The 72,089-nt window shown below is 35.7% G+C and overlaps 3 protein-coding genes and 2 pseudogenes across 10 annotated transcripts; 1 reads left to right on the forward strand and 4 right to left on the reverse strand.

Moving 5' to 3' along the window:
* Positions 1–1,810: 1,810 nt before the first annotated feature.
* On the reverse strand, positions 1,811–15,982 carry LOC132167514 (GPI-anchored adhesin-like protein, putative (DUF936)). Of its 4 annotated transcripts, none has more exons than XM_059578514.2 (6): positions 15,836–15,982; positions 10,449–10,554; positions 8,548–9,530; positions 7,869–8,213; positions 6,701–6,792; positions 1,811–3,051 (listed from the first exon to the last, which is right to left on the reverse strand). In XM_059578514.2, the coding sequence occupies exons 3-6, from the start codon at positions 9,502–9,504 to the stop codon at positions 2,181–2,183; spliced, it is 2,265 nt and encodes a 754-aa protein (XP_059434497.2). In that variant the 5' UTR covers positions 9,505–9,530; positions 10,449–10,554; positions 15,836–15,982; the 3' UTR covers positions 1,811–2,180. The 4 variants fall into 4 exon arrangements, with proteins under 4 accessions (XP_059434497.2, XP_059434495.2, XP_059434498.2 ...); XM_059578512.2 differs by having other exon boundaries at positions 10,440–10,554; XM_059578515.2 differs by lacking the exon at positions 10,449–10,554.
* Positions 15,983–23,269: 7,287 nt separating this feature from the next.
* Positions 23,270–29,262, reverse strand: LOC132182259 (protein TRIGALACTOSYLDIACYLGLYCEROL 2, chloroplastic). 4 transcript variants are annotated; one of them, XM_059595448.2, is made up of 6 exons: positions 28,982–29,259; positions 27,367–28,073; positions 26,856–27,185; positions 24,341–24,456; positions 23,651–23,741; positions 23,270–23,551 (listed from the first exon to the last, which is right to left on the reverse strand). In XM_059595448.2, the coding sequence occupies exons 2-6, from the start codon at positions 27,886–27,888 to the stop codon at positions 23,459–23,461; spliced, it is 1,152 nt and encodes a 383-aa protein (XP_059451431.1). In that variant the 5' UTR covers positions 27,889–28,073; positions 28,982–29,259; the 3' UTR covers positions 23,270–23,458. The 4 variants fall into 4 exon arrangements, with proteins under 4 accessions (XP_059451431.1, XP_059451447.1, XP_059451438.1 ...); XM_059595464.2 differs by lacking the exon at positions 23,270–23,551 and having other exon boundaries at positions 23,657–23,780; positions 28,982–29,262; XM_059595455.2 differs by lacking the exon at positions 23,270–23,551 and having other exon boundaries at positions 23,657–23,904; positions 28,982–29,262.
* Positions 29,263–34,842: 5,580 nt separating this feature from the next.
* On the reverse strand, positions 34,843–36,078 carry LOC132165867 (protein SHORT-ROOT pseudogene; annotated as a pseudogene).
* Positions 36,079–54,802: 18,724 nt separating this feature from the next.
* On the forward strand, positions 54,803–58,814 carry LOC132166137 (eukaryotic translation initiation factor 3 subunit D-like; annotated as a pseudogene). Its single transcript, XR_015911523.1, has 3 exons — positions 54,803–54,913; positions 56,463–57,764; positions 58,583–58,814. The product of XR_015911523.1 is annotated as a eukaryotic translation initiation factor 3 subunit D-like (transcript).
* An 8,602-nt stretch (positions 58,815–67,416) lies between these two features.
* LOC132191341 (protein SHORT-ROOT) lies at positions 67,417–69,121 on the reverse strand. The gene has a single exon (XM_059606304.2). It carries the CDS (start codon positions 68,952–68,954, stop codon positions 67,620–67,622), a length of 1,335 nt encoding a protein of 444 aa, XP_059462287.2. The 5' UTR covers positions 68,955–69,121; the 3' UTR covers positions 67,417–67,619.
* Positions 69,122–72,089: the final 2,968 nt, after the last annotated feature.

A 72,089-nucleotide genomic window follows, 5' to 3' on the forward strand; every position in this document is an offset into this window, starting at 1 on the left:
GGCAGTGGTTTTCAAATTGTTTTACTACATTAATTGACCTAGGTTTCATCCAATTCAAGGTAGATTACTCCTTATTCACATGGCTCAAAGGTTCTTCATACGTTGTCTTACTAGTATATGTTGATGATGTAGCTATAGCTAGTAATGATTCATAGGCAGTGTCTTCCTTCATTAATCTTTTGAATGCTAAGTTTTGTTTGAAAGATTTAGGACCTTTAAAATACTTTTTTGGTCTTGAGATTGCTAGGTCAATGAAGTTCTTGAAGATTCAGGTTTATTGGCTTCTAATCCTGTAAAATTTCCTATGGAACAAAATCTGAAACTATCTAAGGATGAAGGTGTTCTCCTTTTAGATTATACAAGTTATAGAAGATTGGTTGGAAGACTTATTTACTTGACAATTACTAGACCTGATTTAGCCTTTTTAGTTCAAATTCTAAGCCAGTTCATGGATAAACCACGACAACCTCATTTGGATGCTGCTCATAGAGTTTTGAGATACATCAAGAACTCTCTTGCACAAGGTCTTATGTTCTCTGTAAAGTTAGATTTTCACCTCAAAGCTTTTTTAGATTCTGATTAGGCAGGATGTTTAGACACTAGCAGATCTATCACTGGTTCTTGTGTGTTCATTGGTGATTCACTTGTGTCTTGGAAATCAAAGAAACAACAAACAGTTTCAAGTTCATCTGCTGAAGCAGAATATAGGACAATGGCTTTCACATGTTGTGAGTTGATGTGGCTGTTTTCTTTACTCAAAGATTTTCATATACTTCATCCATAGGCTGCTTTATTATTCTGTGATAGTCAATCTGCACTTCATATTGCAGCCAATCGGCCGTTTATAATGAAAGAATTAAACACATTGAGATAGATTGTCATCTCATTAGGGAGAAAATACAACTCGGGCCTATCAGAACACTCCACGTTTCCTACCAAAATCAGTTAGTAGACATTTTTACTAAAGGGCTTGGTTTCAAAGATTTTCATCATTTGTTGTCCAAGATATCTGTTAAAGACATTTATCATCCATCTTAAAGGGTAGTAGCAGCAACTCAAAGACATGAAGAGTTGCAACACACACGTGTATATTTTCAGTTGTAAATATAGTTCAAACTGTTAATACGGCTTTACTGAATTAGTTTAAACAGTTAGTTAGTTAACATTTGTTATTTAGAAGTTCAATGTAATCAATATATAAAGTACTTTTCATTCCTATTGTAACTCGAGGTTGATTAATCAGAGAAAATAATTCAGTGATTCTTTCTTGGTTTATTGTTAATCTCTCCCTCTCTATCTCTCTTCCTTTCTCTTCTTCTTCTTCCTCTTGCATTGCTCTGTTCTTCATCCGCATGACAGAACTTACCCTGCTTCTCCTCATCTTAGGAGAACTTGACAACGCTACACTAAAAATGTAAAAACCATATGACTAAACATTTCTTTCGTAACGTCTTTTTGTAAACACAGCATTCGTAATCATTTTTCATAAGGATTAGTAAACATAGATTTTGTAAACATCATAATCAATTATTATTATTGTATTGTATACATTAATTTTATATATATATATATATATATATATATATATATATATATATATTTTCTTTTACATATCCGCACAAGAAGAGAAAAAATAGGAAGGGAGATTTGAACTACATGCCAACCATGACACATTTTGAACAGCTCTTCTAATATATTCAACAAAAACCCAAGCAGTGAAGAATTTTAATGGTATAATTTAATTTTAAATTTTAAAAAATAAATAAAATAAAGAAGAAGAAGAAAGGAGCATAGGCATCTGACAAAGAAATGACAGTAAGAACTCTGCTTGAATAAATTCTATGATTTCTCACCATACAAGACAATGGACTGGAATGTTCATGTTAAGACAGCAATACGAGAAAGGTTAAAAAGGAAAAGAGACCGTTTCTCTTCTTTCCAATTTGCTTCAATTTGTATAGTTCCTAACAAAGTTTTTTTTTTTTAAAAAAAAAAAAAAAGAAAGAAAAGAAAAGGATGTTCCTTTCATCAACTGCTTTCCCTGTTAAATAGTAATGACTCCATCTGTACCCCCCAAACCCACGGACAATATATGTACAGAAATAAATATACTCAACTTGTGTGACCACATTAATGAATTGCAGACACCATATACTTTTGTGGCCAAGCTAAAAACGACGTCACCTTCTAACTTTTGTTTCTGTTGTTGATGGTTGTGAAGCACCACCACCACCACCACCTAGTGCAGCAGCAGCTGATTCAACATGTGTAAGCAGATACTCATATATCTTCTTCCTTAACCTCTCAATTGTCTCTGCTGAAGTATTTGATGATTCTCCTTCATCCTTGCTTGATCCAATCTCGTCCAGCCAGTCATTCACACTCTTCAGCTGACTCAACATCCCTGCTATTTGACCGTTATCTGACAAGGCTGAGCTGTCCACGTCGGCATCCAAGAACCTCTCTACGAATCCCAAAAACCAAGCCTTGGACTGCAGTTGCAACATCTCACTCAAATCAACTGCCTCCTCTAGGCCATTTCCTCTAACCCATTCTGGTAGAGGTTGGGGCTGAGGCTTCTGGCTGGCGGCCAACACTTCCCCTAACCGACGAGGAGTTCCTTGTGCAAGCTTAGAACCGACCATCTGCCGGGTTTTGCCTTGGGTCTTTGTCGACATATTCTTGCTAGAATTTTCTAGGACTAATACTGGTTGATTTACTGGGATGGTCTTTTGACTTTGAGTGGCTTGAGTTGGACCTGGAACTCGAGTTGAAGCCGGTTCTTTGCTAAAAACACCAAAAGATGATAGATTGGTTGCCAATGCAGCTTGGACCCAAGAAGCTGCGCGTTTTTGCCTATCCGACATGACCTTTAGTGCTTCTTCTGATAGGCTTTCTTCATCATCTGGGGACATACTGCCCGGAATAGATTTTGATAGAGTATTAGCAACCGTGCGAGCATTATTCAAACTCGCATGAAGAGTCAAGAACTGCTCAACTGCAGGCTGTGGGTTCTCTTCCTTAGCAGAGGTACTTAGCTCAGAATATATACTGCAGAAACAAAAGTTGACTCAACCATCAACAAAAAAATATATATGCACGTAAATTACAAACATTATACAGTAATATAAAATGTAAACAAAAGACTGAAAAGAGTAAACATTAGCTATAACAGCTGACAGATGGGTAGAGTTGAACTTCAATTACAAGTGAAAGAATGATCAATTCATTTTGCGTAAATTATCAAAGTCCCAACGTTGTCATCAAGCATAGAAAACCCATATTTATCTAAAGCTCATGGTTACCTGAATATTAAGCAGTATACCAACATTCACTAAGCTTCTAAATCACCACAAGAAGTTCTAAATAGAATAACATGCCCCAAGCTAATGCAATTATTCTTTGGTTTTATCCTCACCCTCGCTGATAAAGTTTTGACAGAAATTTCAAAACTACTTTCCAAATTCCAAAATTCTTCACCTGGGCCAGGGGGGTATCTTTTTCATGCAGGGCTCTGCTATTGCAGCCCATGATGATGATGATCATAATCATGTTCTTATGATGTTTCATATCTGCATAGGTGTTCTGAAAAATCCAACAGCCCACTGTCTAGCAGTTAATGCCCAATAAAACAAGCCAATCCTCTGCATTTAGCAGGTTGACAATAGCAACAACATATTGATAAACTATTGATTTTGATCCCAAAATACAGCTTAGAATATAAAAAGCTCCTCTATCTTTCCTCCACACTCGGAGGTAAGGATCAATCACTTCAAGGGAGCTAGTCAATCCCTCTACTTATACAGGATCCTGAAGGCTCTCCCTTTTTTTTTAATAAACCTTTTTTACAGGGCAAGTCAAACTGAAAAAATGGTTATCAAATTCCTAAGCATCAATAGAGTTCCAGAGTACAGCTTCACCTTAGCTCCAGATATGGAAGAGGAAATGCCATGGTAGGTGAAGTTTGGATATGCCTCAACCCATATAATTAATTTTTTCAAATCAAACAACAGTACCAAGGTTTTTCTGCTTTCCAGCCCTGCAATGGCAGGCTTGCTTGTGCATTCAGCCCCAGCAAAGCATCCAGAAACACGGTTGTCAATTAACTATTTTGCCTTTACTAAGCACAATACATCATTAATTTTCTCCAGTAGATGATAATCCAAGAAAATTCTTCCAGCTCTGACCCATACGTGCACATACCACATCAATCCCTCTCTCTGTGTCTCTCTGAAAATCCTCTAGTTGATTCTCTAAGGCCTCCACCGTTACTTTATTGTCCTCCGCTAGTTGTTGGGTGGATCCAATCAGTGAAATGTGAGAGAAGTTGTATTCAATCATAGTGAGACGAGGATGTGAAGCTAAACTGGGGTGGGTTTCCTCCAAAAGAGGCCTTTTCAAGGTCAATAAGTCCTTGGTTTGTACTGAAGGTGAGTATGTGCCAGATGCAGGCTTCTTTGAGGGCGGTTTTTTCTTTTGCGTGGTCGGCGGCTCTGAGCAAGATCCTAACCTTGGATAATCTCAAAAAGCGACCTGTTATTGTGATGAACAGATGTTGCATGTGTAAGAGGAATGAGCAAACGGTGGACCATCTTCTTCTTCATTGTGAGGTAGCTTCTGCTCTATGAGATCTTTAGTCGTTTTAAGATGTCTTGAGTTATGCCGAGACGGATTTTCGATTTGTTTGCCTGATGGTGGTCTTATAGAGGACGGAGGAGTGCTATAGTCTGGAAGATGGTGCCTACTTGCCTCTTTTGGTGTTTATGGAAGGAAATGAACAATAGGTGCTTTGAGGACTTGAAGAGGTCCTTGGAGGACATTTTATCCTCTTGTTTTCATACACTCTATCTTTGGACTGCAGTGTTTGTATCCCTATTGTTGATTAGTTATGATGATTTTTTTGTTCGCTTTTTCCTTTCTAATTAGGTGATTCCTATTGTATACTTCATGGGCACTTTGGAGCGCCTTGCGCTTTTAATAAAACTGGTTATTACTTATAAAAAAAAAAAAAAGTTATTTTAAAACCCAGTCTACTCAACTCCATATATGAAAGCACTATAACCCAATTCCTCAAATATGTTTGCACCAACTCCATCCTTTCATGTAGATGCTACCCTTAATTATGTCATAGGCCATCATGCCTTTTCCTCCCCGCCTTGACCTACATTCTTTACCTCTTTTAGCACTATTCATTTGGTATAAATGATTCTGTATTGGTAAGCCCATCAAGCCATCTTTAGAATATTTTGCCCAATTTTCTTCAATCAAAGCTACATTTAGCTTTGCATGAACTCAATCATTTCTCCCTCTATCTTGTATAGTCACTCGTATACCTAAACAGTGTCCTTTTGACAACACTCCTTTATATGAACATACTGCTCATATTTGGAACCAAGATCAGAAAGATTGAGAAAAATTAGTCATTCACAACCATTATATCCCAAAGAACTTCAGAAAAACACCTCTCCTAATTCTAGCTCGTCCATGCCCTAGACTACTTAATGCATGAATCATTTGGTTAACTTGTCAAGTAAGCACATTGATGGATGATGCACTAATGCAGTGCCTAAAACAAATTGTGTTAAAGTGACTATACAACAAATTTTAAACAAAGGCCCCTTCGGTTAAAAAATATATCTATCTGTGAAGACCAAACATTTGTATTCAGCTGTCAAAAGCATAAATCACAACATAGAAGGAAAAATTCAAAACATCATGGGCTCTTGAAGTATTAAAAATGGCATACGATCAGTTTAGAAATGAGAAAACCTCATCCTCTGACAACTCAAGCACAAGGCCTCCAAAAACACAATTTGTGTTCAATGCCGCTGCAAGAGAAAGGCACACAGGTATGTGTCAGAATCTAGACACCATTGCTAGAGATCAACAGACCCCAAATGCTTACGCAATTCCTTGCCCTACTGTACCAGCTTTATATTATTAGTCTTAAATATGGTCTTCATAAGCTTCTTAAAAAGATTATGCAACAGTAGCCACACAATGTCAATATCATCATCAACAGTCTGCAAACCCAATTAAGCCAAGTCTCAATTTGCTCAGTTCTGGGTTGCCAGAAACTCAATTTTGAGATTGGCTTCTTTAGGTTGGAGGATGGCCTTTTTTCCTCTACCAAAAAGTAATAATTGTTCTGCCATTGGACATACTCAAACAGAATGTTAACGTACAACTAGATACGCCATCCCACCACAATTACCAATCTTTCTGACATCACCTTCACTTTTAAGCCTAACCATGTTTTTAAATGCCAGAACACTAAAGCACTTGAATCCAGTAGAGCCAACACCATCTTTCACAATGTCCGTAATACTGTTCAGCATCTTTGACCATCACCAGCACCAGCACCACCACAACCAACTTCATAGCAATAATTGCACAACGACTATCATTAACCTAGTAGAACCTGGCACAATCTATAACATGATGGACTCCCTCACAGACTAGTTAGAATGTCCTATAAGTCAAAATATAAAAGATCGTGTACATGATTACACCTCTAGGGTAATATCAGTACCATTTATTCTAGCATATGATAAAAAAAGTTCTGACTGCGGGATAAATGGAGAGTTATTATCAGAAATCCTAAGCCAATGATTAATTCCAACTTTCCTGCATAATAAGGATACTTTAATTTTCACTACCAGTACTTCTTTTATCAGTTTTTCAATTTGGGTATGCATACCTTAGACATCGAATTAAGCTCTCTGCAGCAGAAGCCTCTTGAATAGCCTCTACAGCTGCAATCTGTGCAGCATCTCTGTGCTTCATAACTTCCTGCATAACGAATGTGGAAGCATAGATTAAGAAAAATAAATTATATAGCTGTGGAACTTATCTTCCAAAGGCGGTATCATTTAAGTAGGTATCCCTAAATATAAAATAAGAGCGAATTACAAATTTGGTCCGTGTACCAGCAATGCAAACACCAGTTGCATACACTTAAATTTTTTCCTTGCAAATAGATTTAGAAAATTATTGGGGTTAATAACTTTTTTGGTACCTGGATTTTGAGGTTTTTTAATTTTCCCCCCTAGGTTTTAAAACGTGACAAAATTAGTACCTAAGATTTTGGAAAAGACCAAATCACCACCTCTAGTTTGAAAAATTCTATGGGGGCGGCCGAACCACCCCCAGGGGGTGGCCGGCCACCCCAGATTGACCTTAGGGGTGTCTGAGCCACCCCCAAGGCCAATCTAGGGGTGGCTCGGGCCATGGGGGTGGTTTCGGCCACCCCCTTTTTGGCCCTTGGGGATGGCTTAGCCACCCCTAAGGTCAAACTGGGGGTGGCTTTTTTTCAAAATCTGAGGTACTAATTTTGTCATGTTTTAAAACCTAAGGAGAAAAATTAAAAAACCTCAAAACCCAGGTACCAAAAAAGTTATTAACCCAAATTATTGACCATCCAAACCAATGCAACTGGTGCAGTAACATATTGCTGCTATGCCAGAAGGATCATTTCAATGAAAATAATTTGAGATATCTATATAATAGATAACTATGCAATAGAAGATGGGCCCCGGGAAATAAGTACAAGGCTCAAATCAACAAATCATAGCCTAAGCAACATATGGCTCATGACCAGAGGCTTAAGCCACGAACCAGATCTCTGAGACTTGCATTTTGCAATTCTATCTTTCTTTATTTCAGCAATACTTTTAATGCATTGGGAGTCTTAAACACTTCCTTGGGATCAAAAGATTGTTAAAAACTGCTTCGAATGGAAATTGATGTGGGCAGTAGCAAACACAAGATACCACTTACTTAAGCAGCATAATCTTTCAACACCCATGCTCAAAGAAGCTTATATTAAATGCAGGTCCTCAAGCAACAATATTTTACAGATTTTATACCTTTCCAAGCTTTGCAAGAGAAGATGGGAGAGAAGCCCATGAAACACTTCCTTCTGTCAATCTTCTACTATTTAGGGAAACCTTGACCAAGTTTCCTGGGAGTCCATTACTGGAATGTTCGCCTGATGATTTCTTTCCAGCAGAAGTTGTTTGCTTACTTGGTTTTTCTTGATCACCCGAAGTCCCATTTGCAGAGACTTTCTTTGCAGATATTTGAGCTTTAATGTCCCCTTTGGATGACCTAGCAGACGTCTGGGCCATATTCTCCTCGTTGGATAGCAACCTTTCACTTGATGTACTCATTCTTGATGTACTTATCCTTGAAGTCGTACTTAATCTAGGTGTCTGGCAAATACATCTCGATTAGTTGATAGAAAAACAGTTAGAGAAATGCAGCAAAAGTTTATTTCCCAGACTGCTGGAAATAGCGATTCAATTCAATGCTTGTGATTTTTCAGATCCGAAATAAACATGGGATGAAATTTAATTATACTGTACACACGAAATTTTGAAAATACCCTCAACGAAGACGAACTGAAAGAGTAAACTGCAGTAAACCGTAGGAATCCAAGGCAGACAAAGCAATGAAGGAATTCAGAGCAGTTTAGTAATTTTCTTTAGAAGTATTTGAACAGATGAATCAATAGTCAAACTAAGTAACAAGAACGATAAAACTTACAGAACTTCGTACTTCGGGCTTCGAATCATGTTTGGAGGCCCTTAAATTTGAATTCTCTCTGCTCTTCACCTCCATATTTCCTTCCCAGCTCTTCCTCAGAGCCTTGGCCCCCAGCTCAATCCCTTGAACGAAACTTTTAATCGGGTTTCCCATCGCTACCTTCTTCCCAGAGGGAAGGGGACTAAACGTGCGAACAACATTTGCCTTTTCCACCACCCCCAATTTAACTGTTGCCTTCCCTCCCTTTATCTCTGCCTGCTGCCTCATCCCATTCGAAAACTTCTCAAAAGAAGCTGGCAACGAATAACAACTCGTCGGAGACGAAGGAATAGAGCGTGAATTGAATGACTTCAATCTCCCCAACGATTCCTTCTTCACTTCCAAATTCAATGCCGATTTCAATGATTGTGACTTTGATCTACTAAAAGCCCCCATTTTCTTATCCAATTGCTCCTCTTTAACACTACCATTCAATCTCACCTTCTCCTTTTCCCCAACATGATTATTCCCAAAGACTTTCTTATTAGGTGATTTCACTTTCTCCTCAGGTTTCAAACCCGAAGACGAAATATGGTTCAGAAATCCCAACGAGTGAGTAGCAACAATATCTTCAGGGCTTCCCACACAAGGGTGGCGACCCGGAACTGGCCTAACCCCGCGAAGAATTGGGACTGGTGAGGCCGCTTCGAGCCGCTCAACATGAATAAACTGACCCAATTGAATCTTATCACTAAGAATGAGATCATCATGTTCATCGGGGAGAGATACATAGGTGGCATGAGAGGAATCTGAAACCTTGATGTAAAAACCTTGGTTTGAGAATAACTCACCACCTGCAAGCGCTGGAACAATGCTCACAACTTGCAATAGAGATGACCTGTGCTCACCAGCAACCTTTATGTCTGTGTTCATGTGCTGCAGAAGCTTGAGAAGGACACCAGGAACAAGATTGGCCATGTTTTGGACCTTCAATTTGCATTACACTGAAAACCCAGATGGAGAAATATTCAAGATTTCAAATGTGAACACAAAAATCTTGCAGAAAGAGTCACAAAGTATAGACTTTTTTTTTTCCTCAATACCCAGATGGAAAAAAAAAAGAGAAGGGTTTTTCCTCAATCCCCAGGTTGAGAAAAGGAATCAAATCTGTGGACTTTGATGGCTTGCAGAGAAGGAAAACTGGGAATATACTTGGAGGAGATGAAATTCCTTCCCAAAAGGGAGATTTATCATAGGAAAGACTGAAATTTATTTCACATCGTTTACGGATTCAGATTAGAAGGTCTGAGCTTTCCGTTTACGGATTTATTATCAGCAGAACAGGTTAATCATAGAACCCAGCCCAGAAATAAAAATTTAGTTTCAAACACTTGGTAGTAATAATTGAGTACAGCTTGGAGAAAGAAAAGAAAAGAACAAATGTTCACACTCACCAACCCTGAAGAGAAAGGACTGAGACTGATACAAAAACTTTGGCATTTTTACAAAATGTAGAGATTGGTAGTAAAAACCATTTCTTTTGAAAACCCAAAATGAGAAAGCAACAAACTTATTGAAATCTTGGGTGGGTTGGGTGGGTTTATAGCTCAAAGATCCGAAAGAGAAAACCCGGTAGGGAAAGTCACTTTTTGAGAAGAAAATAAGGGACAGAGCTCCCGAGAAGTGTCTGTACTGAACATGGGATGGTGCTGAGAATTTGCAGGAAACTGAAAAAGGTTGAAAGGGGAATAATTGATGTCAGGCTTATTACATGATTGATAAAAATAAAAAAAATAAAAAAATAAAACCAAAAAACAAAAACAAAAACAAATGTCAGATCTCTGAGCTGAGAGTGACACACAGAGACATATGCACACATGCACTTAAAATGATGGGAGAATGCATAAATTTACCTGACCCACTTTCGTTTTGAATGTGGTTCTTTCAGAACTCAGTGGCTGCTGTAGAGTTATCAGCCATTGAAGCCAAAGGGTGTTGGGAATTCTTGCAGGAACCAGATGGGAAATCCTGGTAGAGAATTTAAAAAAAACATTTATTTTATGCTAACGTAAGGACTAAGGAGGAGGTTTCTTTTAAATTCTTATTGTTTTTCAATTAGTGTTTTATTATAATATTATGATGTTAAATATTATATTTACGCATACGCAAATGGGTGCATGTGCAGTATAATGGGGTGTCAGGAACAATGTAATGGCGTGTCGGCTACCTGAAAAGGTGTCACATCCCCAAGATAATAGAAGCATTTGCACTCTTTATCTTATTCTTTTTAATTTTTAATTTTTAATTTTTTAACCATGAGGCCTTGGATTCTCAACCACTATATATATTTCGAGCATGTGGTAGATAAAGGAGGTGGACCCAATCAACCAACTTACCTCAAAAAGAACTGAAAAATCAGGCATTAATTGTTAATAATTTACCCTACCCAAGTTTCCCTATGATTTAATTGATCTTTGAAATTGAAGCTAACTTTAATAAGAAAAAAAAAAAAAAAAACTGCAAAACTAAATACAGAAGCACCACCATCACTATGGTATTGTGTTAAAGGTATTTATAACGTTAAATTATTTGTTTTAGATTTTTTTTTTTTTTTTAATGGGGCTAATTCCACGTACAAGAAGCCACTTGTATATATACGAGTAGCTATTAGTTTAGAAATTTGACATTCAGTAACGTTACATACTCATCTTTGATCTTATTTTCATATTAATATACTGAAGTAGCAATGTACGTCAGTTTTTGGATTAATCTTTAAACAAAAATTTGAAAGCTAGTAAAATTGTCACATCAACCCAGTGAATGATATAAGAGTAAAATGAAAAATAAATATTTAAAATTCCTCTTTAATATTTTAAAAAACTTGAATCGATATTGTCTATATGAATGTCATGCCATACTACAATGCTTGGGTATCAAGGAATTGACAACAAATTCATGATGTATTTTATTTTCAATGTTATGTGATGCTATGCTATAATTAATTGCTAAATGCATGCTTAGGTACTTATGTGGTTAATTTAATTGAAAACTATTGACTGTAATAATGTAATTCAAAAGGTTGAAATGCGGACCCAAACACTGTGTTTGGCTAAAACAGTGAATCAAACAGTCAACCATGTTCAACTTCTTGGAAAACATATTAAAAGAAAAACACGTCCCAAATTAAGAGGAAAAATGAGGTCCACAAAGTAAACAGAATTTACAGAAAATGAGAAAAGTGAGGTAAAATCCATCATTGGGTGCTTCCACATGATGGACAAGCTGACATGACCGAGTCATTCAATCAGATATGGCAAGTAAAGCAATTGGTTAATTATGAGAATATGGTTTAATATTAATTGTTCCCTTTATTTTCATAAAAAGACATGAAATCAGTACGCAGGAGACAACGTTCCCTGTGCTTGCGCTATTGAAACCATGCCCATTGAAAGGCACTAATTATAGGTAATTGTAAATACTCATATTTTCTCATTTTTTGTATTATTGGGTTTGTGTTTAGCTCATGTCAAACATAAATATAAGACTATATAAATTAATTTTAATTTAGTTTATTTAATTAAACAGGTTAAACTTATAATTTTTTGATTTCATATTAGATTTGTGTCGGATTCGCGAGTCATGTCAAAAATTAACAGTCATAGTATTGTGTGTCGGGTTCGAATCGTATCAAAACATAAGTATAAGACTATATAGGTCAACCATAACCTCAACCCTAACCTTTTAATTTTGTGTTGTGTTTACGGGTCGTGTAAAAATTTGTAAGCCCTATTCACAAAGGTTGGGGCCATCAATTCTTTTTTTAAAAAAAAAATAAAGGCTCGTTGAAGTTTCAAAGGTTGATGAATACTATTAGATTAACCTAATAAAATAAAAATATAATAAGAGATGAGTATGTAATGTTACTCAGTAATTATACACCTCACATATTCGTAATTCCCATCATTATTCTCATGCTTATCATTTTTATTTTATTTTTATTCTAATTTCAATTTTATCATTCAAATACAAAGGAAAAAGCTTTCCTTTAGATCGGACAGCTATATCCACATACTATAGTCCGTCAAATAAAATGGCTATCCATTAACATCAACATGAACTACTTGAGGAGGCAGAGGACCCTACGGGTTTTGACCAACTCTTTTTTTTGTTTTTCTTGGGGATTTAGGGTTGTTGTATCTAACGTGTAAATAATATTACATTATTTAATTTTTTTAAATAGTATGCCAACATATTTATCACGTGTCATCATCTATCTTATTAAATACAATTTTAAATTTTGACCATAAAATAACTCATCTGCATTTCACTTGAAATGAAAAGAATTTCTTTAGGACCTATTTGGGTGTGTGTTTGAGAGGCCTAAAAATGCGTTTAACACTTAAAAAGTCTATTTGAAGAAAAAAAAAATACCCGATTGGTAAAAAAAATTAAAAGCATTTTTAAAAGTTCAAAAGGCCTAAAAATGGCCAAAATGCACTTTTGGTAAATGAAGGTTTTGCCAAAAAGCGCTTTTTGACTTAAAAACTCTATTTTTCAAACACAATCTCAAACATGCTTTTGGTCTAATTTAATTATGAATGACGATCACTCTTCTAGAGGCTACATTTGTTAGAAATTTTAATTTGTCTAAACAACCCAAAAAGCAGAAAACATTATTAAAAACACAAAAACCTAATCTTCACAACATAACACTTTTTCAAAAAAAAAAAAAAATACCCCCAAAAAATAACGACCAAAATATAAGCACTAAATCATTTCCCCTTTCTAATAATCACACCCCAAAGGGCTTGCCGACAGGATGAGTTAGTGACTTATTACCTAATGATATTCTTGCTGGGGAAATTGTTCCACTTAATCAAAACAGAGGATGCTTTTGATTAAAGTAGTTGTAATTATTTGCTTTTTACAAAGTTAGTTAAAGATAAAGCAAGAGGCTTGGCTTCCTAAGCACACTTATTAGGAAGCACTCTCAAAGCAAAAAGGTTAGTGTTAGTTATGATAATCAACTGCAACTAAATCTCCAAGTTTCTCAAATCCAAAATAAAGATTCCCGTTTCTTCACTCTTGCTCTAATTATATACTCATCTATTTTCAACCATTAATTATTTATATTTAAATTATACTTAATAGAATGTAATGTCAAAATTTTACTCAATAATGTAGCAGGTCAAGCTCAACACAGTGCATAACAATGATGAGAGAAATAGACAACTCAGCAAAGATTAGGGTGAAGCTTAATAATTAATCTTAGTTCAAAATTTCTCATATATAGACCATGACAATCATGTTTATTTTGTTATTAAGATATATAATTATCACAGTAAATATATGCTTAATATCAAAGCTCTATAATAGATTTAGTGAGTTTTGCCTCAATCCAATGGTAGATTTATGGGGTTAGAAGTTAGATTAAAAGAAGTTAAACATACTTTTAATTAATTATCATTATCACTAGCAAGCAATCTCAAAGCAAAGAGGTAATTCTCAATTAGGATAATCAATTATTATACATATCTTGCTCCTAAAGTTTTGCCCTAGCTATATTATCAATAATGTTTTCTTGGAAAATTATTTCAACACATTACGTTTGGCACTTAAGAATGGACACAAAAATGGCTATTCCCCTAAAAAAAAGGAATTAAAAAATAAATAAAAAGAAGAGATGAATAGCTTTACAATTACATTTTTCAAAATAACCTCATTATTATTATTATTTTCTTTCTAAGAATCCAAAAATAATAAAATAAAATAAAAAATTCACTCCCTATGGAGGATGATCAGCCACCCTAATAGACAATCGGGGGTGGCCATGACCACCTTCAATTGTTTTGTTAAGGTGGCCGACCACCCGCGGTTGTTTTGTTAGGGTGGCTAGGGAATGAACTTTTTTTTATTTTTAGGTTCCCAAAAAATAAAAGAACAAGGATTTTTGGGGAAATCATTTTTAAAGCTAGGATATTTTCAAAATTTGATTCAATTCTAGCGAGGAAATTTAGTCATTCCTGTGTTGTCACAAAACAAAATAAGCTTCTTGTATTTCCAATAATACTCATTCTTATTCCTAAAGAATCATCATTCCGGTATACCAAATGTGTTCTTAGGGTTATTGATAATATAATTAGGGCAAAAATTTTAGGAAAATCTCTACAACGTTGTTTGGTTTGCGACATGCTCTTCTTTAGAATCTTGAGGCTTCTACAGTGGTGACATCGACAGTGAGAAGAAGACGATATTTAATCAGAGGTAAAAGAGGATGAAAAGGAAGAGGTGGCGCCAGAGAGAGGTTTGGCAAACAATGCAATAATTAGAAGGCCCTTTGGGGTGCCGGGGGGTGAGGGAGAGATAGGTGAAAAAAGAGAAGCATAAACCATTTTATGCCTTCTTATACTGCTTTTTCTCTAGTCAACCGAAAATATTTTCTATTTTACCAACATTTTCAACCTCCCCAAACACTCGAAAACGAGGAAAACCTTTCTTAAAAAAGATTTTACATCAAAACAAACGGGCCTACATAACAATTAACTCATATTAGCATATCCCACGTTTGTTCATATTTAAGAATAGAAAATAACTTCAATCATGTCATGGTATAAATCGGGTGTTTTGCACCCTCCAATAAGAAGTGGACATGTCAACTTGAAACACCAAAAAATAATATAATCATTCACACCAAATAATTTCTTTCTCTTGACAAAATACCTCATAAACAAAATACTCATTGATAAAATTACCGGATCCATAGTCTTGGTTGGTTTTGGAGACTCCGTTGTTGAGAGCTCGAAGGTGGGTAGGAGTTCAGCGGTGGGAGTTGGGTAGAATTAATAAAAAAGTTCATGGGATTGATTTGAATTAGATAATTTAAATATATATTATTTTGATCTATATTGTATTTGGTATTTAAAACTATAAAAAAAAATTTTTACACCACGTCCGGATAAGAAAGGCTCTCTTAGGAATATATGTTTGTCTATGGCTATGTATGTTCGCATGTATCCTGGCATCCAACAAAGACACTCCAAAGTGAAATTAGATTATTATAGATTTTTAGTCCTTTTTCGTTTGTTCACGCATATTATCATATGATACCTAGCTAAATATTTCTTCACATTCACCTCTGGTTATAGAATTTCACTATCAAGATGATGCAATAAAGTTATTTCTAATATAATTTAATGTGAGAATATTTACTAAAAACCTTAAACCGATAAAAATAATTCATTTAATCATTTGATTTTAGAAATAATTAAAAAAAAAAAAAAAAAGTTTTACATATGGAATTACGGATTACCTGAACCTTGCCGTCCGACTTCACTTCACCGGTCGACGGAATCGGTGTATTCCGGCAAATCCACGGCGATTTCCTTCCACATGCGAGGCGGCGTTGACTCGCAAACGACTCGACAGAGTCTCCGGGCGGCGCAGTAGTGTGGGAATGCAGAAACCGCGAAATGTAGAAAACGAAAAGGGAGGGAAATGATAAGGGATTCTGGTCAAAAAAATGGCGAAGGGGTGTTGGTCAACGGATCCGTTGCGATTGCGACACGTGGGTAAAAGTGAGCGATTGGGGTAGAGGGCGTGCGTTAATGCACTTTCACCTGATTGCCATTATGGAGGGTACTTGTACGGTCTCAGGTGGTCGTTGTTCACTTTTATGACGCTTGCCCACCTGGACCTGCGCTTTAGGGTTAGGATTAATTTGGACTACACACACTACAACCGGAGGAGATTTTTTTTTTTTTTTTTTCTTTTCATTTATCTAATTTATAAAAATTTTAAATTTATAACCTTTAGCCTTTTTTTCTTATATTTTTTCAGATAAATAATAAAAATTATATGAAAAAAAATACTATTATATTATTCTCACAAATTAAAAAATAATTTTTAAAAAGAGACTTAGGTGGTTTGCGGAATTGCGGCCAAGGCACTCCTTTGTTGAGGTTTTTTTTTTTTTTTTTTTTTTGACATGTCCATGGAGAGTGGAGATTCGAACTAGTGACCTCTGTTTCATGAGGCGTAGTTTCCAGTCGATTGAACTACCCCTTAAGACGATCCTTTTGTTGAGGTTGTAGCGACAGAGGACTGGCTCGCCACTATCTTGTTTGATTTTTTTTTTTTTGGTTATTTATTGAGAAGGATATAATAGTATTTTCAAATTATTATTTGTTATTTAATTGAATGAGAAATTGTTAGAGGTCTAGACTCTTAGTTTTAAAATTTCCATGTGCTTCCAATACTTAAATATTTATATTTTAAAACATTTATGGGTTTATAGTTAAAATTCGAAAAACAATTGATGCATGCATGTGCTTCTTTTAGTGTGCATTATTATTATTTTTATTTAATCTTGTAATTTATTTGCAATTGATATAGATTAGATATACTGGAGGTTGAAAGTGGCACCTTTTCTTTTCTTCTTTTGGGTGAAGTGAAGCCTTTTATTTATTTATTTATTAACGTTTTCATTGAAAACTTGAGGTGCTTCAATATTGTAAGAAATTAATTAATTTGTACGTTTAAAATATTAATAAATTCGACATCTCTACTTTGAACGCAACTTTATCTCAACCAATAACTAGATAGTGGTAAATAATGCGTTTGTCTTTGTGGCCCTACTTTTTGTAATTTTTTTAATTTTTTTTTATGAGTACATGGAACAGAAAAAGGACTAAACTAGTCTAAAAGGGGAACAAAGGAGAGTCATTCCCGCTGCCAAAGGAGAAAGGAGTAGGAAGAGGGGAGATGAGAATGCGGCCTGACGATGAAGATTTGGCTGCGGTTCAATATGCCACGTAATGGGTAAATGAACGAGATGAAAGAATTTTGGAGTTATTTGAATAACGTTGTTATCAATTATCATATTGAAAGCTTTAATCAATAGGGGAAATTTTGATCATATCCTAAAATGACATGTAGACAAGTGGAATATAAATTATTTTTTTTTCCTTTCTTATAAATGTTATTTTCAGTATTAAACAAAAAAAAAAAAAAAAAAAAAAAAGTCATTTTTATTAGTGAAAACTTTATTTTATAGGATTAATGCTAGAAGTCACTTTTGTGTCCATCTTATGTCACTACAAAAATGATGTGGCTCCTAAAATCATCATTAACCTTATGATTGATTATTATTAAATTTTGATTTTGCTCCCTCCTCCTTTCCCCTCCCCGGCTCCCCCCTTACTCCCCTCTTCTTTCCTCCCCCTTACCTTCATGTTTTTTCCTTTCATTTTTTTTTTTTTTTGGCTTTTCGGACCACTTCAGTTGCTCCACCTATCCCTTTGCTTATGTTGTGTTGCCTCCGTCCGTCCTCCACTGTGCTGCGCCGTCTCCCCAGCTCCTCAGTTGCCCATCGGCGCAAAACAGCTCTTGTACACCACGCGCCGGCCAGTGTACTTCGACTCCCTCACTTCAACTGTTATAGTTGTTTGTTGGTTTTTTATTATGTTTTTGTTGTTGTTGTTGTTGTTTTTTTTTTTTTTTTTTTTAATAAGAGTTTGACTTCTCTTTAGATTTGCTTTCATGAGCGATCTTTGGGGTGAAGGTTTTTATCCTGGCCTTTGAGTCGAGAATGATTAGTTTCGGTGTGAAGGTTTTTCTTATAGCCGTGAAAATAAAAGTTGGGAATATGGACAACCTATGTATTAGATTGAGTCTGCTTGGAGCAAATCTGTTCTATAATTGAAGTTTGGACATGGGTTAGCAAATGTTGAAGTTATAGATATGACTTGATTATAAGATTTTTATGTTTATCTCTATGACGATGTAACCTCATAGTTTTGGCCATGATTTATCAGAGGTTTATGCTCTTGATCTTTTTTCAATGAATGAAAATGAAAGATTCCCCTAAAAAAACATCATTCTTAGAGTGACACAAGAGTAACTTATAGATTTACTCATTTTACAGTATTCAATAGAAACTTGATACATCAGGCAAAAACATTAAGAGCCCGTTTGGGAGTGCGATTTCAGAGAAATAATCTGCGTTTTTAAACCAAATGCAATTTTGGAGTGTTTGAAATTGTGATTTTAAAAACGCAAATTTTAAAATCGTGGAAAAATTTGCGATTTCGATAAGCTGACTAGAGGGTACTTATTTGAAAAAGTGAGTATTTAAACAAAAATTACGATTTCGCTTAAACAAAAATTTGGCGCAATATTTACCTATTTTTGAGCGGGAATGAAAAAAATTATAAGAATACCCACCTAAAATATATTAAAACCCTTCGTTTCTCTTCTTTTTCTTCGTCCTTTCTCCACCCCTTCATCATCTTTCCGCCCCTTTGCTATTTCTCGTGTAATTGTTGTTCTTCCTCTCTCTACCCCTCCATCAAGTAAGCATCTCATCTTATAGAACTCTTTTGCTTTTGTAAACCTCTCCATCATTTGGTGTTTATGCGGATGTTGTTTTTTGTGGTTTTGTGTTTTCATTGTCTGTTGTATATTTTTTGTGGTTTTGTGTTTTCTTTGTCTGTTGTATATGCACTTTTGTAGTTTGAATCGTTTGATGTGGTTTTATGAATAAAACATGTCTTTTTTTCTTTCTTTTTTTTCAAAGTTGATTTTCGATTATTGTGCACTATGCATGAACAATGATGGATCCTTATTGGTAATTTGGCAATGAAACCGCAATTATATGCTAATGTTATCCAAATACTCAATTGATAAAAAAAAAAAAAAAAAAAAAAAACTTTTTAGCATGTTTTACCAAATGTCTGTGCAATTTTAAAAAGTAATGATTTTAAAAACACAATTTTTAAAATCGCACTCCCAAACGGGCCCTAAATACACTGGAGATGAAAATACTGTATTTTTAATTCAAATCAATCTTATGGACTTTTTCATTCGTTCCAACGAAACGTCCACTACCCACCATCAAACTTTCCACCCACCTTTTAAGCCCTCAACACCTGAGTCTCCAAAACCAATGAAAATGATGGCTCTGATGATTTTATCAATGAACATTTTGTCTATGAGGTATTTTGTCAAGAGAAGGAAAATTATTCAATGTGAATGGTTATATTCTTTTTTGTTTCAAATTGAGGTGTTTGCTTCCTAGTGCAAAACAGTTTACACTACGACCTGATTGAAATTGTTCTCTTAAAAAAAAAAAGAGTAATGATATAAGGAGGACTAGAGTCTTCCTAAAGTCCTCTCAAATGTGATGTATATTTAAAATCATCAATAGATCAAAATTTAATAATTATCATCTCAAATTTAATGGTGATTTTAAAAGCTAAAATCACAACGTCACATTTGTGAGGATTCTAGTCCTGGGAGAGTCCACATACCTCCTTAAACTACCATCCAATTGACAATGTCTTTCTAAAACTTTCAATTGCAACAATGTCCTCCCTAAACTACAAAAAAATTGACAATGTCCCCCACGGCCAGCAAAAAGACAAAAGTGACCCTAGTTATTATTATTATTTTTTTCAATATGACAAAAATACTCTAATAAATTAAAAAAAAAAACAAAAACAAAATAAAAAAACAACAAAAAAAATTAATGAATTTTTTTCTTTAAGAAAAAAAACTTTTTTTTTTTTATAAAAAAAATCACACCCTGCATTTTTTTTAAATGGTTTTATTTTATTTTTTTATTTTATTAAGGACATTTTCATCATTAGATGAGACATTGCTAATTTGTGGTAGAATGGTTTTATTTTTTATTTTATTTTATTAAGTGTATTTTCATCATTAGATGAGACATTGTTAATTTTTGGTGGTTTGGGGAATATTATCACAATTGAGAGTCTAATGAGATATTATCAATTAGGTAGTAGTTGAGGGGATTAAGGTTTTAATATCTTGATATATTGACTTAATCTTACCATGAAATATTTTTAAACTGATTTTTGGTAGGTGAATTTCGATTAATTAAGCTATGAATTTGGCGAAAATACTGTATATATATATTATAAATTTTTTAACCGTCTAGATTTATCTTTACTGCTCTCTTCTTCTCATCAAAATATATAAATGTATATATATCTATATATATATATATATATATAGAGCATGAAATTGAAATCCCGATGGAAGGTCCAGCTCAGTTATTGACACATGATCTTTCTTCGTACAGGAAAGAGGAAAGAGGTAATGTATCGGTTTCCAGTGGTCCACATCAACTGAGTTGTACCCTACTCCACTCAGTCACATACATTTCTATTTATTTAATGCCATTTCTGTTGCCAACCACAAAACCAAAAAGATCCGCATTTATATTCTTGGACAAAAACAAATCTGTATTTATACTTATGAATTTGGATTTATTCACTCGTCCCATGTACAGATCCGACATCGTTTGGACACCTATTCAATTTTTTTTTGAAAAATGCTATTTATTAAACAATTATATGATTGTTGTCACTGCCATATCATTTCAACAGTCGTATAACAGTCTACTAATAGTTTAATAATCACGTGTCACTTTCTTTACTTTTTATTTTTAATAAGAATTCTTCTTATTCTTCATCCATTTCATAAAAAATATATCATGTTGCTATAACAAAACAATATCATAGATACAATAAAGAATTCTTTCCATTCAAACCTGATATATACTTTGTTTAAAAACTTTTTTTTGTTAGATCCCACATCATGGGTCATATAAGCAAAGGGAAAAATGATGGAATTAGACCCAGTCATATCTAACTACAAGTTTATATTTACCTATCTGAATATTACCGTCCAATCAGTTTCTAGTTCTGCAGCATATACCATCAAATCACGTCCCTGTCCACTGCTCGATCCATTAGAACTTTCCCAATTAGATAATGATTTCATCTCTTTTCCATCTTCGCTACAAAGCACATTACCAATCGCAATCCCCTTCACTTCATCAACCATCAATAACAAATTCTTCTACATGTCTAATAATTCATTCGCCATCGGTTAGTTATTTGATCCCCATAAAAGAATAAGAGAGAAAAATGAAAGACGAATCGAAGATCTAAAATCACTACTCTGAGGGTTTTGTGTAAATAAAACCTTAAAAATCAATTAAAGGTTATCAAAACCCAAGATAGCAAAACAAACTTCACCTCATAAATCGTTGCATAAAGAAAAAATTTAGAAAGAAGACAAACAGTAGCCGCTATAATAACATGAGCACTACTAGACTCACTACTGTGTTTTTCAGAAGAAGGAAAGAGTTGGGGAGAAGGAGAGAGGGAAGAAAATTTCTTTGACCGACTTGATAAATCTTAACTATTTGAGGGTAATCTTAAATTTTTTTTTTTTTTTTTTTTTTTTTTTTTTTAAAAAAACCACCTTAACATTTTTAGTTTCATAAAACAAAAATTATGAAATAAGAACTATAGTAATTTGCATTGGATGAGTTCAAATTTGAATGTCATGGATAAGTTTTTGGAGGTTTGTATAATAGATCAATTGTTGTCGGTTGAGGGATGTTATATAATATGCTAAATGCTTTAAATGAGTTGATACGCAGAATTTGTGTGGGTCTCAAATACAAAATACCTTCAAAATTGGAAGTTCATGGGATATGCGACGTGTTTGGCCCGTTGTATGGGGTCATATATGATACCAGAATCTAATTATATATATAATGGCAAATTTTCGAAAAGCCATTTTACAGAAGACAACAATTGATCCATGTGCGGATGGGAATCCTACCCATAAAGATACGTTATACCATGGAAATTTCCATTTTTCAACGCTGCAAATGCTCTAATTTTCTTCTATCTTTGTGAATCTTAAAGAGTGAGCTGAACTTCTCTAAAATAATTTGAGTATATATAGTCTAGTCCCAACAAAATTTGAAAAACCTTCTCACCATTTTCTAAAAATATGAAAATATCCCATTTACTCTTTAAAAGAAAACTTCAGAAAATTGCCATTTCATTTTTTAAAATATAAAATTTTCCTTTAATCTCTTCAATTTTTGAAATTTGAGAAGAAATGTTATAGCATTCTTCTAGCATTTTCAGCTGTCCTGACATACTCGATCTCCTACTGAGATCAATTTTAATTAAAACAACAAACAAAATTCCAGGTGAATTAATCATGCGACATTTTCGGCGGAGAATACTAAATATCATATCTCTTTTGAAAACGAACCCCTTGACCTTCCACAGCCCTCTAAAAAATTCCAAAAAACCACATGTCCCATTTGACTCTAAAAAATATAAGAAAAACCCAAATCGCCACTCGTCTTCAAAAAAAACTCATCCTAGCACAGGCCACCACCAGAATCCAGAATTGCAGCCAACTCAAGTACATGCCCTAAGAGGATGCTGTGAAAGTTGAATACCAAGCAGTGAAGATCTGGGCTAGTAATGTGAGGAGGGGCTACAAAACATGGTGGGGAAGAGATGTAGTTAAACTATCAATCAGATTTAACATGTCCAACAATACAGCTCACTGGAAAACAAAGTCTTGGCTGTCACTATCTGAAACTATAGTTGACAGGCATATTATTAGCATAAGAAACATACAGAAGCTCTCTCCTCAAAGAAAATTGACAATTCCATACTGACAGAATTTTTATCAGGGGAACATTTCTGATGTTGATCTTTCATGGGCATTTTAGCCTAAACAATGGAACACATAGAAACAAATGCAGAAGCCTCCAAACTACACTCGAATGCAAACTTTCATCTAAAAAATCAAGGGCTTTCTGTAGCAACAAACAAAACCTCCACTGATAAATCATTCACATTTTCACTTCTTGTTTGGGAAAGGAAAAGCAGTCAACGACATTTCCGCTTGAGGCAAAAGAATGCTATATGAAGAATAGCATTGAATGCTTTCCTGCTACCAAAAAATGCAGATCCAAAGGGGGCAATGACACTACTACGATTTCTCCCCGCTACAATAAATAAAGGATAGCATTTCGAACATCTAATTTTCTGCTGTAAGCTACCATCCTATTTCCATCTTTTATTTGTCTTCACAATAGCCGGCTTAGGGACTTGATAAGTAGTTTTAGATTCCGTCTTGTAGCCTCATCACCCGTGAATCCCAAAATATCAGAGCTTATATTCTGCAATGATGAAAAAAGAAATAGAAAGCCAACTTTACACAAGAAATTACTCGACTCTGACAATTAGCAAAGGTAAGCAGCTGAGAAATAGGATCTCACCTCAATGTTCTTCAAGGTAAAAATCAGGGTGTAAATGGACTTCTGAATCAGCTCAGTATTCTCAGGGGTCATAATTGATGAATGCACTCTTCTGCAGAAAAATTTACTCTACACCATTGTAAGCCTGTAACTGAGACAAGATTCAATATGTTCTTTTCATACTGGTCCTGTAAATAGTCCTCTCTCTCTCTCTGTGTCTCTGTCTCTCGCTCTCTCTTTAATATAGGTAAATACAAGTATACAACCCCATGCACCTGTATGAGATTGAACCAGTGACCTCAACCCTCAGCAATAATTTAGGAAGACTTTCCTGTCCCAAACCCAATCCATTTTTTACAACTACATGAAATGAAGCTCATAATCCATTAAGTAGCTCAAATATGACAAGAAAAGCTGAATAAGTTCTGTAGCTCATGGAGAGGTGTGGAGCTCATTGATCTTCTCATGTGTCTGAGGATGATCATGTCTTAAAAAACTCTTGGATTGCTTTTGGTCATCATTTTCATAGTATTTTTTACTGCCAAACAATACCAGAGGCTAGAGCAAAAAGAAGACCCAAAAAGCCTCTCTTTATTGAGACTCAAGCTTGGCTTAATTAGTAAAAGCATTTTGTGTCATTTTCTCAACCTGACCTTGAATTAATAAATTCACACATAAAACTTATCAACGTAAGAGGTTGCTATAACTCACCTCAGGTCCTCAGAGGCTTCCGTAAGGCTTCTGGTTAGATTCTCAACTTCCTTTAGCAGACCGCTATCACGAACCTCAGCCAGCAAAGGTTGAACATCATCAGCCATGGCTTTGATCTGAGACATCAATACAACAAATCAAATAATTCTGCATGAGAATAAATAAAATATTGAGCAAATGTGAATATAAACCATTTAAGTATACATAAACATGCACAGATTTCTTTTGAATAAGTATACATAAACAACGCAGTGCTATAACTACCCACTTGTCGCTGTACCTTCTCTCCTTTTATATATATTCTTTTATGACGAGGAAACCCTTCAAGATAGGGTCACTTCGTGTACCCATTCCTGTTAGGTAAAAACCTCGGACCCATATAAAGCACCCTCTCCACCCGGTAGACCCTCTCCACACGGCGGGCTGGCCCAAAGAAATTGTTTGCACCCAAGGGGATTCGAAACTTGGACCTCATGGTACTTAAAAACAAATGGCCATCCACCAACATTGTTTGACACTCCATACTAAAGAAGAAACTCTCCCAAACTGATTTCCTTATTTTTTTTTTTAAGAAACAACTAGTACATTAAATTGTTAATCTGACATAATTCCTTTCATAAAGGCATCCCCCATTTCCCTGATGATTTGAACTTTAATTTTGAACACGTTCTAAAGGTTGGACCTGGCAAAAATATGAAGTAGTCGATTCCAAAGATTGTATTAAGTTCAATAACAGGAAAGATATCCAGAAATTAATCTTTTCCTAAAAGAAAGATCATAGTTAATGCACACAGTAAATGTAATTGGCTTACATCCATAATTATATGCTTCAACATCTCCTTACTTATCAATTCAAATTGACACCCTTATCCACTTGATATATATATATATATATATATATATATATATATATAATTGAAATTTTATTTAAAAAATGAAGAGGCATGCCCAACCCTAGTACACAGAAAATATACAAAAGAGACACCTAGCTAGAAGGGGGAAAATCAAGAAAAACATGGAAATCAAGCACATTAGGGAAGTTTAAAGCAACAGTCTAGAGAAAAAGAGTATTAAAGAAGAAAAACTTTAGTTACACCACCGTCCTCTCGTGATCTTCAAAATTTCTATCATTCATTTCGCTCTAAAGGAATCACAAAAGGCAAGACAACATCATCTTCCACATTGCTGCACTCTAAAGACTGCCATATAAACCTTTCAACAAGCAAAGAAGTCTACCACTTTGCTTAGGCATAACCCAAGACAACCCAAAATGACTGAAAATAATACTCAATACGGCACTAGCAACCTCATAGTGGAGAAGAAGATCCACAGACTCCCTACTTCTCTTACAAATACAACACAATCGACTGCCAAAACGTGAAGCTTTTTAAGATTATCCAAAGAATCTTTTCTAGGGCAGCCAACCAAGCAAAGAAAGCGGCTCTTAAGGGAACTTTACTTTACCAAATACACTTGATACATATTCATAAATTCAATACTACTACGAGATGGTGATGTCTTGAGGTTCATCACATCTGATAGTAGTATTGAGGCTCATCACATCACATCACAAACTCAATACTACTACCAGATGTGATGTATCAATAAGCTACCTCTTTAATTTTTCCAGACCTTCCCACATTTGTACAAATCTACGATAAGGCCCAATCTCTACGTTGGATGACAAATGACTAACACCAAAGTCCCCCTTTCTCTGTTCAGTTCTTTACAATTCTTTACAATTCCATTAAACACAAGCTAACAACTTTCCCTTCCAAACAGATGGCTCAAAAAATTCTAAAACATATTGGTCATCTTCAGCATTTATTAATTAACCAACTTGTGTTATCTATGTTTCCTAAGATTCAAGTGATAACATGGAAATAATTTTGCTTGAAGTATAACAAATATTTATCCATGTAACTTGTAAGTAGTCTTTGGTAGGGAAATGCATATAAGAAGTAAACAACCCGAGTGTATAAGTAATATACAACTGATGTTAAAGGGGCCAATCATTTGTCACCAGACCACTTGGATCAAGTAAAAAGTTATTTCTCACCTCTTCCTACTTTAAGATGATTATGTAAGCATGTACTTATAGCATGTGTGTTTCCATAGGTAACCCAGATATATCATAATTTCATAATATCGCTTATTTAAATCATAACCCAAACATATACAAGCCACACATGCAAGCGAAAGCCTGAGCTTTATCCGACCCATATGGAGGGGACGATTTGCACTATGACCCGGGGATCCAGTAAAGGCAAAGCTTCGGATACCCCGGTTATCAAAAAAAAAAAAAAAAAAACCCAAACATACAATTATAGTACCATGAAGCACACCATTAAATGGATAGCTCTTAACTAATTATTTGTTTACTAACAAATCCTTCATTTTTACAAGAACCTAGCTGACATTTTTCAACAGGATATAGTTATCTAATTCAACAATTTATTCATGAGAACAGATGATTAAAAATCGAACATAAAATCACAAGAAGGGCACATCAAACCTTCGTAAGCAGAGGCTTTGCCTCTTCAATAACTAAAGATACTCGTTCAGCCAGCGAATAAGTATTGGCAACACCAATTTCCTCCACCTCCCGTCCTAGACGGGTAAATATACCAACCAATGCATCCAAACTCACTCCTTGACATCCCTTCAGCTTCTGCCTATCACATAAAATAAGACCCTCTTTCACACATTCTGGGTCAAGAGGTCCCACTAAAGGTGTTGGGATTGGATCTCGAGGTGTAATATCAATCATAGTTTCCATGAGAAGACCAGACTGGTTCACTTCAACCAGTGAATTTTGAGGAATGATTATTTTATCATCTTCAACCTACAAACAGCATGTGAAACAATTAGGTGGTATCCACACCAAATAAAATCTTGACGGCATCAACTTGCAAAAAAAATTAAATAAGATAAAATAGAACCTGACTGCACCAAGGATTTAATTTTAAGATGGAAACAGAAGTAACATCACATATCAACAAAAAGAAAATGGCATTGAAACACACCTCAACAACTGCTTCAATACTTTTCAAGGAAGGATTAACACGGATGACATTGCCAACAGTCACCCCCCTAATCCTCACCGGCGTTCCTGTGCAAATACCACAAGCCTGGGCAAATTCGAAAACAGCAAAGTACTTCCTGAATTTAGACCGCATTTGAAACCCTCTCAACCAAGCCAAACTGAGTGCAAAAAGAACTGCACCAGACACTAGAAACAACCCAACCCCACCTTCCCAAATGCTCCTACGGCCAAACCCAAAATCACTCAATGGGCGTAATGTTTGCCTCCAAACATTCCTAGGAATATCCAAAACAACTGCAAGTGGATTCTTTTTCTCAGAAGAAGCTGAAGATGGCTGGCTATGACCTGCATCAGCGGACATAGCTCTTACCCTGTTGAGTTTTATGTGTGGTCTTGATGGAAGACAAGGCAAGCAATTTGACGAATTACTTGGAAGGGTAATCAATGATGAAGACAGCACTGTCGGGCAGGTTGAGACCTGAACCAAAGGTTTCCCCATCATCTTTTGCAAGGCTCTAAATAGAGAAACAGTTCACCAATAGCCTACTTCAACTGCAGTTCTCTTGGTAATACTTGCACCAAACACCGACTTCTTGAGCCAATTATAACAATCCAAAAAGGGGTTTTCTGAGTCTTAAACTGCTGAAACTTCCACAGGGCCAATTCAATGTAGTGCATAACAAAACCCTAGAGCGCAAAAACGAAGAAGAATAAGGGATTCATGAAGATGATTATGATAGAAAGACCAACTAATACAAATACCTGGAATCTCGCTAGACACTATTTAAATGAAAAATTGGAATGACAAGAGATGCGTTTAGTAATCCAGCCACCACAAAAATCACATCCCAACCAATCGAACCTTCGGTCATCAACCAAAATTTGACTATCAAACCTTACTTGTCTTATTCTCTTACAAAAATCAGCACATAGTCATCAACACATATAAATACCCATACACAATCCATTAGATAATAAGCTTGACATAGAAATTCAATCAAAACCCATCAAATAAATGGAACCAAAACCTGCTATACTAGAATCATCCAACCTCCTAGTCCATAATCTGGAAAAAAACAGAAAACCCTAGTCCAGATAAAATCAACTACAATAAACTTTCAAAAGCCAAAGAAATCAAATAAATACTTCCCAAAAATCACGTCCTTAAAAAAAATCTATCAAGGCCGAAAATTATATCAAGAGCTCAAGCTAAATTTGTTCAAAACAGAAAAATAATCAAAGGCCCAACTATTTCAATCGGCCCTCTCAGATTCATAATACCAAATCAATGTCAATCCACCAATCATTGAAATAGATTTATCAGCCATAAATCGATCAGGTATCAACAATTGAATTTATACAATCATCGTACTCAATCCAAAATTTAGACATAAAGAGAAGCTTTCGGTTTAACCATCTTAATTTTCAAAATCCATAGCCATCAACCAAATTAACTAAGAAATCCGTTTTTAATCTTTGAATGGGTATGTACGAAACATCAATTTGTAATCACCCAACCCAAGCATCTCTACAACCTCAAATCTTCAAGAACCCATACAGAAAATCACAATAAGGAGAGAGTGAGAGATAAGTACCTAAGATGGGTTTAGCACGACGGGGAGACGCGCGGTGGAGAGAAGGGGCGCACGGTGCCGGTGGGGTGGAGAGCTGCCTCTCGTGGCGAAATGGGTTCCGACGGGAGCTGATGCACGGCAGTGGAGGTGGTCGTCGGCGACAGTGACGGTGGGGAGAGGATATCACGCCAGTGCCGGTGGAGGTCACGGCGCCGGTGTGCAGAGAAAGGTTGGTGGAGGGAGAATGGGCTTGGGGAAAAGTTTTGGGAGGGGGGGAAATAAAATGGATGGGGGAAAATAAAATGAAATCGTAGGATTTTTGGGCCTGGTTTGGATGGCCAATATTTGTTTTTGTTTTCAATTTTTTTTTTTTGTGAAAAACCCAGTGAATTTGTATTTGCAAGAAAAACTGGGTTTGCGTTTGATACCCACATAATTTCTTTATCGGGCTAACCATAAAAACTGGGTTTGCGTTTGGATACCAACATAATTTCTTTATCGGGCCGACAATGCTTCAAAACCCAATGCAATAAAATCATTGGGTCTTATGGAAATGGACAGCCCAACGAATTGAAAAAGATCCATGTGCATTAAATGCACTAATCAGACCCATGTAACCGTTTGGACCTGGATCCTATCCATTTCAACCGATTTGTTGCTTTTAGGGGGCTAGTTTTGTCATTTTATTTTTTTGGACAAAAATGTCATCTTAAAACAACTAAATGAATCTCCTTCATTTCATTTGAAATGGAGATGATCCTTCTCCTAACCGTTTATCCTTTTCTGGTTGGCTATTGAATGTGTTGGAAAAAAATTGGTTGAGGTGCCCATGCGTTAACGTGGTGCATTTTGATATAGGGATTTTTGTGTGCAGCGACTGGTACAACTAATACAATACAAACAAGTAGAACAAATACAACTAGAACACTAGAAGGGAAGAGATAAAAATAACTATAAGGATAATGCTAGAGAGTGGTTCGGATCTATTTGGATTCAAAGAGTGAATCCAAAACAGACTCTGTTGGTTCCTTAACAGCCCCCTCAAACGAATGGGAGGGGGAGTGACTATGAGTTTGTCTCTAAGGACAAGAAAACGAGAGGAGATAAGACCCTTTGTAAAGATATCAACACATTGATCTTGAGTTGAAATGTAGCTAGCATTGAGATCTTTGTGAAGAATTTTCTCATGGATGAAGTAGTAGTCAACTTCTATATGCTTGGTATGAGCTTGGTAGATGGGATTGAAATCTAAGGCAATAGCTCCTATATTATCACACCAGAGTACATGAGGATCATGGAGAGAAACTTGCATTATTTGAGTAGCATTCGAAGCGATGAGAACTCAGTAGCTGTGATGGCCATGACGCGATATTCAACTTATGTGCTAGAGCTCGAGACAACAGGCTGCTTCTTAGCATGCCAAGACACTAAGTTGGAGCCGAAGAAAACATAATACCTTATGGTGGATTTGCGATCTAGAGGATCCCTTGCCCAGTCAGAATCACAGTATGCCTGAAGTTGAAGAAGACTTGGAGTGAAGTGAAGGCCATGATTTGGTGTGCCTTTAAGGTACCTTAGGACTCTTTTAGTAGCCTTCATATATTCATTGGTTGGACAATGGAGAAATTGGCATAGTTGGTTGACAGTATATGCTATGTCTGGTCTTGTAAGTGTGCAATATTGTAAAGCTCCAATGATATGACGATAGGGTGTGGGATTTGGTAGGGGATCACCATCAAGCTTGGTGAGCTTCTTGCCTGAAGTGCAGGGTGCGACATAAGGCTTTGCTCCAAGTATCTGCACACGATCAAGTAAATCAATAATGTACTTTCCTTGATTTAGATGTAAGCTAGATTTGTCATGAACGACATGGATGCCTAGGAAGTATGGAAGGCAGCCAAGATCTTTAAGCTTAAATTGCATTTGAAGGCTGTCGATGAAAGACTCCATGATAGATGAATCTGTGCCTGTTACTATGATATCATCAACATATATTAGTATGTAAATATGAACAGAACCTTGATGAAGCATAAAAATAGAGGTGTCTATTAGGGATCCAACAAAACCAAGATGGAGAAGAGCTTGTGACAATCTGTGAAACTAGGCTCTTGGGGCTTGCTTTAGACCATAGAGAGCCTTCTTGAGCTTACATACATGATCTGGAAAAGCTGCATCAATAAAACCAGTAGGCTGCTACATGAGGACTTCTTCATTCAAGTGACCATGAAGGAAAGCATTGGAGACATCTAATTGCTTGAGGGGCCAATTGTAGTGGATTGCTAAGGGCAGCAAGATCCGTATAATGGCTGGTTTGATAATTGGACTGAAGGTTTCAGTGTAGTCAATACTATCTCTTTGTTGAAAACCCTTAGGCACTAGCCTTGCCTTGTATCTTTCAATAGTGCCATTTGATTTTTCCTTTAGTCGAAAAACCCACTTGTTTTTTATGATGTTTCGATGTGAAGGTCTAGGGCAGAGAGACGAAGTACCATGGTCAGCCAAAGCTTGAAGTTCACTCCATTGCAGCAAACCATTTAGGGTTAGAGACAGCCTGAGCAAATGTAGTAGGGATAGAAGGCAGGGATGTGGTATGAAAGGATTTTAGTAGATGCTTGGTTGACTTTAAGGACAAGAATAGCTGATAGTTGGGAAAATACTTAGGTTTGGAGTTTCCAATCATAGATCTTGTGACAATATGAGGAGAGGATGGCTCAGGAGGTGCAGGTAAAAGTTGAAGTAGGGATTGATCTAGGTTGGGAATAGGCTCAGGGTTAGGTGGTAGTAATTCTGCAGTAGGGTTAGTCAAGGGAGTAGAGGGTTCAGATGTTGGTAAAGAGGAAAGTCTTGAGGAGATAGGGGAAGCAAGAGTGTTTGTTAGGATAGGTACTCGTACTGGGGAAGGTGAGGTGATAGGAGATGAGGTGTGAACAGTAATAAAGTCAGAATTATTCACAGAGTAAAAATGAGAAGGATCAAGAGCAATACCTGTAAGGGAAGGATCTGATCCGTCAGGGGATGAAGATGCTGCTCTACTTTGTGCTGGAAACACCAATTCATAAAAAATAACATGTCTAGAGACATATACACGATTGGAACTGGGATCAAGGCACTTGTAACCCATTTGGTGAGCATTGTATCTAAGGAAGATGCATTGTTTGCTTTTGAATTCCAATTTGTGTTTGACATAGGGTCTTAAGAGGGGATAACAAGCACAACCAAAAGTTTTTAAAAAAGTGTAGTCTGCCTCCTTCTTGTAGAGTTTGGTTAAAGGACTTGAATTTTGGAGAGTTGGGGTTGGTAGTATATTGATGAGATACACGGTAGTATTGACAACTTCAACCCAGTATTTTGAAGAGAGGTGGGATTGAGCTAAAAGACTAAGACCAAATTCAATAATATGCCTATGTTTTCTTTCTGAAACTCCATTTTGTTGAGATGTATGTGGACAGGTGACTCGATGAAGAATACCATGTGTTGACAAAAATTTAATAAAGTTATGAGAGGTGTATTCACCACCCCCATCTGTTTGAAGTTGTTTGATTTTAAGGGAAAATAAATTTTCTATCAAGCACTTGAATTTAACAAAGGTTTCAAAGACATCTGATTTGAGTTTAAGAGGTATAAGCCAGGTGTATCGAGATAAATCATCAATAAAAATAACATAGCATTTGCTTCCATTGATTGAAGATAAAGAAGAAATCCATACATCACTATGAACAAGCTCCAATGGAGAAATGGTGACACGACTAGACTCAGCAAAGGGTAACTTTTTGCTCTTTCCTAATTGACATGAAACACAAATAGACTGGCTAGACTTAACTGAAGACACAGGAAGATAGTAGTTGTGAAGCAAATGCTGCAAGATTTGATGACTTGGATGCCCTAAGAGGTTGTGCTAAATTGAAGAAGACACTTTGATCCCAATTCGTGCAGTAAATGCTCTGACTTTATTTCTGGTGAAGTGTTGTATCCTCTTTTTTTTTGGGGGGGGTGAAGTGTTGTATCCTTAGTGGGTAGAGACCATCAAGAAATAGGTATCAGTTAGTTTAGATAAAGGAAAATTTTATTAATTGAAAGTAAATTTGCTGTAGAATCAGGACAATGTAAGATATTTTTGAGATGTAGGAGTTGATTTGAGCTAAGAAAAGAGGAAGAGCCAGTGTGGGAGATACCAAGTCCACTACCATTACCTACTGCTACTGTCTCATCACCCTGATATGGTTGATGCAGAGTTAGATTCTCCAAGTCATTAGTGATGTGAGTATTGGCTCCATTGTCAGCAAGCCATTCATCTTGATCTTGTAGATCGTTGGATTGGGAAACCATTGCAGCAAGGTCAAATGGTGGATGTTGTCCTTGGAAGGCATAATCCATGCAATGAAAGCAGTCCAATGCTTGATGATTGGAGCGGCCACATATCTGACAAAGAGGTCTGTTGGATGAGAGGATACCAGGTTGAGAATTTCTCCTTGGAGTGTAGTTACTGGGAGAATTTCTTCTTGGAGTGTAGTTGCTGGTGTTTCCAGTAATAGTTTTTCCTTTGGAGAAAGCAGGGGTTGGGAGTATATCAGGAGATCTGTTGAAAGTATTCTTTGAGGGATAGGAATTTCTGTAATTAGAGAAAGGTTTCCTTTGGTTGTTGTTGATTCTCTGCTTGTAACCTGGCTTCAGAGCAGTCATGACATAGGATTGTGGTTCAGCAGTGGCAGCCTGATGTTCAAGGAGTTGTTCATGTCCAAGTAATTCAAACTGAAATTCTTCAAGAGACATAGTGGCATTCTTTGTTATCATGGAGTAGGTCAAGGCAAAAGAATTGTAGGTGGAGCTTAATCCACCTATGTTGTAGGATACAAGGTCATCATCGATGATGGGGCTGTCGGCGAAAGCTAGCTAGTCAGCCAATGATTTCTCACTACGAATAAAAGTAACGCATGGATTGTTACCTTGTCTGAGAGTCTGAAGTTGGCGTCTCAATTGAGTGATGTAAGACTTTGATGGGGAAGCATAATGAGTGGCAAGGGTGTTCCATACTTGATTGGAGGTTTTACACCCATAGATAGTAGGCACAAGTGGAGCAGTTTGAGTTGCAATGAACCAACTAAGGATACATTGGTCTTTCTTTTCCCAGAAAATATATTATGGATTTGAGACATCAGGAGTAGTTTGGTCCAGAGAAGATGGAATAAGCTTTGGTGAGCATGGCTCGGAGCCATCAACAATGCCCATCAAGCCGTTGGTTTTGAGGATGGGCTTAAATTGAAAGACCCATCCAAGATAGTTGGTGTCATCGAGCTTGGATTGACAGAGATGCGCAATGTTTGGCATCATGAAGGATAGAGCGGCAGTGTTGCTGGATTGCGTCATGAGTGCAGCAGCAGGGACACAGCAAGGAGAAGAACAGCATAAGTGCGGCTATGATTTGGTGTGGCAAGGATGTGGCTGAGGACAGTAAGGAGAACCGCGAATTTTCTTGGAGAAGAAGCTGATTTTGCTGAAGAAGGAGAAGGGGTAGAGAAAGCCCAAAATTTGAGGAGGGTCAAGGATCTTATTTAGAGGGGTATGAACCGTGTGGCTCTCATACCATGAAAGAAAGCAGAGTAAACTATCTTTTGGAGGAATGAAGTCTTAGCTTTGTTTTTATTGTATATATAGGCAAAGAGTTACAATTGTAATCAAGTTTGACAAACCCAAACTTGATACAAACTAGGAGAACTAATACGATACAAACAGGTAGAACAAATACAACTACAACACTAAAAGGGAAGAGATAAAAACAACCATAAGGATAATGCTAGAGATAAGGATAATGCTAGAGAGTGGTTCGAATTTGTTGGATTCAAAGAGTGAATCCAAAACAGACTCTGTTGGTTCCTTAACACCTCCTACCCTGTTCTGTACCTTTTCAACAATGCCTTCACATCATCCACAACATTATCACTAAACCCAGATGGAGAAAATGCCTCATTGTGCCTCTCACACCATTGCCTTCCTCTCTCCCTTCTCTCACACTCTCCTTGATCACTATTTTTATGATCACAAGCCAAAACCCTAACCATGCTTCATGAGCACTCCCTCTCTAGCATCTGTCATTACTTGTTGGGAAAAAGCTCTCCTCTAACATCTCAAAGTACAATGTGTAGAATCTCAGGCACTCTTCAAAGCACTTGACAAAGTCATCTTTTGAGGAGGAAAAGTCAGCTTCTTCCCTTACAATTGTCACAAGTTTAGGCCTGAGGGACTGGAAAAGCCTAATTACACCTGCCCTTTCTTGCACTTCAACTCTTCTAAAGCCTCCTATACAATTCACTGCAACTGCCTCATGCTCTTGAACACCTAGCATCTCCTTTGTGAGCTCTCCCAAATGCTTCAACCCACTTATTACAATAAATTCAAAGGGTACTCCCATTAGCCTTGCAAACTTTTCCATTCTTTGGCCAACTTCCTTCATGACTGAGCTCACTGTGCTAGCTATTACCACAACAACGAGCTTAAGATGAGGAGGCCAATGGGTGCAAAGGGTGTTGCTTATATCGATTATGCAAAGCTTTGTATCACCCTCTAAGGCCTTCAAAATGGTGCCATTGGAAGCAACATGACCAAAATTCATCCAAGGGCTTACCTCCTGGAATTTCAGTATCAACTTCCTTGCTAAATCGAAGGTGCTGCTCTTTTCGACCGGAGAAGAAAGTGTTTTGTGGCACCGTAGGCCAGAGTCGGTGGCCTTGCAAAATAGAGCTTGCAAGAAATAATAGGCCAATTTCTGATCACAATCTCCATAAGGTGAAGCCAACTCGTTTAACATCCATAGAAGGTGGTGGATTTTGGTGGAATCCTTGTCGAAAATTGCTCTTGCACACTCCTTTAGAAGCCTTGATGCCCATTTGCCTAATGCATGACTTGGCAACTGCTGAAGATGATGATCAATTGAGTTCGATGATCGGCTTGTTGATGTGTGGCTCTGATTGTTGTTGCTCTGCACATCCATGGCTGTTGCATGATCATTGCTCTACTGGTTGCAGTCGTAGAAGGTGGGTGATTCTTGTGGAGTGAAAAGAGTTGTGTCCATGTGTGTAACTTATGGAGCCCTTTGACTCTAAGGCACATTTGCAAAGCCCCTCCTCAATTTCATTTAGACAGGGACAACTACAACACAGTGATATAGAAAGCCATGCATTATATTTGAGGTCATTTTCATTATGTTAATTTATTAAAAGCTAGCTTTGTATGTTTCTATTATATTTTTAATGTTTTAAAGGCTTCTAGCTAATTCATATCATCATGAGGATATAGTTGTGAACAAAAAGCATATAGTTAATTTTCTAGCTATATGCAGCCCCCTTAGAGTATATGATAAGGATTTCTATTATTAGTCTGAATTTGAATAAATTCAAATCATCTGTAAGCTTTATAAATAGAGCTAGAGCCTTGTAGATAGTCATATATATTTGTCGAGAAATCCTTATCATATACTCTAACATAGACAACTTTTACCATATTTCAAGAAATTAATATGCTTGGAAGGATACAAATATTGCAACCACTTAGGAATTGTAGGTAGCTAGGTTTTAAGCATAGTATAATGCAACCACTCTCCCACAAAATCTTAAAAAATAATAAAAAAAAAATCTTCCCACATGAAACAAATCTAAGAATGAGATGGATTAGTGTCATGAGCCTAAGCAATCTACTAAGTATGGAAGCTTGGAGAATAACTAGAATATTGTGGAATGGAATTGTCTGTGCATGAAATGATCTAGATATTATGCTACTAAATCTTTTATGATTCTAACAAAAATATCTTATCAATCACTAAATTAAGATTCAAAAGGAAAATAATGAATTTGTGTATCATGTCAACATGTATATATATACTGATTTCTTAGAAATTCATCTAGTTTTCACCTTCCACTAGTTATATTTTGGTGTTAAGGGTGGGTCTTTAAATGATATGAATATGATTCTACAAATTGAAGACATCTTATCATTGATTAAAAGGAAAAGAATGAAAATTGTTTATAATTCAAGAATGGATAACTTTTAGTCTTTGGACACTACACTGATATTGTCTTAGAAATTCAAGCAATGTTTTTACCTTTCTCCTTAAACAAACACCTCCTTCCATCTACTTTCTTATCTTTGAGATCAAATGCTGCAGGTGTTAGAATATGTGTTTTCCATATTAAGCTAATAAATTTTCATTGAGTTGATACTAAAATATTCCCTATTTAGGTTTGATTGTAATTAAATATTAGAAATTTGATTACCATACTTGTATTCTCTCACATACTTCCTATAAAATATGAACATTTGTATTGTAAACAAGAATTAAGTAAATAAGAGCAAAGTAATTAGGGGTGGCAATTCTTATTTGTGTGTCGGGTTCGAGTTATATGTATAAGATTATATAGGGTAACACTAACCTGACCGATTTAATTAAACAGGTCAAACTCCTCAATCCTAACCCTATAATTTCGTATTGGGTTTGTGTCGCGTTCTCGGGTCTGATAAAAAATTACCTGCCATTATGTCCCATGTCGGGCTTGATCAGGTTATCTTGAAGCATGGGTATAATAAAAATATATAGTTTAATCATAATTCGACACATTTAATTAAACAAGATAGAGTACTACTCAACCCTAACCTTTAATTTCATGTAGATTCGCAGATCGTGTCAAAAATTACTAGCCATAAGAGTAATGCTATATACCATCATTTTATCCCCTCAAAATTGATGTGCATTGTAAAATCACCATTGAATCACTACAAAAATTCAAGGTTTTTGGGACATTGGGCTTGGGACGTTTTAAGCCAAAAAAAAAAACGTCCCTATTGAGTTAGGGACGCTCAAAAGGGGACATTTTGAAAATATCCAAAGAAAAGAGACCAGAATAAATATTAGGGGACTTTTTTCAACTTTGCACGTCCCCTTCCAAAAGGGGACGTGCTACAATGAAAAATGTCTCATATTGTTCTCAAAATAGGGACATTTTGGGTACCCAAAAAGGTCCCGAAATTAGGTATTTTTGACCAAATATTTTCCCTCCCTTGCACATTTTTTGGGTTACATAACCTAATACACGTCCATCACAATATTACGACAACTTAATAATAATGTACGTACGTACATATAATCACAATTTTTGTTTGTACATTAATATATCCACGACAACCTCAATAAATATAAATAGCATATCATTAATTCCATTCAACACCTTTCAAATTAATTAAAATTCATTACAACCTAATTTAACAACCACTTAACATGCATGCATATAAAGTTTAAACATATATACAATATTAAAAATACCATGTCCAAATATAAATAGATATCCCGCTTATCAGTCCATCTAATAACACAAAATGATAAGCATATGTGCCTTCCATACCCAGCCTCCCTTCCTAGTTTATTCACTTATCAATTACCTGCAAATGATAAAAACAAAAGTAAATTCCTAAATTTTGACAATGGTAAGTGAATACGATATGTGAAATAAATATTTAATTGTACGGAACCACCATCACATGCCAAGTATTGTGGGATAAGTTCATGTTCCCAGATGGATTAAATCCATCCAAAGTTAGACCAAGCCTTACATTGCGTGGGTTTGAAGAAAATTTTGGATGTTTGTTATTGAATAAATTCCATGCTTAACTGTTAGCCGGATGCCTCAACACGCCGTCCTTTGTGCATTCATCTACATGCCGCAGAATGTTGTGACATAAACAACCTTTGTAATCGTGGTATGAGTGGAAACCACTGTAACACCTTCACGAGACGTCTTTTAAACGTTCGGGATTGCCCATCGGCCTGATCTACAATTTCGTCCTTCCACTTTGATTTTCCACAAACTATACATGAGTCTAAATGCTCGTTACCCTTATAGAATAACATACAATCATTTCAACAAGCCGGCATCTTCTCATGTCCAAGCCTCATGTCTCTCAGAAACCTCTTGGCCCGTCGGTAGTAATTGATTGATAAACTCTAGCAAAGAAGTGAATAACGTGTTACTTAGACCACCTATACACTTCAAATTGTACAGATGTACAATAACACTCAGTTTGCTATGATTGGTTTTATCATGAAGTGGCTTCTCCGCTTGTTTAAGAAAATTGTAGAATTTTCTCGCACTATCCTCATCAACTTCTTCATGCACTACTGCATCCACCTACGTTTCCATCTGAGGTACACAGGGGTCTTCTATGACCTTGTGCATGCCGAACACATCACGCAACATGGCTTGCATATTAATGGACTCGTCTAGGATTGGGGCTATAGCTGCGGCCGGACGAGTCGAATTAGAGCCTTTTGCAGGAGGCCCAATTTTTTCTCAATGCCAAACCCAATTGCTGTAAGTGGGCATAATTTCCACTCCTGCTGTCAAATGATCATATACGTCCTATTGTCTTAGTTGCCTATTCAAGCGACATTTTTTACATGGGCACAAAATGACCTTCCGAGTTCTAGAGTTAGAAACCGCAAATGTAATGAACAACTTAACGCCTTCAAAATATTCCTCCGAACCTCTAAACTTTGTCATCCAATACTTGTCCATAGCGTGTCAACACTATAATTTTAATTGCATACCAATTATATATGAATCAATTAATATATCTAAGACAAATTTAGTAATTAACATATCATAAATGCAATTTTGTCAAATCAATTAATTGACATATTATCATTTAATTAAATTTAATCGCATATCAATTATATATAAATCAATTAATATATCTAAGACAAATTCTAATTAACATACCATTAATTCAATTTTGTCAAATCAATTAATTAATATATTATCATTTAAACCCTAAAAAGGTTCACTCCTCCACAATTCTTAAAGAAAACCCAAATCTTTCCATAAAAAACTCCCTTCAAAACTTAGTAATGACATTCCAAGATTCAAAAATTATGGAGAAAGCGTATTCTTAGGATCGAAAAAGCAGTTTACTTTAAACAAACGCCCCCCACGGCTTCTGAAATTTACAAATATCTAAACAAAACAAATTTCCACCCCGAAGAACGCACAAACTTTTAACTGAAACCCCTTGCTTTGGCACTAACAGGAACTTGAATTTAACTTGGTAAAAGCTCTATTGAACTGTGTAAGATTTAAACCAACAAAGATTTGATGCTAGTAGTGGTATGGTTGAAAGCCATAAACATAAAAATAACATAAACGAAATCTTTAAAGATCCAAACCCATAACCATACAATACCCATATATATATTGAGAGAGTGGAGAGAGAGATCGACTCGCCTGTGTGCTAGAGAGAGAGAGAGCTGCCGGAGAAAGATAAGTGTGCCGGAGTGAGGGAGAGAGAGATCAATCGAGAATGAGAGTGACTTTGTGCGTTTAGAGTGAGTGAGAGTGGGGACATGCAACACTATTGGAACATCCCCACTAATCTTAGTGGGTGATGAGTGCCAAATATTGTATATTTGAACCCCCTTAATTTCCATTTGTTAAGCCTTTAGTTTTGTTATTTTCTAATGTTTTTGTTAGTTTTGGTGTCTTCGTGTTTTGTAGGTTGTTAAGAGAAAACTGTGGCATTAAAGTGAAAATTGTAAGGAAGTAAGAAACAAGTGAAATTCTAGAAGTGGGATCGAGCGCATAGTACCACACTCGAGCCTAGTAAGGCCCACTCGAGCGCACTCCTACATTTACTTAAGCAAGCAGCACCCATGCACTGGGCCGCAGAAGCCCTAAAAAATTCCCGAGTACGCTCGACCGCACCTCTTGTGCGATCGAGCGCACTCTGGCTGACCTGGCAGAGCCGAAGCCCTAGGTTTTTAGTATTTATAACATTCTTTTCTTTTGTAAAACATATGTTGAAGGCGCCGTTTGGAGAATATGTTTGACTTTTTGTCATTCTTGAGTTCTGAGTATGCTTCTTTATGTAAATTTATTTAATTTGATGTTTTCAATTGAAGTTATCATGTTGTTTTTAGTCATGAGAGGCTAAAAATTTTAACTAAGGTTGAAGATGAAGCCTAGCCATTGAGTGGCAATTTCATTCTCATTGTTTTATTCATTCAATTCCGATTTTTAATAAAGTGTTGTTTCATTCGAATTCAATTAGTTGATTAATTTCTTTTAATTCAATGTTTGATTATTATTTGTAAAAATATTGGATATTCGATTTGTTTCATCCGACGGATACATCGAATCATTCAATTGAAATCGGATATCCATTGTCATTCGTTTATCAAACGGATATATTGGATGATTTGATTTCAATTGGGTATTCTTTTTTTATTTGTTAAATGTTTGGATTCATCGGATGTTTTAATATGCGTTTTGATGGAACATAGAACAATGCCTAGGGCTTATGTGTTTGTCAGTAATATGAGTAAAACACGAGAATGGATTGCTGTTATTTGGTTAGGTGAATTTTGAAAACCTTACTGATTTTATTAATTTGATTTACAATCATTTTTCGTTTAGTTTACCTTTTTTGCAAAATCACACAAAAATTTGGAACTAGGTTAAGACATTATTGACTTAGATAGAAATTGACTTCCACGATGCAATTCCATACAGATTCGACCTCGCACTTACATAAACTATATTGCAAACGACTCATGCACTTGCGAGTATTTTTAAAACTCACAACAAGTTTTTGGCGTCGTTGCCGGGGAGTTGTTTTGTTTGTGAAAATTGATTTTTGTTTAAATTAATTTTAGTTTTCTACTAGTTTAGGCAGATTTTTGTTTTATGTTCTTTTTGCAATTTTATTTATTTTTTATTCGTTTCTGTGTTTTTATCTAACAAAATATATATATATATTCACAAAAATAAAAGAAACAAATCAGTAACCAAATGCAAAAACAGAAAACAAAATACTCACAAAATGGACAAAAAAGAATTTGTAAAAATTTTACTTAGCTGCTACAGGTCTACTGATGCTGTTTGCAGAGATGCGCTGGAGCGCAGGTGAGGAGAGATTGAGCGTAGGCGTGCGCTGGTTCCTCAGGTGTGCTGCAGCTGCGTTGGTGCGCTTGAACGGCAATATTGTGCGCTCAAGCATGCATGTGTAGTGCGCTGGAGCATAGGCACGGAATAGGCGAGCGCAGGTGCGGCTCACCTTGCTGCCTTGTGCTTGAGTGAGCTCGAGCGTGTTGAGGTGCGCTCGAGCATACTTTGTCTGAACGAAAAACACCACAAAACTCATTAAACATGTTAATTATTTTCCATGCCAAACATTTTTAGCATAAAAATGTGTCATCCCTAGTTTATTTTTTTTATAAGCTAATTTGTCTTTCCTTATTTTCTTACATTATGGTATTTCAAAATATGAAAAATGCTATATTTACAAAATTTTCTCCCTAAAAGTTGGTTTCCAAGTGATGTGTCACTATTCATGAGATCTATTATTTTGAGAAATGTGTTACCATCTTATGGGATAGTGACACATCATTTGGGAACCAACTTTTGAGGAGAAAATTTGATAAGTGTAGTATTTCTACTTTGATATTGACTAGTTTTTAGCTTAGTAATTAGTCCATAATGTGTGATTTATTTACTTATTAATTAGGCAGTGGCTTATTGTTGTAGCACATAATAAACTGTGGAACCAAATTTTTTTTTGTGGAAGTAGCAAAAAATTGGAATAATAAGATTTAAAAGCACATAATAATTAAATCTCTTATTGTCTTAGTAGTGTAACCATCACAAATTAATAGGAAGAGGCGGAGTCAACTGTCAAGGATATAATTAAAAGAACCCTAAAAAGGAAGAAATAAAGAAATTTTTTTTAAAAAAAAAAAAAAAAAAAGAGAAAGGGAAGAACCAACACTTTTCTTTTGGTTGATAATGATAAACCAACACAAAATGTAATTATCATAACTAGAAGAATAATCAAATGGAATATGTTTAGGGTGTCACTTTCTAATTTTAATTATATAGTAGTCATGAACAACAGTTAATATTAAAGAAGATATTAAATTAAAAACAAAACATTATTTTTTCATGAAGTCATCGTACATCTAATTAAGTCTTCATTGATGCCTAATTAGTAATTAAACAATTGGGTCAAGTTGAAGAATTTGGTATAAACATAATCCATATTTTGGCGGCTAAATAAAATACTATTATCAATTGAATCATTAAAAGCTTCCAATTCAATTGTTTTAGAAGGTGAATAAATAAATAAAAATAAATTAATTAAATAAATAGGTATCTGAAAGGAGGCTATTCCTTACCAAAAGATTAAAGAAAATGACAAGGTTAGGAAAGTTGATCATCGCAATCTAAGCATCCAATCAGACAGTGAGAAATTTCTTTATTGTTTGTAAAAGATGATCATTCATGGCGGTCCATCATTTTGCAGCCTTCCTTGTCTCATACGCTATTACATTTCCTTATAGAAAATAGGGTCATAGGGTTACTCTATTGTGTGTTGCTCCACCACGCCAAACTACCTGTACCTCATAACCTTTCCGTCTCAATTTCATCATAATTATGGCTTTCATGACCCACATGGATTTGCCTATGCACCCAACTACAAGATACATTTACAAGATAAAAAAGCTGTTGAGTCAATGTTGTTGTTATAGTTTTTGATGTAGGAGTATTTGCCAAAGAATAAAACATTTATTCCCAGGAGAAAAAAAAAAATGTGTATATAGAATCCCCATTTTTAAATAGCACTGGATCAAACCAAATGAGAAATAACAAACAACATATTTTCTTAGGTAAGTGAAACAAAGAGATGATGATAAAGGCTTGAGTAGTTGAAAAAGACAGATTCTTGGAACTTTGTGTGCATTCATATTATAACTAAACTAAATTTGTCAACTCTACTATTACTATTACTACTACAATCATTCTATCTATCATATGAATTAATCTTTTTTTTTTTTTTTTTTTTGCCTTGATCACTTATTTATACTTTTATTATTGCTTCTTATATTATATCTATGGTAATAATGATGATCATGATGACGATGTGCTACATATCATTGTACAGTACAAGAAATGACTACCAATAATAGCATTATAATAATAAGAAAATGCTTGGGATACTACAACTTTTACTACAAAGTCATTTACAAACTGATATGACAAGTCATATTTGGTGAAAATAAGTGATTCATTTCCTCACATGATCCTTCCTCTATCCTTCTACTTTTCAAAATTACTATTGAATGTATAGCTTGTCTCGCGAAGAGAAATGATTAACAATGCATGCATGATTGACAAGTTAGCCACTATAATTATTTTAATAATTATGAACTGCCACCTCAGTTTGTAAAGGACTCTAGTAAATGGTATCTCAGTGCGTGTATTCGCCTAGTAAATTTCAAAAAAAGAAATATGGAAATTCTAATACAGCAAGTTCGATCTAGTAATATTTAGTGCTAGTTCCACCATCTGCCTGCAGTCCCTGTATGGACGTAATTATAACAACACCTTACCTGTTGTGGCACTCATTAAACATGTTAATTATTTTCCCATGAAAAACGTTTTTAGCATAAAAATGTGTCGTCCCTAGTTTATTTTTTTATAAGCTAATGTATTGTCTTTCCTTATTTTCTTACATTATGTCACTTTGGGATTTGAAAAAATGCTACACTTATCAAATTTTCTCCTTAAAAGTTTGTTGCTAAGTGATATGTCACATGTGTCACCATTCCATGAGATCTATTATTTTGGAAAATGTGTCACAATCTCATGGGATAGTGACACATCACATGGGAACCAATTTTTTGGTGAGAAAATTTAGTAAATATAGCATTTCTACTTTGATATTCACTAGTCTTTAATTAGCTTTGTAATTAGTCCATAATATTTGGAGAAGTTCTACACATTCCAAATTTTCTTTCCAAAAGTTGGTTCCCAAATGATGTGCAACTCATAAGATGGTGACACATCATTTGGGAACTAACTTTAGGAACAAAAATTTTGAGATGTTTATAGCATTTCTCTAATATGTGTGATTTATTTACTTATTAATTAGGCAGTGACTTATTGTTGCAGCACATAATTAATTGTGGAACCAAAAATATTTTTGTGGAATTAGCAAGAAATTGGAAAAATAAGATTTAAAAACACATAATAATTAAATCTCTTATTGTCTTAGTAGTGTAACCATCATAAATTAATAGGAAGAGGTGGAGTCAACTCTCAAGGATATAATTAAGAGAACCCTACAAAGAAAGAAATTAAGAAATAAATAATAAAAAAAAAACAAAACAAAAAAAAAAAAAAAGAGAAAGGGAATAACCAACACTTTTCTTTTGGTTGATAACGATAATTTTATTACACCAGTTTAAGAAAAATACCTTCTGCCTGTCAGACATAATAGTCCAACTATTTTTGCCTTCGGATCCAACACACACACACACACACACACACACACACACACACACACACACACACATATATATATATATATATATATCATTCCAAAATATGAATAAACCATTGCCACGACTCTCTGGTCTCGGCCTCGACAACTGCAATTGCAATGGAGAACATATCGTCGCTGGCGTCATTCCCTATAGCACACAATAATTTCCCCACATATTGTCCCTTAAGATGAAAAACATCCAAACTAATGATGGGCCTACAACCATACTTGAACCCATTCTTACAAGCATCAAGGCAGATATACATTTGTTGGAAGAATGCTCAATCTGTAAGCACTACTACCAATGTTGGTACTTAATAATGCCAACCTGTATCTCCTTGTTTGACAATATTGCTTACCATGGCTACCAAAAAGTTATAATAATGCCTCATTTTTGGCTCTCCAGCAACGAAAAAGGGTCCATCTATGTTACGTTCTCTCTTCACCATCTGTAGTAATGCATATGGGGTCCATGTGGGATCATCCTTGAAACTTGACTTATACATACGGACAAGATACTCGACATCAGCTTTACTGTTTTCATAATGATTACCACACATGCTTTGGATAGAAAGTTTTAATTTGTATTGAAGTCCTCTTAGCATTAATAGAGGCATGGACCCTCCATGAGCAATGTCTCTCTCTACAGATTGCACTAACTCTACCCATGTCATTATGCTTGTAGAAGTAATCGAACCCATTATGCACAACATAAGTCTTCAGTGCCCTCTTAAAGGAATATGTATATGCAAATAATATTCCATTTTCAAGCTCCACTGGAACTTTCAAGTCACGTTTCTCATTAAAATCCTTATATTGCTTCCTTTTATTTCCAATATCATCAGAATCACTACCCTCTAAGCTTCTAAAACCATCACTATCATCATTAGATTTTTCATCCCCACTGCTGACTCTTTTCGAAAGCGTGATACAATCAACCTTGTCCCACTAGTTATCCATGTTGTCCTTATCTGTGTTGGGCACTTCAGAATAAAATATGCCATCATCTTCATCATTAGTTTCATGGAAGTCACTCAACTGAGACTTGTGATCTTCATCTTCAACCTCAGCCTTATTGGTCTTCCTTGGCCTACCAACACCTCTCCTACCGTGCCTAGCAGCACCTCCCCTACAACCACCACTGTTTTTTTTTTTTACCAGCCTCGATGTTATCCATACCAACCTTAACATTATCCTCATCTTCATCTTGCAAAATAGGTTGACCATCAGGTGTTTTTCTTTTTCTTAGTCTGGTGGTTGCCGTCCTCACAGCAGTATCTTTTCTTCTTCTTACTGAAAAAATAAAAAAATATAATGATTAACCTACTGCGAATATAAAAGAATAAACTTAAAACCAATAAACTTAAAAGAATATAATCTTAAAATGTACCTCCTCTTGTACATAAAATCTTAAACGAATAAAAGCTTAAAATAATAATCTTAAAATAATATATGCCTATAAACCAATAAAATATAAAGAATAAAATAATTAACCACCAATGTATATAATGTACATCCTCTTGTGGAGGTCCTTTGCTTGCTTGAAGTTGCATAGTTAGTGGTAACACTATGAATTGCCCTCTTCTTAACCAGTGGTGTTTTTTATCTTTTTGATTGTCCATGTTCAGCTTCCCCAACATCTCCTCCCCCATGTACACCATCAACACCATCTCCTCCATGCAGACCATCCCCAACATCTTCTCCATGCAGGCCATCCCCACCATTTCTTCGATGCAGACCATCCCCAACATCTCTTCCATCTGCACCATCTCCCCCTCATGCACATTATCCTCAACTACTACCCCACCTCTCCCTTCTACATCATGTCCTCCCTCATGCACATTATTCTCAACTATTACCCCACCTCCCCATTCTCCAACATGTCCTCCAGGAGCTGGTAGGAAGAAATGCTCATCTACAAGTCCAACATCATCCACCATATATTGAACATATAAATGCATTTCTTCCAAACTGTAACTTTCTAATATGTTAACAAAGTCTACCACATCTGCATCACCTCTCAAAGGTAGCACATCTACATGATTCTCACCGAGATTGTACCAGCATCCCACATTGTTGATATATCCTAAATCGTGAACTAGCTCCTTAATTTCCCACAAACTTAAATAATCCATATCATACTCTTTTACCTTATAAACATCACCACTAATATACTTAAAATGGATTCGGTTGCATTGCCCCACTGTAACACCCCGGGAAAATCAATTAACTGGTAATTGACTCTATGGTTCGCCTTCCAACCATATCCCTCATAGGATAAGACTTAGGGATCATAACATCTCATAAACGAGAGCATTCAATGGAAGGCTTTAAACTACAGGAATAAAGAAAGCAATAATTAAAGCCACAATTAAGAGCACTAGAGTAAAGATAACATCTCATAACATAAATAGATCATCAAATGTATTGGTCAACAGAACCGTCACCAAAATATAGGTTACAAACCAAGATCATTGTCTAAAAAATAATAACAAAATAGATTAACGCCTAATCTTAAGTAGTGCAAGCACGATCACTATCTCTATCATCTTTGCCTGTGGGGGTCCTCTATCATCCAACATTGACTTCAACCATACTAGGTCCATATCCTAAAAAATGACCTGCATCAGGTCTTGAGCAACCACCATGATCTGGTCCGAAGGTATCCTCCTCTACGCTAGCTAAACCGCGCAATTATTCATTGTATGCTATCGTCCATAATACTAGTAGCCCGACTGAGTCCGACCACGGGTGGCCTACGCTACTAGTGATGTACGTCCTGTAGATACCCACCCTATAAGGCTGCGTTGGTCACGAAATAACAATTGGATCCCAGGCTCATATATCAACACACACTTTTGACCATAAAGTTAACATATATAGTAAGCCTATGGCCGTTATCCCGCATGTACCGGTGTACCATGTCATACGATGCAATTAATCTTGTTCGTATTTTGCATGCATGCTTTTACAAGTCTCATTTTTGTTATCTTGTTAAGTAGCACATTTTCACAATTGCTAGAGTTCATAATGCAGCAGAAAATATGTTTCATGAGAGTTGTAAATATACATGTTTTGGTACACAAAATAGTTGTGCAATGCAAGAAAAGAAATGGAGAGCATTATGTGAGTAACTCACTTGGGTTGAACAAGTTTTTCGAGTAATCCTCCAAACGATCTAGGTTCTCCAAATCTGTTGAAAACCTTTTATTAGTCCTAAGTCCAACTAAAACGAATCTAAGACTCAAGAACAAGGGTCGTAGGTTGCTTGGCCAAAAAGGCCTTCCCCTGAACGTCCCTGGTCGAGCGCTCGGCCGTAGGGGCGAGCTTTCGGCCAGTGAGGTTTAGGTAGAACCTCATTTGGTCCAAATGCCTCCTGAGCCTTCCTCGATTCGTCCTAAGGCCACATAAAGGGTTTTTAACCTATCTCATCTAAAGCAACATCTCCAAATGATAAGATTAAGCCTAAACGGAAGAGAAAACTTAAAATGAGATTAAAGCTTAAACCTCTACACAACAACCATCTAAACGATTGAAAACAAGAATTAGCATAAAAACCTAACAAAACAAAAAGGAAAAGGGCTGAGGTTACGTCAACAAGCAAGTCCTCCAAGAAGCACCTCCTCCTTCACCAAGGACACTAAAGAAACGCTCACAATCTCACAAAACCCTCAAGAATCAAACCAACAGAGCTTCTCTTAAGCTTTAGAGGCGAAAGTGGAGGTTTAGAGGTGTAGGGGTGGTTTAAATAGAGGGAGAGAAGCTGAGGGCACTGCAGGTGTACTCTGAAAAGGGGTGAGTGCTCGTGTACTTAGGGGTCGAGCGCTCGGGTGGTCCATGCTCGTGCACTGTTTATCCAAGGGTTTTTGAGTTACAGGTGGCATGCGCGGGTAAAAACCATCGATCAACAAAAAGTTAACTAGCGCTCGGCCTGGTCCCCCCTACGAGCGCTCGTGTACTATTGTCAGACAAGCGTTCGTGTGGTCCCCCACGCAAGTGATTGTGTACTGTAGCCCTGAAACTAAAAAATGTCAAAAATACCCATCTATGTGTCTCTAGTGACCCAAAGTCTAATTAACCCTGTAATTAAGCTGTCTTATGCCTAGTTAATTATTTGGGTCACTATACCCACCATGGTGAATGGTTACATTGACCAACATATATGTGGCAAAGATTAGAGCATAATTAACCTTAGTTACAATATAAGTTGAAGTAAAGAGAGTTCTCAGTACAATTAGAGTTAAAAAAAAAAAATAATAATAATAATAATAATAAAAAAAATAAAAAAATAAAAAAATTTGCATTGTGAACATGCCAACACTGCATGAAAGACAGTAGAAATGTTGCATATCTTGACAAGCATTGAACCATGATTGCTATAAAAACGTGGTAAATAGTGGACTAAATAAATATGCTGTCAACCACAAATGCAATAGACAATGACACAACCCATGTGCACGAGTTACTTTATTCATATAAAGATCTCTCAACTATCAAAATAACACAAAATTTGGTTGTAATTACTCCCAACCCTTTCAACACGCTTGACCCACAACCAATTGTCAAAAGACGACATTGGGAACAAAACACAACCCACAAAGGAACAAACCTAGGCTATTATGGAAAAAACTACTAAACCCCAAAAGTTTACAATGAAAAAAGGGAATAAAGTTCAAACAAATAGTTTTTCTTACTTCAAAACCGACCAAAAAGCATTGACCGGAAAGGCAACACACAGTATAAAATACAAACAAGACTTTCATTTGGCAGAATCAACAAACACGATTTAACACAAATTACCTTCGACTTGAACCCACTGCTTTTGCATAATCAATATTTGGCAATGAACCCAATGCTTTTGCAGAATCAACAATGACAACAAATCCACGATTTGGCAACGAACCCTCTTCTTTTCCTTTCAAAACGCTTTTAGCGTGTGAGTGTGGACGACTGGAATGTGAACGGAACCCTAGCCTAAGATGGGAGTGTGAGTGCTGCTTTGGAGATTTTTGATAAAAGACCTAGGTTTCAAGATAAATTCCCCCATGTACCTGCTACGCATTTATAATAAAACGCATCTTTTTGCCCCTAATTCCAAAACAGTGCGTTTTGATCCTACATGTTGACTGTGACATGCAGGATCAAACCTTGGACTGAGATGGCAATATACCAAAATGGTGCGTTTAGTTAAGGATAGACGAACGTTAATCATTTGGGAGAAAATGCAATGGTCTCACCTTTTTGATTGACCCAAGTAGTAAAAATTCAAAAAAACAAAAAAAGTTGAGAGAGTTTGTTTTCATGCGTTGACTCAGGGATTTATTAGAAACTTTATCAGAAAAATATTGAGTGAAAAATAGTGAGTACTATTCACTCACCAAATGAATAAAAAAATGATTTTCTCTTTCCCCTTTTTTTTTTGTTTTGTTTCTCTCTCTTCCTTTAATAGTTAAAGAAATAATAAACAAATATTTGAAAAAAAAATATTTAAATAGAATAGTGAAAGTGAATTGTTAAAATAGTGAGGCCGTTGAGGATGCACTAAAAAAGTGAATAGTTAAAATAGAGAAAAATGTATTGTTTGTTATTTTGGTGAGGCTGCTAAAATGCTCTAATTGTGAGTACTGTTCACTCATTATTTTTTTTTTATTTTTTATTTTTGGGTCAAATTGGTATGGCTAAAAATGAAGGTTTTAAGGCTTTTTACCAAATTGGCTCACAAAAATAACCAAAAAATAGTTTTGGTGAAGTTGCAAATAGTGCTCTTATAATTTCAAGTTGTCTTGTTTTGTTTCCAGCAAAAAAAAACTAAAATAAAAAAGAACAAGAAGAAGAAGTGTCACTTGTATACTAGGAGTTCATATTAGACTATCCCTTAGTGTATAATATACGATTTATTGAAATAAATTTTTAAGGTTTGTTGATTTTATTTTTTTTGGCAATTTAAGGTTTATTGAATTACAACTCTCAACAACCTAAAAAGAAAAGAAAAAGAAAAAGAAAAAAAAAGCGCCAAATTACTGTAAAAATCGGATCGTGAGAGAGCAATACAATAATACAAGCGACGTGTTGCTAAATGTGCGTTTAACGTTGCGATTTCATAGATAAAATGTGTGATTTTAAATTAAATCGCAAAAAATGAATTGTTTGAGATTGCATGTTTTGAAATACACAATTTTAAAAAGCCCAACCATGATATTAAATGTCGAATTATGATTTTGCCCAACGTTTAACTGGGTTTCTAAAAATTATATTTTAAAATTGCATTTTTTGAGATCGACCCTAGGAAAGGCCCAATTAGCATTAGTGCTAATTTGTGGTCGCTTTTTTTTTTTTTTTTAAAGGAGAGGTACTCGTATGTGATTGCATATTTCATAGTAGTCATACTTAGCTCTACATTAGGAGCACATGGACTCTAATCTATCCATCAATTTTTTTTTTTTTTTAGTGTTTATTACCGTATGAAGTACCAATTTCTGCTCTCCTTTGGCTATATACTACTGTTGTTAATTTGTTTTAAATATGGTGTCTGGTTTTTATATTAGAATGTTTTTTTTTTTTTTTTTTTTTTTTTTTTTCAATTCATGATAAATTGACAACCATATTCCTATACTACTTCTTGATGGAAAATGTGAGGTGTTTTCTTGGTCTTAAATAAATATTGTTTTCTAAGAATCAGATAAGAAAAATAAGTGTCAATTTTTTTAATGAATATTATTTTTTAAGAATCAGGTAAGAGAAATAGGGTCAATTTTTTTAAAAAATAATATTAACTTAGGACAAAAAAAATACCTATCTTTTCTTAATTTATTCTATTTCGTGTAAGGAAGAAAATCTACGGGGTATCAAAAGAATAAACCTCCTGCGCGGTCCAGCTGCAAAAGGTGTATTTTGCAGCAACTAATACAATAGCTACACCTAAGCTAGATGCACTTAATAAAATAGAAACCAAAACACTGGAACAAAAACTCTTAATAGAACCATTTTTAAAACACTACACCTTCCTATTTGCTGCCACCCCTGCCCAACGCTGCCGCCACTACCCAATGCCAAATTGCTATCGCCGCCACTACCCAACACCAAATCGTTTTGTTTGTTGGCTTGTTCATTCCAGCAAGGTGAGCTTGTTACAATTTTTTTTTTTGGCAGTTATCCTGTTTGGTTTGTTTCATTGCCCAAGCTTAGTTTTTTTTTTTTTTTTTTTTTTTTTTTTTTTTTTTTTTTTTTCAATTTTTCAATTTTTGTTGAATGATTATTGCTTGGACTTGCTTCTATTTGATACTGATAGATTAAATTTAGTGGGTCAATTTTTACCTTCGTAATGACAGTCATTTTTAGATTAAAAGAATGGATCTTTGCTCACACAGTTTTGTTATTATTCAAAATTTTAAAGAAAGTCTTTTGGGTTTGTTGAAATCTAAAGAATGTATGAAGTTAGGGAGCAAGAAAGTTAACCACTTGGTAAGCTTTTAAACATTTATATCCTTAATCAAATATATGATGAATGAGAAAGACATTGCTCAAGCCTGTTTTGCTGTAATTTGCCTAATGAGTGTGGCTGTTTTGCTGTAATTTGGTTTTGGAGTTTGCCTAATGAGTGTGGTTTTAACTCAAATCAACTCAGAAAAATGGCTAATACATATGACAATCCCTTTGAAACTAAAAAATTGGCTGGTCCTGCTTGGTCACCGACCAGAAAAAACCAGACAAACCAGTCCTGCTAGGCGTTCAGCCAAACCAGAAAAAAAACTAGAAAAAACAGAAAAAAAAAACAACCCCAATCAGCCAAAACAAAACCCAAACTCCAAATCAAGAGAGACCCAACAAAATCAACGAAGAACATTTCTGCTGCCGCCCAGAACGCCAAACACCAACCCAGAACACTACTGCCACCCAACCGGTACCCAGAATGCTGATGGGCGTTTGCCAGACCCATGGCGCAATGGGTCTGGCGAGACCCCATCGTGTGCGCCACAGCGCCGCAACCCATTTTGTACATGGAAAAATAAACGAAACCCATTCATGTGCACCGCAAATTCGAAAACCACGAACGAAAACTCCAGAGAGGGAGAGATGTTTTTTTTTTTTTTGAAAGAGATGTTAAGATGAAAAAGGTGGGAATGGTGTTTCAGAAAGAGATGTTTAGAGAGGGAGAGCCGTTCAGATGAAAGAGATGGTTTTTCAGAGAGAAGAGGAAGAGAACAGGAAGAGTATTTTCGATTTATTAAAGAGACAGAAAAATGTATTAGGTGTTTTAGTTATATTGTGTATTTGTGCAATAAGGTGACGTGTCAATCAACCATTAAGTGCTGCAAAAGGTTGGAATTGCATATCGACCGCATAGTAGGGTCTCTCGTATCAAAATAGAATCATTTCATGTTAAAAGAAGGGTACAAATAGTCAAATACTATTCAAATGTCAAACTTTTTATGATGGGTATTTGTATTGGATATGGCTTAAGTTGTGTTGTAGTTTTTTTTTTTTTTTTTTTTGGTTAGATTTGATTTGATTTTTTATACCTGAAATTAAATATGGGCAGTTAAAAAAACTAGTTATAGTCTTTTGAAAAAAGTGCACGTACATATATATCACCTAGTTCCTAAGGAATAGCTCAATCGGATGGAGACCACGCTTTATGAAGTGAAAGTTATTAAATCGAATCATTTCATCTCTTTGTGTGAACATGTAAAAAAGAAAGGTAAAGTCTATTTAACCCCCTCAAACTACTACTCCCAATAACAATTTACCTCCCAAATTATCAATTGCAATAATTTACCCCCTAAACTATCAAAACAATTACAATGAACAATATATTTAAAAAATGACGAAATTACCCTTACTATTATAAAAATAAAAATACTAAATTTTAATTTTTTTTTTCAAAATTTTAAGGGTATTTTTGTTTTATTGAAAATTTTATAGAAGTAATTTCGTCATTTTGTTAGCATTGAGGGGTACATTGTCATTATTTTGATAGTTTAAAATGTAAATTGTCGTAATTGATAGTTTGTGAAGTAAATTGTCATTGTGGTGGTAGTTTAAGGGGGGTTAAGTGGACTTTAAAAAAAAAAAAAAAAAAAAGTACATGTATCTCTTCAAACTACCAACCCGTTGTTAATAACTTAATATTGCCTAAATTACCAATTATGTTAATGTCTCTTCTACACCAGCAAAAAAATCAATGTCCTCTTTAGTCTTTAATGATAAAAATATCCTCCATAATTTTTTTTTTTTTAAATTTATATTGATTTAAAGCAAGGGTGCTGAGGTTTTTTTTTTTTTTTTTTTCGTTTTTTGTTGTTGTAATTGTTTTTGAATAATAGTAATTTAAGATATATATACACTTTTCCCTAGTTTTTTAAAGCCGAATCCATACGAATTTGGGTTTAAGAAATATTTTTAAAAAAAGAACAAAAGATTTATTCTCCATTTGAAAATCACGATTATTATTTTCTAATAATAACTGTTACAAAACTCAAAAACAACTCTCTGTGTTCCTACGTATCATCAGAATCATCTCTTCGCTTCTTACCCAACCCGTACTCTTGGTCCTCGCCTGGCTGAGTTTAATGCTTGGGTTGAAGTTATTTGATTAAAGTAAGTTTATTTTACCTGAATTATAATTGTTTTATTTATTGTGTTTAAGCTCTGTGACTGTGTGTGTGTGTGGAATTTTAGGCATTGGATTTGTGGGTCTGTTCTTTTATATCTTATTTTTCTTACAAAATGGCAACATCCTCCTAGAAGGGGGAGTAGCAGGGCGAATGGCCATGGTGCTGTTCTTCTTATTTTATTTTTATTTTTCTTGTTGGATTTGTGGAGGTGAGATTGAATAGCTTTGGTGGTGAAATGGGTAATGGGGGAAATAACCTGCGTATTGAGATGTGAATGCCTTTGAATTGGTCCTTGTTTTTAATCTTCTAGGTGTTTCAGCGGGGGAGGGATGGATTTAGCCGTGCTATTTGTTGATAGGTATTTATATTTCTTTTGTGGTGGTATGGCTACCAATACCATGTCTATCCTATGAGAGTGACCTCAATAGTTGTGAGCCAGGGGAATTTGTGCTTTATATAAAGAACGCATGAGTTTAATTAGCACTCATCTTTTGTACGTTGACTGATTTGTGGCTATCAGTGTCTAATTCCTGAACTAGTTATATTATATATTCAGTACATGATGCTGCCCTGCTAAATTAAAACAATATTTGTAGGTAGGATCATTTCATTTCCTTCACATTTGGTGTTGGTATGCTATTGTTTGCGATTAGGATCATTGCCTATACCAATTTTTGGTCTCACCGAAATGGGTTCCTACTTGGGTGCTTTCTTACTGAATGATTATAATAAACGAGCATTTTTTTCATTATTACTTTGTTTGAAAAGTTTTTAAAGGCTCCCACTGCCTCTGCGGATGTTGGGTCATTGCTAACATTGTATACATATATTGTTTAAACAGAATTGAAATTTGTATTTGAATCTGTTTTCTCCCATTTGGGCATAATAAAAGTTTGAATCATGGAATCTATTGTTTTACATCTTTAGAAACATATGGGTATTCAAAATAAACGTAAAGAAAATCTCAATTTTGAATGTAAATTAGTATTTTCTTCTAAGCCGACATCAATGTTTAACTCTGAAAGTTTTTGGTTCTATCTTGAATCAATAATTTCTTTTGGATTTGAATTTTTCCTTCAGCCTTTTTTTTTTCCTCCTGTTTTCTGTAGATGGTGCCGATCTTTCATTTGCAATTCAGTAAGACAGATTATGAATTGTTCTCGATGTTTATCATACTGCAATCTGCGTATTGTGTCTTATTTATGATGACGCACAAGGGTGGGCTGAAAATAATAGAAAATACAAGTCCAAATGTTTGATCATTTTACAAGAAATTGAGATAGCCATTTGTTTGGCAAAAGTTAATGATAGATCTAGTAGTTTGCTAGCTTCTCATGGTTGTTACAGAGAATGAGAATGGGGGCAATTTAATTTATCGAGACACTTTCTTCACGTGTAGTTTATTGAGTTGGTTTTCTACATGTTTCTCTTTGCACCTGTACGTTTTCATGCATTATTTTGGATTTAGCTGTCTGGAACCTTTTTATTCTAGGGTTTGCATAAACTAATTTAGCTATTATCATTGCATACAGATCCAACACCAGGAAAACCCTATCCTTCACCATGGTTGGAATCCTTGAAATTGGAGCAGTCCCATTCAACCCCCATGGGTGGGGCGCCCCCGATTCCACCAACACGGCCATTTTCGGCAACACCGACACCAACAATTTCCCTCTGAATGGCCCCTTTGCCCCCTTCTCCCGCTCCAATAAGCTTGGTCGGGTCGCTGACTGGACTTGGAACTTCAACAACGCCCGACCCACGAACCCCTTAGACTCGATCTGTCTTCGACTTCTCCAATGATGAGTCCTTCCCAGCCCTTGGGGAAGATGACTCCTCCTTCCACTTGGTCGATGAAAAGCCACTGCCGAAGCCTAGATTTGGCCCAAAATGGCGTTTTCAGCAGCAACGCCAGCTCCCCCAGTGCCATGATGAAGAGGTGGAGGCCTGCAAGTGCAAGGCCGAGAAGGAGCGTTCCCGCGACCGCCTCTACCACATGAACCGCACGAATACACAGCGCCGCGAGGCTGCTGTCATAAAGTCCTCTGTCGACATCCAGCCCGAGTGGAACATGCTGGACCAGATCCCCTTCTCCACCTTCTCCAAGCTCTCCTTCTCTGTCCCTGAACCTGAGGACCTCCTTCTTTGTGGCGCGCTCGAGTTCTATGACTGCTCCTATGACCGCATTACCCCGAAGAACGAGCGCCACCTTGAGTGTTTCAAGAATCGGAAATTCTTCAAGGTCACCACTACCGATGATCCGGTGATCAGCCGCCTTGCCAATGAGGACAATGCCACAGTGTTTGCCACTGATGCAATCCTCTCCACACTAATGTGCACACCGAGGTCAGTTTACTCTTGGGACATCGTCGTTCAGAGGGTTGGAAATAAGCTTTTCTTTGACAAGAGGGATAGCTTGCAGCTCAGTCTGCTCTCGGTGCATTAGACCTCACAGGAGCCATTGCCAGAGGCCAAGGACGATATCAACTCTGCATATTCACTCAGTATTGAAGGTGTCTACATCAACCAGAATTTCTCTCAGCAGGTCTTGATTAGGGATGGGAACAAGGTGACCTTTGATAAGCCCAACCCCTTTGCAAATGAAGCAGAAGAGGTCGCTTCTATGGGGTACAGGTACAGGCGGTGGAAGCTTGACAACGATATGTACTTGGTGGCACGGTTCGAGGTTCAGAGTGTGGTTGAGGTCCTTCCTCACTTTAAATGTGCTTAACGAATTCGATTGGAGGCGGAAGCTTGAGACTCAAAGAGGTGCGGTATTGGCCACCGAGTTGAAGAACAACGCAAATAAGTTGGCAAAATTCTCTTATCCTTCTGTACGTGGTAGTTTGATAATTTTTCTCTTTTAAGGATTTTGTGGTTAGCGCACGTACACAGTATGGAAAAATCATAGTTATTTCATCGCATGGTCATAAAAGATTAATTTCATTTTAGATGATTATGATGTAATTGTGGTAACTCGGAAATCTCTTCATCAATGGCTTATTGGTCTCATGATTTATATGGAATTTCCCTGTCGACACTTGGTGTTAGCATAGAGTGGGTGCAGTAGGTATTAATTAATGCTTTCATGTCTAATGGAAAATATAGGATCATGAAACTTGTTTCAATCTATGTGGCCTAATAGTACTAGTGGTTTATATATATAAAGTTTAACTCCTTGCTTCTACTAAGGCTGTAAATATCTTTTATTGAAACAAATACTTGGTGGCATCTCCATTAGGTTTAAGGTTTGAATTCCTTTGAGTACAAATAATTCTCTGGGGTTATGTCCGCAACAAAGCTGAGTCTTACCCGAATTGAGTGTGTATAGGCGTCTTGCACGGGTCCGAGATTTCTCCTTTGAGAGTGGGTACACGAAGTCGCCCTGCCTTTGAGGTTTCCCATCAATAAAAAAAAAATAAAAAATTAGGAAACAAATTGCACATTTAGTAGATTTTCATTGAGTGACATGCTTCTAGGGTGTTAATAGACAATCTCTATAGATTATAAATTCTATTGTTTCTGGGATAATTTGCATAGTATTTTAAAGCAACACAAACAAATTGAAGCTTATCTTGCATGTTATCTCCAAGCGAATTTGTCTTGATTTGCATATATTCCAGAACACAATTATGTTGATTGGTGATTGCAGATCAAAACAGTCTTGTACCGATCGACAAGGAAGAAGTGATTGTCACCGACATTGCAGTGGGAGAAGCAGATTTTGTGCTCATCGGCACTGTTTTTTCCCCCCTTTGTTTGCAAATTGCTTTGCAATTTAACAGAAGGACACGAGCTTTTATAGGTTGGCCTTTTGGAGTACTTTAGCAGATTTAATTAATATTTATTTGAAAGGATTGTTGGGAATAGGATAATACCAACAAGGTTTCTCCGTCGAGAGTTTTTTTTCAAATTGGGTTGGAGGAACTTCTTTCAAGCCAATTTATAAAAATAATGTCTTTTTTTTTAATAACATGTGAAATGCACCTGAATTTTTAATATTATATTTTTTTTTAACATTAAAACTAAAGATGATAAGAAAAGACCGGAGCGCTATCATAAGCATAATTGCTTGAATATTCACATTGTTTACATATTAGGTCTTTTTAAAATGCATCTCTCTCTCTCTCTCTCTTTCCTTTTTTATTTTTATTTTTAATTTATTTATGATAAGTTACTTTGAAATAACAATTGGTTCTCAAAATCAACTCAAAAATTTCTTTAGAATATTGTCTTAGAAAACTGTCGCGACAATGCAACATTTGCAAAAATGTCGATTAACAATGAGAGACTTTTTCTCTCATCAACTAAAAGACGATAAATTTCTTTAGCATTTTCTTTTACAGTATCACATCAAAGTACAATATATATATATATATATATATATATATATATATATATATATATATATATATTCTAGAAACGGATGAGGACCCTATTACCATCAGAGTTTTATGTTGTCTAAACACCCCCCTAACGGTCGTGTTTACCCAGAATTCTTTGATCATACATTTCTCTATCATATGGTGCATATTATTATTTCTGTTTTACAAAGAATAATTTTAACGTTATTCTGTATTTATTTTATAAAGGTTTTTACCTTTTTGATTTTAATTATCTTCCTTTTGATTTTTTGCAGTGCCACCATGGCCAGCAAAAAAGATAAAGAGAAAACTGTTTCTAAAGCTCTGACTATAAAGTCAGAATCCTCCCCCCTTGCTTCTTCCCTACCCATTTCGTCTGTTGCCATAACCAACAAATTTGCTTCCTTTGCTCCCTCTTATGATTCCCAAATGTCGTACTCCAGTACGCTTGCCTCCTCTTATGATCCTTTTTCTGATAAACCCAGACCTCCCTTCATAAGACATGATAAAACGTCTGTCTTTAAATCCGAATATATGATTCTCCCTTACTACCATAACTTGTTCTTTGTCGAACTTAATCGTTCTGCTTCTTCTAAATTTCCCGGAGATATTGCCGTCTCCTATTTTCCTCCAAATTTTCATTGGATTCCCGAACATCCACAGAAAAATTTGGCTTTTTATTCTGCTGTTCTAAAGCAGACTGACTCTGTCTCTTTCAGGTCTATTCCTGACAGGCTTAATCCAAATAAGATACTTTATCATAGTGCACAAGATCCCTTAATGGATTTTCAATTCCTTGTACCTATTATGACTATGTCGATGCCTGGTTTAAATTCTTACTCTATCAAACCACTGTTTTTGACCATTCGTGGTTTGTCAATTTTGATAAGAATTTTACCGGTATCTTTCCCCTTTGGTTTGCCAGATGGTGGAACCAATACTTAATATCCAACCTATTAATATCAATTTCAAATTTTGACGCAAAAGGTATTTGAATATTAACATCAAATTTAACAGTTGAAACACCTATTTCGTTAACAGAAAATGGATAAAGCAAAGCAAGAAAAGGCATACCAAGAATTACCCTTTCACCCATATTTTTAACAAGCACAGTAGGAATATGAAAATGAATATTACCAAAACAGACAAATGCATTTTTTAATTCAAAATCAATGTGTATATATATATATATATATATATATATATATATATATATATATATATATTATTTCATTCGTTATTAGATGATGGGTAATCCTATAAAAATCAAATCATATGAACTTGTACTTTTCTTTACTAGTCTGTTCTTGACCTGTGTTGAATGTGTTGGTTTTCAATTTCTCAAGAACTAAAGAAATTGTGTGTATCTTTATTATATATAAGGAAATGCTTGGTGTTCTGCTAGTGTTTTCCTAGTATTCTCCCAACTGTGATGTGGCTTTTAAAATCACCAATAGATAAAAAGTCAATAATGATTCAACGGTAATTTTAAAAGCCATATCACAGTTAGGAGAACACTAGAAAAACACTAAAACAACACCTAAAATTTTCCAAATATATATGTGTATCTTTATTATATTTCGGTGATTCATCATACTTGGTGCTTTTTTGTCTAACTTTCTAATGTTTCTAGGCTTGTAGATTGAGATTTGTGTAAAGCCAATATAAGGAAAGACATAATTTGTTTTCTTTTGTGCTTAGTAACTAAGGCACTCTTTACTTGTTCGGGACCCCGCCGGAACTTGATCGGGACCCGCCCGAGACTTCGCCGGGACCTGCCCAGGATTTGACTGGAACTTGCCTGGGACCCCGCCGAGACCTGCCTGGGACCCATTCAGGACTTGACCGGGAGTCGACCGAGACTTGATCGGGACTTACCCGGGACACCGCCAGGACCTGCCTAGGACTTGCTCGGGACTCGTCGAGACCCGCCCAGGACTTGATCGGGACTTGCCTAGGACCCTGCCTGGACCTGCCCGGGACTTGACCTAGACCCGGCAGGGACTTGCCCGAGACCTTGCGCGGGACTTGCCCTGGACCCGCTTGGGACTTGCCCGGTAAAGTCTTGGGGAAGTCCTGTGCGAGTCCCGGACAAGTCCTAGGCGGGTCCCTACGGGGTCCTAGGCAAGTCCTGGCGGGGTCCCAGGCGAGTCCTAGTTAAGTCCCGGGCGGGTCCCGGTTGTGTCTCGGGCAAGTCCCAGGTGGGTCCCAGTCGGGCCCTTGTCAAATCTCAGGCGGGTCTTGGTCAAATCCTGGGAGGGTTTTGGGCAGGTCCTGGGCAAGTCTTGGTCATGTCCTAGGCGGGTCCTGGTCAAGTCTTGGGCGGGTCCAGGGCAAGTCCCGAGTGGGTCCCGATAAAGTCCTGGGCAGGCCCCTAGCAAGTCCCTGTCAGGTCCCAATCAAGTCCCGGGCGGGTCCCGGTCAAGTCTTGGGCGGGTCTCGGGCAAGTCTTGGGCTGGTCTCGGGCAGGTCCTGGTCAAGTCCCAATCAAGTCTCGGACAAGTCTCGAGTAGGTCCGGTCCCGATCAGGTCTTGAGCGGGTCCTAGTCAAGTCCCGGGCAGGTCCTGTGCAAGTGCTGGGTGGGTCTTGGGCAAGTCCCGGGCGGGTCCTAGGTGGGTTTGGGTCAAGTTCAGGGCAGGTCCCGGTTAAGTCTTTGGCGGGTCCCGATTGGGTCCCGGGCAAGTCTTGGGCGGGTCCTGGACAGGTCCTAGGCAAGTCTCTATCAAGTCCCGATCAAGTCCCGGGCAAGTCTTGGGTGGGTCTCGGGCAGGTCTCGATCAAGTCCCGAACAAGTTCCGGGTGAGTCCCGGTCAAGTCTCGGGCAGGTCTGGTTCGGTCCGGCTTGGTCCTGAGCGGGTCCCGGTCAAGTCTTGGGCCGGTCTCGTGCAAGTCCCGGGTGGGTCTCGGGTGGGGCTTGGGCAAGTCCTAGGCGGGCCCTGGTCAAGTCCCGAGTGGGTCTCGTGCAAGTCCCAGGTGGGTCTTGGGCAAGTCCCGGACGTGTCCCATTCAAGTCCGGTCGGGTCCTAGGCAGGTCCTGGAGGGGTCCTTAGCGTGTCTCGTGCGAGTCCCAATCAAGTTCCAAGTGAGTCCCGGGCAAGTCCCGCGTGAGGTTCTGGGTAGGTCTTGGCAAGATCCGTCGATTTGAGAATGAGATGCTCAAAGCCAAAAAACTATTTTTTTCGAAAATTAAAGAAGAATTTTCGGTTAAAAAAAAATATTTTACGTTGAAGTAAACACCGTAAAATGCAGAAATCATTTTCTGGAAACTATTTTACGTCGAAGTAAACGGAGCCTAAAATAATAGAAAAGCCTATATATCATGAAAAAAATAAAATAAAAAATAAATCAACAAGGTTGGAAGTTTGCAACTTTCAGGTATTGATCGTATTTTAAGACTTTGGTACCATATCGGTCTACGAATAATAGAGAAAACTAAAAAAATTAATTAATTAATTATTATTATTTTTAAAACAAAAACACACATGCAACATGAAAGAGAAGGTCATACTTTTTATTTCCTTCCTATTCTCGTAACCTACAATAATACTATTTGAAGGGTAATAGTACTTTTTTTTTTTTTCTTTCTAAAAATATTTAAAAGGCACATTAATTTTTAGCGTCATTACTAGTAATTTATTAACTTAGACTAAATTTAATGTGCTAAATTTACAAGGTTCTTCCCATGCGCTTACTTGGTATAGAGAAAATTTATGTACTTAAAAATGAATGTTAGAAAGAATGTTAAGATTTTTTGAACCAAATGCCACGTTATGATATTATGGTGAATTTTCGACGAGGTAAGTTTTAGTGATTGATTATGGTTAGGGGTGTTTAAGGGTAAGTTGACATCTGGAATTCAAAAGAAGATATCTACAGTTCAATTTTCTAATCTCCAAGATGTTGATATGGCTATTACATTGGAAACAATAAGAAATGTTTTGAGATTTGAAAATAAAAGGGTAAAGTCCACATACCCCCCCAAACTACCAAAATATTGTCAATATCCCCCCCAAAGTTAGCAAAAAGATCAAAATGCCCCTATATATTTATCAATATGACAAAAATACCCCTAAAATTCAAAAAAAAAAAATTAAAACGAAAATTTTAATTTTTTTTAAAAAAATTATTTTAATTTTTAAATTTTTTTTTTTTTTTTAAAACCGAATTTTTTTTTAAAAAAAAAAATCATTTTTTATCTTTTTAGATTTTTTTAAAAATATGTTTTAAAAAACGAAAATTTTATTTTTTTAAACGAAAATATTTTAATTTTTTTTTAAACGGAAATTTTTATTTAAAAATTATAAAAGAAAACTTTTTTAAAAAAAAAACAGAAAAAAAAACGAAAAATTTTCAATTTTTATATAAAAAAAAAAAAAAATCGAAATTTTTAATTTTTTTTTTCTAATAAAAAGATTTTTTTAATTTTATTTTAGGTTTTTCCAGAAATTTTAGTATTTTTTTTTTAATTTTACTAAGGGTAGTTTCGTCAATGAGGGGTACATTGACAATGTTTTGGTAGTTTGGAGGGTACATTGTCGCAATTTAAAGTTTGGGGGGGACATTGTCAATTGGGTGGTAGTTTGAGGGGGGTATGTGGACTTTCCTCAAAATAAAATAAAGGATGCCTAAACAAAAAGTAGAATTTCCAAGACAACAAGCTAAGAAGCCTAAACAGGAAGATGTCTAAATGATTAAATGCCTAAACAACGGGCAGGAATATGCTGGTTTAAAGTTTTTGCATTCTACATAATTTTATATATTTATGAAACCCTTTTCTCTAAGAAACCCTCATCTTTGTGCTAATTACATACTTTTATTTATGAAAACCATGAGAGTTCAATCAACTCAAATGCTGCATAGGCACCCAAAAATCTACGAATAGCAATGCTGTAGGAAAAAAAAAGAATTCTTTTTCTTTTTTCAACAAATAAAAACCCAACCCAATTACCCAATTAATCCCATTCCAACTAAGCCCTAAAAACAACATTAGAGATAATAAAATAAAACAAAAAAGAAAGGGTTTTATTAACTAATTCTCAATTTAATTTCATTACAGCCAAATCCTTCCACACTACTCACTACATATACTCAAACCCATCTTCAAAGACAAAAAAAAAAAAAAAAAAAATGAAGAAGAAGAAGAAGCAAATCAAACAAAAGCCAGAAGAAAAAAAAAATTAACAAATACTCACAACAAAGATCTGAAAACCCATTTTCAGCATCAGAAAAAGGATAGACATACATACATACATATCTTACACACATATAACATAAATATGTAACAAAAAATAGAACTGACAATGAGCAAGAGAGATCTAAAATACCATTTTGGACCACACACTCATAAACCCTAGAACTTTTCTTGTATTGCCTGTTTGTTTATAGGACAACAATTTCCTACAAACAGAGTTGTAGGAAATTTCTTTTAATAGTATATGCTTCGCACATAATTTTTTAATAGCATTAATAAAAATAAAAAAATAAAAACGTGTTTCTCACATGTTTAACGGGTACATAGTATTTTTAGAGATTAAGTTAGAGGAATTCTTACAACCTTGTCGGTAAGAAATTTATATCCTTGTTTGTATTACGCGGTGGACAGACTCTAGAGAGGTATGGGTGGGCTGCGCTTACCGGGTCTCCACCTAACAAATGAACCCAATGGAGTGATGGTCTTGGATTGGGTTTGGGCCTAATAATGTGTCAATACTTATAGCCCAACTACTTTTTGATTGGATTGGATTGGTGGGCTTGGACTAGAAGGGTTAATTTGGGTTCTCAAAGAACACTAGAATTTATTTATAATTGAAGATAATTGATTTATAATTGAAGATATTTGCATGGGCAAAAAGGAAATGTAGAGAGAGAGAGAGAGAGAGAGAGAGAGAGATCCCAATTGGTAAGAAGAGGATATGATAAACAAGTAACACAAAAAGGGCAGTGATAGTACCAAAGTCTTATCTAAAGCTAGAAAAGTAGGCTTCCACTATCCAATGTTGGCTAAAAGTCGGTACATGAGTGTGGTAATTGAAGGCAAATATGCTATTCAAATCACTGATTGCAAGGCAAACATGGGATTCAGTGGTTGGCTCCTGCTCGCCACCAATGTCTCTTTTTGGGTCCCCTTCCTTTTTCCTTTATGTCAATTTATTGCTATACTTCCACACACACACATGTACTCTTTCCCAATGCTTATCATCCTTCTTTCTCTTTCTTTCACAAACCTTCTAGCATGGAGGCCGATTGTTTTCCAATGATTAATTGTTCTCAAGTAGGCAAAGCTATTGTAATTGTCTAAGTGGGGGTGGGTCTCCAAATGGGGAAAAAAAAACACAACAAAGGATCTTGAATTTCAACCTCCAACTAAAAGTTTGGTGTAAAGAGGTTGCTGTTCTTGAAATGATCTAGATATTATGCCCCTAAATCTATAATTACTGATTCTAACAAAAATATCTTATCAATCACTAAATTAAGATTCAAAAGGAAAAATAATGAATTTGTGTATCATTTCAACATATATATATATAACCTTCCACTAGTTATATTTTGGTGTTAAGGGTTGGGCTCTTGAAATGATATATATATGATTATACAAATTAAAGACATCTTATCATTGATTAAAAGGAAAAGAATGAAAATTGTTTATAATTCATGAATGGATAACTTTTAGTCTTTGGAGATACACTGATATTGTCTTAGAAATTCAAGCAATGTTTTCAGCTTTCTCCTTAAACAAACACCTCATTCCATCTACTTTCATATCTTTGAGATCAAATGCTGCATGTGTTAGAATATGGTTTTTTTTTTTTTTTTTTTTTTTTTTTTTTTTTCATATTAAGCTAATAAAATTTTATATTTGGTTGATGCTAAAATATTCCCTATTTAGATTTGATTGTAATTAAGTATTAGAGATTGGATTACCATACTTGTATTCTCTCACGTACTTCCTATAAATACGGACATTTGTACTGTAAACAAGAATTAAGTATATAGGAGCATGGCAATTAGGAGTGGCAATTTGTGTTCATGTGTCAGGTTCAGGTCGTATCGTCATATATATATATATATATATATATATATAGGTCAAACACTTTACAATAAAATTACTTGTAAAATTATAGAATATGTATAATAACACACTTTACAAACACTATTGTCGATAGTAGAATGGCAATTCATATTGGCATTGCAGCCTCTTTCTTTCTTCTAATAAAACGAAAAGTCACGTGCTACTTCTTTATCCTTCACCGGTTGAATGCATGGGAAAGTTGTTTTATGACACAAAACATGATGATCGACTCAGTTTCTTTATCGCTTTGCAAAACACTTATTTTAACACTTTTTCTATATTTATCATTTTTTTCTTCTCAAAAAGTTTCTTCCAAAGCTCCTCATCAGCTTCAATGGGTTTTCCTTTTAATGGTGTTGGTCATGAAAAATGAACAATCAAATGGTCCAGTTTTTGCAGCTCAAAGTTTTATAAATTGGTGCAAAGGTGAACAATGAGCAACATATATATCATTTGGTTTTCAAAAGTGCGAGATTTGAAAATATAGAAATAATCTACGTTTTTTTAAAATAGACTGTTTAATTTAGAGATTAAACTGAGACTGAAGGCTAAACTGCAATTTTACCGAGCAATAAAGTGAGTTTTTTAAAATCGCATTTTTAATATCGTACGTTTGAAAATCGTTATCTTTAAATCGCACATTTTGAAAATTGCAAATCCAAACGAACTCTTAATCAAGATATTTTTCAAGCTTATTAAATATTGTCATTATAACCCTGCTTTTCACTATTTAATTTATATATATACTTGCTGAACTACTTACTCTAGATATGCATGCAGAATAATAGCATGAAATTATTAAGATTAATGCAATAACATAAATGTGTGTCAATAATAGATCTATCCATGGCCTTTTACAATAAAAATAGATTATATATATATATATATATATATATATATATATATATATATATATGAAGATCTGTAGCTAGGTAGCTCCAGTAGTAGTTGGAATGCATGCTTATGATTATATATATATAATAGATCCTTTTACAAAATTCCACAAAAGATCAGAGAGAGGGAAGAGATGAACCAATCGAAACGTACGGGAAATACGTTGCCATAGAATTTGTAAAGTGAGGCACAAGTGCAAGCACCTTCAAACAAGAACAACCATATAAAAAGAAAAGGAAGCAACACAAACTCCCAAGCATAAAGCAGAAGAAAGTAATTGGACACAATATATAAAATACAATTAAGTATGCATGCAGTAATAATATTGGAGAAGAAATAGCTAGAAAGAAACACAAAAGGGCTAAGCTTTAGAGGGTTTCCATGCTGAAGCCCAAACCACAGATACCTCCTTCCATGTTAAGTAAATTCCTGCAGATTTATGATCATCTCCTTGTGGTGGCACAACCCCCCACCCTGCTCTGTACCTTTTTAACAATGCCTTCACATCATCCACAACATCATCACTAAACCCAGATGGAGAAAATGCCTCCTTGAGCCTCTCACACCACTGCCTTCCTCTCTCCCTTCTCTCACACTCTCCTTGATCACTATTTTCATCATCACAAGCCAAAACCCTAACTATGCTTTTTGAGCACTCCCTTTCTAACATTAATCTGTCATTACTTGTTGGGAAAAAGCTCTCCTCCAGCATCTCAAAGTACAATGTGTAGAATCTCAGGCACTCATCAAAGCACTTGACAAAGTCATCTTTTGAGGAGGAAAAGTCAGCTTCTTCCTCTACAATTGTCACAACTCTAGGCCTGAGGGACTGGAAAAGCCTAATCACACCTGCCCTTTCCTGCACTTCAACTCTTCTTAAGCCTCCTATACAATTCACTGCAACTGCCTCATCCTCTTGAACACCTAGCATCTCATTTGTGAGCTCTCCCAAATGCTTCAACCCACTTATTACATTAAATTCAAAGGGTACTCCCATTAGCCTTGCAAACTTTTCCATTCTTTGACCAACTTCCTTCATGACTGAGCTCACTGTGCTAGCTATTACCACAACAGTGAGCTTGAGATGAGGAGTCTCGTCATTTCTTGTTGCCAAAGATTCAAGCAAAGTAGGCCATTGGGTGCAAAGGGTGTTGCTTATATCGATTATATGAAGCTTTGTATCACCATCTAAGGCCTCCAAAATGGCGCCATTGGAAGCAACATGACCAAAATTCATCCAAGGGCTTACCTCCTGGAATTTCAGTATCAACTTCCTTGCTGAATCGAAGGTGCTGCTCTTTTCGGCCACAAAAGAAAGGGTTCTATGGCACCGTAGGCCGGAGTCGGTTGCCTTGCAAAATAGAGCTTGCAAGAAATAAGAGGCTAATTTTTGATCACAATCTCCATAAGGTGAAGCCAGCTCGTTTAACATCCATAGAAGGTGGTGGATTTTGGTGGAGTCCTTGTCGGAAATTGCTCTTGCACACTCCTTTAGAAGCCTTGATGCCCATTTGCCTGATGCATGACTTGGCAGCTGCTGAAGATGATGATCAGTGGAGTCCGATGATCGGCTTGTTGATGTGTGGCTCTGATTGTTGTTGCTCTGCATGTCCATGGTTGCTGCATGATCATTGGTTTGCTCGATGCAGTGGAAGAAGGTGGGTGATTCTTGTGGAGTGAAAAGAGTTGTGTCCATGTGTGTAACTTATGGAGCCCTTTGACTCTAAGGCACATTTGCAAAGCCCCTCCTCAATTTCATTCAGACAGGGCCAAATACAACACAGTGATGTAAAGAGCCATGTATTATATTTGAGGTCATTTTCATTATGTTAATTTATTAATAGCTAGCTTTGTATGTTTCTATTATATTTTTAATGTTTTAAAGGCTTCTAGCTAACTCATATCATCATGGGGATATAGTTGTGAACAAAAAGCATATAGTTAATTTTCTAGATATATGCAGCCCCGTTAAAGTATATGATAAGGATTTCTATTATCAGACTGAATTTGAATAATTTCAAATCATCTGTAAGCTTTATAAATAGAGCTAGAGCCTTATACACAGTCATATATATTCGTCAAAAAATCCTTATCATATACTCTAACATTGGCAACTTTTGCCCTATTTCAATAAAATTAATATGCTTGGAAGGATACAAATATTGCAACCACTTAGGAATTCTAGGTTGCTAAGTTTTAAGCATAGTATACTGTAACCACCTCTCCTACAAAATCTTTAAAAAAACGAAGAAAAAAAAAAAGAAAAAAAAGAAAAAGAAAAGTCTTCCCACATGAAAAATATCTAAGAAAGAGATGGATTAGTGTCATGAGCTTAAGCAATCTACTAAGTGGGGAAGCTTGGAGAATAACCAGAAGATTGTAGCATGGAATTGCCTATGCACCCAACTACAAGATACATTTACAAGAGAAAAAAGCTGTTAAGTCAATGTTGTTGTTATAGTTTATGATGTAGGAGGGTTTGGCAAAGAATAAAACATTTATTCCCAGGAGAAAAATATGTATATAGAATCCTCATTTTTAAATAGCATTGGATCAAGCCAAAGGAGAAATAACAAACAACCCATTTTCTCAAGTAAATCAGACAAAGAGATGATGATAAATGCTAGAATAGTTGAAAAAGACACATTCTTGGAACTTAGTGTGCATTCAGATTATAACTAAACTAATTTTGTCAACTCTACTATTGCTGTTACTGGTAAAATCATTCTAGCTATCATATGAATTAATCATTTTTTTTTTTTTTTTTTTTTTGTCTTGATCACTTATATAGACTTTTATTATTGTTTCTTATATTATATTTATAATAATAATGATGATGATGATGACGATGTCTGACGTATCATTGTATAGTACAAGAAATGGCTACCAATAATTATGATAGCGTTATAATAATAGGAAAATGTTTGGGATCCCAACAACTTTTACTACAAAGTCATTTACAAACTGATGTGACAAGTCATATTTGGTGAAAAGAAATTATTTATTTCCTCACATGATCCTTCGTCTATCCTTCTACCTTTCAAAATCATCACTGGATGTATAACATGTCTCGTGAAGAGAAATGATTAACGATGCATGAATGACAAGTTAGCCACTATAATTATTTTACCAATTATGAACTATCACCTTAATTTGTAAAGGACTCTGTAGTAAATGGTATCTATGTGCATATATGTTGCCTAGTAAATTTCAGAAAAAGAAATATGGAAATTCTAATACAGCCAGTTCGATTTAGTAATATCTAGTGCTAGTTCCACCATCTGCCTGAAATCCTTGTATGGACGTAGTTATAACAACACCTTACCTGTTGTGACACTCATTAAACATGTTAATTATTTTCCCATGAAAAATTTTTTCAGCGTAAAAATGTGTCATCCCTACTTTATTTTTTTATAAGCTAATTAATGTATTGTCTTTCCTTATTTTCTTATATTCTGGTACTTTGGGATATGAAAAATGTTACACTTGCCAAATTTTCTCCCTAAAAATTGGGTTTCAAGTGATGTGTCACAACTCCATGAGATCTATTATTTTGGAAAATGTGTTACCAATATCTCATGTGATAGTGACACATCACTTGGGAACCAACTTTTGAGGAGAAAATTTGGTAAATATAGCATTTTTACTTTGATATTCACTAGTCCTTAACTTTGCAATTAGTCCATAATTATGTGTGATTTATTTACTTATTAATTAGGCAGTGACTTATTGTTGCAGCACATAATAAACTGTGGAACCAAAAATATTTTTGTGGAATTAGCAAGAAATTGGAAAAATAAGATTTAAAAACACATAATAATTAAATCTTTTATTGTCTTAGTAGTGTAACCATCACAAATTAATAGGATGAAGTGGAGTCAACTGTCAAGGATATAATTAAGAGAACCCTAAAACGGAAGAAATAAAGAAATTAAAAAAAAAAACAAAAAAAAAGAAAAAAAAAAAAAAAGAAAAGAAAGGGAAGAACCAACACTTTTCTATTGGTTGATAACGATAATCCAACACAAAATATAATTATAATAATTAGAATAATAATCAAATGGAATATGCTTGGGTGTCACTTTCTAATCTTAATTATATAATAGTCATGAACACAAATTAATATTAAAGAAGAGATTAAATAATAATAATAAAAAACATTATTTTTTCATGAAGTCATCGTACTTCTAATTAAGTCTTCATTGATGCCTAATTATAATTAAAAAATTGGGTCAAGTTGAAGAATTTTGTATAAACTTAATCCATCTTTTGGCGGCTAAATAAAATAACAGTATCAATTGAGAATCATTAAAAGCTTCCAATTCAATTGTTTTAGAAGGTGAATAAATAAATAAAAATAAATGGGTATCTGAAAGGAGGTTATTCCTTACCAAAAGATTAAAGAAAATGACAAGGTTGGGAAAGCTGATCATCATCGTCTAAGCATCCAATCAGACGGAGAGAAATTTCTTTATTGTTTGTAAAAGATGATCGTTCATGGTGGTCCCTCATTTTGTAGCCTTCCTTGTCTCATACGCTACTACAGTTTCTTTATAGAAAATAGGGTCATAGGTTTACTCAATTGTGTATTGCTCCACCACGCCAAACTACTTGTACCTTACAACCTTTCCTTCTCAATTTCATCATAGTTATGGCTTTCATGGATCCACAATCGTGTAAATTAAGTCTCTATTTGTTTTGATGTAAAATATTTTTTGTCGGTCAAAAAATTGATTTTTCATACATTATTTTTTGGGGCTTGGCTAAAACGGTTTGCAACTTCCAACAAGCAAACTACGGCGGTGGATCGGTAGAGATTTAGCAGTGTTCT

This window comes from Corylus avellana, chromosome 2 (assembly GCF_965113065.1).
Source record: "Corylus avellana chromosome 2, dhCorAvel1.hap1.2, whole genome shotgun sequence".
Lineage (NCBI taxonomy): Eukaryota > Viridiplantae > Streptophyta > Magnoliopsida > Fagales > Betulaceae > Corylus > Corylus avellana.

Coding starts and splice junctions, on each gene's coding strand:
- LOC132167514 (XM_059578515.2), bottom strand. CDS start 9,504: ATGGCCAATCTTGTTCCTGGTGTCCTTCTCAAGCTTCTGCAGCACATG. Junction 8,214..8,547: donor AGCCCGAAGTACGAAGTTCT/GTAAGTTTTATC, acceptor TGTATTTGCCAG/ACACCTAGATTAAGTACGAC. Junction 3,052..6,700: donor AGCTTAATTCGATGTCTAAG/GTATGCATACCC, acceptor TTGTTTCTGCAG/TATATATTCTGAGCTAAGTA.
- LOC132182259 (XM_059595448.2), bottom strand. CDS start 27,888: ATGATGGGGAAACCTTTGGTTCAGGTCTCAACCTGCCCGACAGTGCTG. Junction 27,186..27,366: donor GTATTGAAGCAGTTGTTGAG/GTGTGTTTCAAT, acceptor TGCTGTTTGTAG/GTTGAAGATGATAAAATAAT. Junction 24,457..26,855: donor CAAAGCCTCTGCTTACGAAG/GTTTGATGTGCC, acceptor TTGATGTCTCAG/ATCAAAGCCATGGCTGATGA.
- LOC132191341 (XM_059606304.2), bottom strand. CDS start 68,954: ATGGACACAACTCTTTTCACTCCACAAGAATCACCCACCTTCTTCCAC.